Below are 72,089 nucleotides of genomic sequence, written 5' to 3' on the forward strand. Positions count from 1 at the left end.
GAAGCAAGTAAATATCTTTTCTTGTCAAATTCAATTATTTAGGTATTAGTACGATTACACTGCATAATGCTGTGCAAATATCTGCAGAAAATTTCTCTCTAATATTTAATGACTTTGTTTGTTTAAAAATAAAACAAAAACACTTTTGTTTTCATCTATATCCAGGTCTTAAAAGCCTTCAGCTTTCAATAAATGGCAGTCTGGTGCATTGTTGCTTCACCTTTACAAATGGGACCTGAATAACAATGAAAAAAAACATATTTTATAAGGTTTGTTGTAGAAGACTCTAGGGATTAAGACACTTTGTATATAAAATGTTTCAGCGTGCTAGAACATATGTCAAGCAAAATGAAATGTGCTCAGCCTATTATTGTTTTACTGGTCTTGTTTCTTCATGCATTGGATGCTAAATATACATCATGTCAGGCTCAAGACACCTATGGTTTCAATAGTTTATATAAAGCTGGAGACATCATGTTAGGAGGAATATTTGCTGTCCATTTTGAATTACAGGCACCAGAAATGTTATTCAGATCTAAACCTCTGCAGTGGAAGTGTGATAGGTAAAGGAATCGCATTTATTAATTTAAAGTGCACAAAAGGCAAAAGAAATTCTGTGTGTGTATGTGTGTGATGATTTTTATATTCCTTTGCAGCCTTGTTAAACAGTATTGGCAATTGACAAAAAAGTTGTAAACATACTGATTATATATGAAAAAATAATAATTTTTTGGTTTATCTCAACGTAACTAAAATCTGTTTTTGAAAAGTTTTGCTTTTTGTCCTTTTTTACAGTTTACATGTATTACTTTTTTTTTTAACAGTTTTGATATCCTGCTTTTTCAAAGACCACAGACCATGGCATTTGCTATTGAAGAAATAAACCGAGATCAATCCCTTCTCCCAAACATAACACTTGGATACAGAATACTTGACAACTGCATGAACCTACAGGTGTCTCTGAGAGCAGCAGTATCTCTGATAGCCGGACAGGGTGACACCGTAAATGACAATAACTGTACAGGACCTCCACCAGTTGTGGCTGTTATAGGAGAGCCCTTATCCTCATATTCAATTGCCGTGGCGCGGCTGCTAGGCCTCTTCAGTGTCCCTCAGGTATGACATGGAAATACAATCTTGTAATTGTACTGTTCTGCAGAAAGAAAAAGAATCAGTCATCACAGTTTCAATATGATTGTGACATTGCAATCTGTACTTTTATTCTTAATCTATAATTGTTTTTAATTAGTAATTTTTCTTTTGCTAAAATTTGTTTAGCTATGTTTAATACTAAAAATGCCACAAATATTAAATTTGATTAAATCTGTATAACAGTCATAGGAGCACATTCAAAGGCAGGTGTGAAATTTTGAGTGAAATTTAAAGGCAACTTCTGTTCAGATACATGAAGAAGACCACACAGGCTACTCCTGGGCAAGAATTCTAAAATACAGATGGCACCCCTTGTCCGTGGCGTTATGCTGCAGTATTTCTAATGGTTTCAGCTGTAGGTTGAGTACATTATAAAAGTGATGGGATTGTGACTCTGTTTAATTTATTTAATTACATCATGGAATAGAAACCTGATAACTGAACAGAAGCAAAAACTTTTTGATTTTTTTAAGGTCATAAGTGTACATACCCCTCCACCCTGAACTGAATTATCCCAGTTTGATAATGAATGAATTGAGGGGCATATTTATATTTAATAAGTAAAAACTCAAATTGAATAACCTGGATTTATTGGCCATTCCATTTAATAGTGTATATATGGTACTTGGATTGATTAAAGTGAACTATGAATTAAAAGTGTTTAACACCATAAATTTCAGCATTTTCTGCATACTTATATGCTTACCAACACATTCTCTTTCTTGTTAAGTCAGGAAAATATATTAGTTGAAAAAATTATACTTTTTTCTATAATAATGTATAATAATATTCACTTAATAAAAAAATTAATATAAAATAAATATTAAATTGACATGTTCATATCTTATAATATGTTTTTGTATAAATAGCATCTATCCATTTGTTCTTCCATTTTCCAAACCCAATTTGTCCTACTGGAAGGTCACTGGAGTGTAAAGTCTGTACCAGTAGTAAGGTGCATGGCAGGATTGAACCCTAGACAGAAAACCAGTTTATCAAACACATCCAAACTCTCTTTAAAAGGGCCAATTTAGAGTCCATAATTAAACCTAACAAGAAATGCTTTCCAATGTGGGAAGAGTGCACAAAGACAAAAGACACTCTGACCCAAGAAGAATGTGCAGATGGCACAGACAATGACCGGTCTGGGTTATAAAATTGAACATCTGGAGCTCTGGGCATTAGCTACTGCATCACTGTGCTGCCCTTACTCCATGATTACCTTTACTAATTATAGTGTAGGTCTTTAAAAACTTCATTGTACCTTCCCTATCTCCATATTCACAAGACTAGGAGTGGTCCCTAATTTAAAAAATTATTTTATGCTTTTTAGTAAATTTGGGAAATGTTGCATCCACTTGGGTGGCAAACCTTTTTGCTATATAACAGTTAACACATCATTTGGATCTGATAAAAGACACAAAATGTTATACATCTTCATTGACGTCATACATGTGAATTTTTTGCATTACATATAATATACTGTGACCAGAGAGCCAAACTTTGTTTTGTCTTTAAACACCACTAAAATATAAAGTTACTTTACTTAAGAAAGATAATATGATGTGATACTATATATACCATGAATCAGAAATATATTTCATGCATGTGTTTGTACCAATTTAAACGGTGTGAATAGCAAGAACTGTAATAGCTAAGAAATTCACTACACATTGTACTTGTGTAAACTGAATTTGTGATGAATAAATCTCTTGAATCTTGAATGAATTAACTTTTTCAAGCTTTCTGCTTTGATCGTCCCCTCAGGTCAGTTATTGTGCTTCAAGCCCATTACTAAGCAACAAAAGAGAGTTTCCTTCATTTTTTAGGACAGTTCCAAGTGAAGCCTTTCAAGTGATCCCTAAAATAATTCAATATTTTGGATGGACCTGGGTAGGTGCTATAGGAAGTGATGATGACTATGGTGTGTATGCACTAAAGAGTTTTAGTGAAGAACATAAGAAATTTGGCTGCATTGCTTTTTCAGAAGCTATTAATGTCAATGACAAATCAAATCTGAAACGTGCAGTAAAGGTGGTACAACAATCTAGTGCAAAAGTTATTGTTGTGTTTCTAACCAAGTTGGATGCAAGTACTTTAATAAATGAAATTGCTCATCAAAACATCACTGGAAAACAATGGATAGCAAGCGATTCATGGAGTGCTTTCGCTGCATTAGCCAGCAATGAAAACTTCAAATATTTTGGAGGCACCATTGGTGTCACAGCAAGAAGAGGGGTCATCCCTGGACTGGAGCAATATCTGCTTCAAGCAAAACCTGATTATGATCAAAATAATAATTTACTAAAGCAGTTCTGGGAAAAAATATTTGGTTGCAAGTTTAATATAAATGATACAGCAACAAAGTATACTATGGAAAACAGTAAAGAATGTACAGGCTTAGAGGATCTAAAGAGCACCAAAACGGAATACAGCGATGTGTCTCAGTTAAGAGCTACCTACAACGTGTATAAGGCAGTTTATGCCGTAGCACAAGCTCTGCACAACCTCAACAACTGTGAACATGGCAAAGGCCCATTTGAAGGAAACACGTGTGCAGATATCACAAGCGTGAAACCCTGGCAGGTAAAACAAAAAAAAAATCTTTGTTTCTATACATACTTTAGCAGTTTTATTTTAATATATTTTATAAAAAGTACCAACAAAGATATTTCATTAGTTATGTGGTGGCTTGGTGGTACAGTGGTTCATGCGTCCGCTTAATGAATCCAACACACTTTGTTCAAATTTGATGCCCAGCCATTATGCGTGTGTCTTTTGTACGTTGTAGTTATTGTATTGCAGAGTTGAGCATTGTCAGAACTCACACCAGTTGCGCAGAGTTCAACCTGAGAACCAGCCATTGCTAATCCAGTTGCGCACTACACTGGCCCAATCTGAATTTGAAGAGGAGTGATAATGTTAGAATATTAGGAGTTGCTTGTGATTTTTTTATTTTTCATTTAAACTTTTCTGTATGACTGCTAAAAGAATATACCAGTGTTCATTTTTATTACAGTGATAAATATAATGTGTAGCTAAAATAAAAGACTAAGAACAGGACCAATCAATGACATTTCTTTTCAAACACATTTCTACCTTAAATACAAGAAGTCTGTCCTGCCTTCATTACCCATTTAATTTATGCATAGTTAAAACGTTAATGTATTGTTTGCAATTCATGTAGGAGTAATATAGATATGCTGCTTACTTTGAAATGTAAAAATTATAGATATGGTTAGTAATTATTAGTGTAACAGAATGAACACTTTTTTCTTTATCTATTCCCAGCTTCTGCACTACCTAAAGGAAACAAATTTCACTGTTCATTTAGGAGAAAGAGTGACATTTGATGAAAATGGAGATGCCCTTCCTGTGTTTGACATTGTAAATTGGCAACAAACTCCTGACAAAATGGTGATTAGCAAAACTATTGGTGTGTTTGATCAATTCACTAGTTCTGGACAACAACTTGTAATCAATAAAGATGATATCTTTTGGAATTTCAACTCAGGAACAGTAGGTAGCGTCCATTTATATGAATCCTCATTTGTAAGATTTAAATACATTTTTATCCCAACATGTATTATACTAGTCCAGAGGTTCTCAAACTCGGTCCTGGGGACCCACTATGGCTGCAGGTTTTTGCTCTAGCCAGATTCATCAACAATGACAACAACTGATAGCACTGATCGCATTTAATTAGCTGGTAATTTTTTTTTTCTTGTTCTCTTATTCTACATTCAGAAAAGCACAGCAACATGATTTTTACATTTATAAGACATTTAGGAGTATTTCTATTTTTGCTATAGATTTAAACACTTAACTGTCTTTTGTTGATTTTATTATATTTTGCCCTTTCTCTGTGCAGTTTGCTCCTTTCATTGTATCTTAATAATGACAATTAAAAACTAGCGGAGCAGACACCCCAGCAAATGACACTTAATTGTGAAAGGCTGCAACTACTTTGGCATCAGACCCACTAATTAGTAAATAATGGGTTAATTAAACAGAACACCTGGAACAGTAGAATGAAAATCAAATTGAAAATATTGTTAAAAAGAAAAAAAAATACATTATTCCTATATAACTTCTTAGTACATTTTACAAACTTAGTTTTCTTATTTCTATATTGTTCCCAAAACACAGAATCTGGGAAATAACAGTTCACTTAATTAGAACAGGAGTCCAATTAAAAACAGAAACTGTTTGGAATAAAAACCTGCCACCACAGTGGATCCCCAGGACTGAGTTTGAAAACCCCTGTACTAGTCTATACTAGAAAATACATTGCAAAAAAAAATGTATATTCAAAAACTAAACAAATAAACTTTAAATAGGAGTGGTTTTACCTTTATTTAGCAAAAAATTTTCCAGTGGGGTAAATAAAATATACTTGACAAGATTTGATAAAGTATGCTAAATAATTGTAAACTAGCCAACTCGCGGCATACGCTGCATAATTATTTATTGATGACTGAACACTTCCTAAAAGACACAGTTGTTCAAATTGGGTGGGTTTGAGGATACAACTGTGAGTGAATGAAAAGATGGAACTCTGGAGAGAGCAACATACAATTGTCTGTGACTGAAAACTGGGTTTGGCAGATACAGGCATATCTTTTTGAAAGTTTGTCCCTGTGCCTTATTAATTGTCATTGCAAACGGCAATCTAACAGGAAATTGCATGTAAAAGTAAAAGGCAAACTTGAATCTGATGGGGTCAGGGATATCCGGGGAATAAGGACAGTTTGTGAGGTAGCAGCTGCGATTGTCTTACACTCCAGTACATTGCGGTGAATGCTGGTAACAGAAAGTCTAGTGCCATTACAGAGACCTTTTGCTGGCAGGAGGTTTCTGAGAAGCATGATGACTGAACCAGTTTTAATTTTGAGTTTATGCTGACGCATGCCAGTGGGAGTAAGACTATTAAGAAATTCTTCAGGGAATAAAAGTTGATCTGCAGGAGCGTCCGTGACGATGGAGTCAACACTGGTGAATGTCACTTTGTCGGTAGGGATAAGTTTCAGCACTTGTTCATTAAGGTGTAGCAAGTCTTCGTTGGTGACGCTTAATATAGCTAGCGTGCTGAGTTGTTCCAGAGTGACAGTTGAGAAGTCGATGTCGCCATATAATTGTTGAACGGGATCAGAAATAAAAGGAAAACAATGTGAAGGCAATGTCACAGGTGTTCTGTTTCTCCTGTCTCCAACATAAGGACAGTTTGTGACAGGATGTGTTTGGAAAATGAACAGTCAACATGGCGCACAGGTGCATGTGGACTGTACACAGATGAAAGCGACACAGGTGAGGAGTTGGGGGCGGGGCTCTGTCTTGCGTGCGTGCGTATCCGACAGTTACAGGAATAAGGACAGTTTGTGAGGTAGCAGCTGCGATAGTTTAACACTCCAGTACATTGCGGTGAATGCTGGTAACAGTCAGGCGGGCGGGCAGGCGGGCAAGCCATCAAATACACTATGCTCTTAGTATTGTATGAATCAGGTTTTTGTAGACAAAGGTTTTCCCCGTTCCTGCAGAACCATCTAAGAAGAAGCATGTTTATCGCGGATATGAATCGCTGTATGCAGCATGTAAAACAGTTTGCGACGATGGCAGGAGGAGAGTTAGAGTTGGCTGGCGGGGCTCTGTCTTGCGTCTTGCCTGCCATGGTCGGCTGCTTTAGTGAATTGTGGTGCATTCTTTAACTGCCTTCTCTGCCTTATGCGTCCAGCCCCCTCTCTCTCGCGCACCTGTGTGTGTGTGTGTGTCTCTCTCTCGCGTGACTGTATGTGTGTGTCTCTCTCTCGCGTGCCTGTATGTGTGTGTTTCTCTCGCGTGCCTGTGTGTGTGTGTCTCTCTCACACGCCTGTGTGTGTCACTCTCTCTCTCTCTCTCTCTGGCTTGCTCGCTCACTGCACAGGGAATGCACAGGGAGAGACTGAACACGTGCGGAAATCATCAGCGCGCACGGTTGCTTAGTGAATTGTTGGTGGGCGTGGCTCTGTCTTGCGTCTTGCCTGCCATGGTTGGCTGCTTTAGTGAAATATATATATATAAAGTTTTTTGATAAGTTTATAATTCTTACAATAAAGAAAACAAGATTTAACATCATGATATAAATACTTTTCACTTACTTAGATTTCATTTTTTACAGTGTATTTTGCTAACTGGGCATATACTATAATACTGTATATCCATGTATTGAGGAATTACTTTATATTTTGAGAAACTTTTCTGAAACTGTAGCTAAGAAGATACATTCTTAGAAATAAAATGGAAATGGGGGCTTTAATTCACCTAACAGTTTTGTATCCATTGCCATAACAGAGTAGTTACTAAGCCCCCACTACCTTAAATGATCTATTTCTGAGTCTTGTTCGCCTTACGTTGTACCAGGCATGGCTCTGAAGCTGGGATGGACATGTAAGAACAGATCTGTAATACTGAAATTATCGTAAGATTATATTAATTTTAAGATTCAAAAATCATTTTTTGATATTGTGTTGTATGTAGAGGTAAAAAAAGAATCAGAAAAGTTTTGATACACAGTGCAAAATGACTTTGTTAATGAAACTGTAACAATTTTTCATCTGATCATTTCTTAAATGATGGCAGGATGTACACTTTAATTACATGGCTGGGTAGCTTATGGTGGACTCCCACTGATGCAAAAATGTGGATCTGTGATTTTTTGAGGAAGTTTTATCTTAAATGCCCCAGATATTCCTGCAATGCCAACATTAAAAACAACTTAATAAACATCCTGCAGTTTACATATTGGATATTCTGTCCAATAGTTACTTTCAAATCCCCATTTCCCCATCAAGGAAAGTAATATAGTTGGAATCAATTACAAGTGCAAAGTAATAAAAAAAATAAAGTGGTTAAAACCAGTCAATAAAAATAAATAAATTAAAGAGTCATGGCTTGCAGTGATTACAAGTGATCAGCAATTTGATTAAAGTGATAACTTAGGACAGCAATGACCAAGAGCATCCAAAGGCTGAAAATCTTTTGAATTGCTCCTTACTGATTCAATTTAAATTTCTCCTGCACTTGAACAGATATAGTAAGCTGCACTAAGACCATTTAAATGTTTGTTACATAAGAAGATAGATAGATAGACAGATAGATAGATAGATAGATAGATAGATAGACAGACAGACAGACAGACAGACAGACAGACAGACAGACAGATAGATAGATAGATAGATAGATAGATAGATAGATAGATAGATAGATAGATAGATAGATAGATAGATAGATAGATAGATAGATAGATAGATACTTTATTAATCCCAAGGGGAAATTCACAGAAAAGAAATAAAAGAAAAGCACTATTTTACTGTGTGTATGTGTGTGGGTGTGGGTATGTGTGTGTATAGTTAATAAAATAATGTTTTTCTTGTGTAATAAACATTTGACTAATTTATAAATGATTTATGGAATATGTTTCTTTGTAACTTTTAACCGTGAGGTTTAACTAACAAGATTTTTGTAAAAATATTAAAGATTTTTTTTCAGTAGTTATCAAAGTGAAATGTCATTATATGACTTATTTATATCTTATAATTGTGATTTCAGGCTCCTGAGTCAGTCTGCAGTAAAAGTTGTCAACCAGGTAGCAGAAAGGCTCACAGGAAAGGAGAGCCAACATGTTGTTTTGACTGCCTTCCATGTGCAGACGGAGAGATCAGCAGTCATTTAGGTGAGTCATAATTTGTAAGGCAAATTAGTTTTCTGTCACCTTGATTTATAATGAGAGTTATACTTTTGTCAGTCACATCACATACAATAGGTATGTAAGAATTCTAAGTCAAAACGACAAAGTATCTGATTACTTAGCCATGAGTGCTGATGCAAGTTTTACATTTACAATGGCAGTGATTTAAGAGGGCTGGTTCATTTTACTATGCACAGTCTTGTGATCTTGGGTTCTACTTGCTATTTACTGGCTTTTATTTGTCTCATATTTTTGTTAAATATGGCTTTGCTTTAGTCCTCCTGTGTAATTTAATTTTCTTTGTATCAACTCCTGCCTGTTTGCTCACAACTGAATTTCGGTTCTTTCTGCATTTCTGCCTGCTGTTTTATGGATTTATCTTCTGAAGTGCCACAGTTGTCTTTAACTTTTAACTATTTGGACCCATGCCCTAGTGGGAACCCTGTGCTGCAGGTTCAAATATAAGCATGCACCTTCTGTAGCCTTACAAATTGATTTGTCTGACTTTGGTAATTACTGCAAAAAATTAGCACTTGCCATCTATTCTAAAGAGTACAGATAAAAAAGGACAGCAAATGTATCTGATCATAAAAGAAAATTAAGTCTATTATTCAAACAAACAGATGTGGTTCTGTGAAATCAAAAAAAAAAAAAAAAATTTTAAGCAAACCAGGAATATTTACCGGCATGCTTAATTTTTTTTAATTGACATGTGGACTCATTGTAATGTTTATTTCAACATAAATCAACATTCTAAGCCATTTTTTTATATTGTAATAAAGTATAATTCTTTAATATCTTTAAAATAATCACTCCTTGTCCCACACTTGAAATAGAGAGGCATTTAAATTAAAAACCCATCTTAACTACCCTAAAAAATACTCACACACCAGGAATGTAAAACTGACATTCAATAACACCTGTTAACACCATATTAACTCTCTGAGGGATGAATATTTTTTTCCAAAATGCTACGTTTTCTGCGAAACACACAAAGCAAAAGTTTCTCACATAAATCAACATAAAATGTCTGTTGCTGTCGTCATGTGTTTGAGGTTTCTGAAGGGTCGGCTGCCTGGCTGTCTTCAAGTGGAGGTGACAGTCACAGTGCGACGCAATCTGGTTTGTACTTCTTGTAGTCGTAAGTGACAGTCCTCCCAGGCGAATGGTGCAACGATGCTGTAGGCGCATCAGCTACACAGACATTTTCAGCACCCCAATCAGTTGATGCCGGTATGTCCATTTTGTTTTCATCTACAGATCAGTTGAATCAAAATCAAGAGTCCAAAAACTTATAGTCTGATTCAGCGATGATACGCATAAGACCACCCGCTGAGTATTTTGCTTTGTGCTTTCACTTCGGTCTCAGATGTCGATGCTATTTTAGGGGTTGTTTGCTCGTTACTGCTCGTTCACATGCAGAGAATTTCGGTCAGATCAACGAAGCTACCTTTCATTTCGAGCAAAGAGAAGCGAACTAAACGAAAGAGTGAGTTTTGTCACCATTTACTGATGATCACCGTCCTCTACCCCGGAACATCCACTCTGGAAGAGTTAAAGTATTGTTTTTCACTATTATCACAGAATTAATAATACGCTGCAAAGACTTCACTGGATGCCTATTTATCCATCCATCCATTGTCCAACCCGCTGAATCCGAACACAGGGTCACGGGGGTCTGCTGGAGCTAATCCCAGCCAACACAGGGCACAAGGCAGGGAAGCAATCCTGGGCAGGGTGCCAACCCACCGCAGGACACACACAAACACACCCACACACCAAGCACACACTAGGGCCAATTTAGAATCGCCAAATGCCTATTTATGTATAATCAATTTCATAGTGTTGGACTATCAAAAGTATATTAATGTGTTCAGATGCCTTAGAAAACTGATCTCAAATCTTACAAAAGAAAGTACAGTACAAACAAGACAGATGTAATGGGTGAAAAGAAGGATCTTGTCCTGGCAAGGATGCCACTTTGTCATACGTATCTAATCACTGGCCACATACATACTTAGTCAGACATCAAGAAGAAAATCAGATTCATCCATCCATCCCAATGTTTTCAGAACCTCATTACACTAAATTGGGGTTGAAGGGAGTTCATCCTAGCAGTGTGAGCACTAAATAAATAGGGCAACAGTCCATCACAGGCCAAACTCATGTAATATGTCTACATTTACAAGAAAGCCAAAGTAATATAGACTTGGTAGTAACATGCAAACTTCTTATAGACAGTAATAAGACAGATAAATAAAGATACAAAAAGTACTTAAAAATGTATCTTTTGAGATCAATGTTATACATATATAATATAGAATACTAGCCGACGCCCGCCGTAGCATACGGCGGTGTAAGAATAGGAACGGAAAACGGTGAGAAAGGAATTCAGAAATCAAGAAGAAATAAATAATCTTCTTGAAAGACACAGTGTGCGTGTAGAATTTCTGGCCAAGCAGGATTACATGTGAAAGTGATAAATAAATCAGGCTTTCCAAATTTACATACTATGGCCATGGCATCCTAATAGTTTTATTGCATGTATCTTGAACTTCCTGGAAATGTGGACGATAATATGATCATTTTGCCGACACGTACGTTATTTTCAGCGTTTGCTTGCAGTGCGTCTGAAAGTCCTTTGTATTGTTCCAAGCGCAGATCTTGTTGATGTAATCTGAGATAGCTGAGACACGCGCCCTCTGTTTTAACATACACATCTATGACATACTGTTGAAATAGCTTGCCACTGGAGTGCCAAATACTAAATGTATTCCTCATTGCTAATCTGTACGCGTAAAATTGACATTGAGTAAGCCTTATTAGTTTGGCAGTTCTTTTATCGGGAACATGTTGTAAATCTTTGTGCCAGTCAATGTCTCCATCAGGGAAGAAAAGTGAGTAAACCATAGGATCGCAATTCATATTGAGCGTGGAAATCTGTTTACAGGTGTTGCCTATGAGATAGATGCAAATGTCCCTTTCGGCAGGCTGTTCGCCATCTTCTCCGACGAAAATCGCTGCAACATCGGTGTGACATATAGTGGCATTGTATCGTCATAAATCCTGCCTAAGGTTTTCCTTGACAACCATTCATACAGATGCTGTTGGATTGGACTGAGCGATTTCATGCACGTGTTTGTATGATTTAGCGAAGGGGTTGATGGTTCTGAGCATGGAATCTAGCTGGAGAAGTACATTTTCGCTGCATGCAGAGTTTGCTTTATTTTGTAATTGTACTTAAGTAGCTTGCGCTGTGTCAAAAACATACAACTGTCCATATCCTGGAAAGGTAGAAGTATTAGCGTATAGTGGAGAGATTTGGTGATAAATTTGCCCGTGTATTTTAAAACAGTATGGTCCGTGGCCAGGAGGTTGAGTTATCTGTGCACCCATGGAAGTAAACGCTAGAGAAGAGCTATATTATCGAATGTGTTCACGATAATTTTTAGCTTCTGATGTTTGCTGTGTAAGAAGCTGTTGTAAAGACACAGGTGACTCCTGCAAAGGTGGTAAAGCTACTTTACCATTGTGGCAACACCTCGAGTACTTGTTGGATGTATTACGCTCAGCAGGCCAGTATAGTGCATGACATGGAAGAGGACGAATAGGAATTGAGAAGTGCCGTGTCGGCTGCGTATGGGCGGGACCGGTTTTGAAGTGGAAGCAGGACGAACCAGAAGAGAAATATATATAAGAGATATAAGCCAAGGGTGAGGTGTTAAAATGTGAGTTGCTGGTATACAAATATTTGCTGTGGGTTTCATGTTGCATGTGAAAAATAGCCCAAAATCTGCATCCCACCTAATCGATATTTTTACCTGGGGAACTGTTTTAAAACTAGTATAATTTGGTGCAAAGCCTATACATCTGGAAACTGTGACAGGGAGTGAACTGACTATATTGCCAAATACCCAGACTTAAAAGTTTTTGTTACCGTGAAGTATGAGACTTGTGCAAGCCTGCATGGAAAGCTGCATCTGATGTCACATTCGTTAAAGTGCTAACTGTTTGAAAGTGTGTTTTCTCCAAAACTGAATCAGTTGTAAAAAGCGAATGTGTAGTCTGATTGCTCACACTGTAAACTTTTATACTGTATAGTTTTAATCTTTTTTTTACTTTTATTTTTTGCTTATAGCAATTGCTGTGGTTAGTCAAAAGTTACAATTTTCTTCTGTCTCCTCTAGAGCTGTAATTCCTCCGAACATCCCACTTTATTTTTACTTGTAATACCTTGCAGAGTATGGGGCAAAAGATAACATGAAAAACAAGTTTGTATATTGTTTTCATGTATTTTACTATATATTATAATGTGTAAGGTTACTATATTGTCATTTACTGTTGTTACTTATAAAGATGTGGTGATATCATATATAGTACATTGTGCTGTTTCTTTTATTTACTATTGTTTAGTTTACAGCTGTATCGCAAAGGAAATAAAGTTTCAGTTAATTCTGTTTTCTTTCAGATTCCACAGAATGCTTCATTTGCCCTCCTGACTCCTGGTCTAACCAAAAAAGAAACAAATGTATATTAAAAGAAGTTGAGTTCTTATCTTACGACGATGCAATGGGAATTACTTTAACTACAACTACTTTATTGGGTGTCTGTTCATCAGTTGTTGTTTTAGCCATCTTCATTTATTTTCGAAACACCCCTGTCGTAAAAGCAAACAATTCTGAACTAAGTTTTCTTTTGCTCGTGTCACTGACGCTGTGCTTCCTTTGCTCATTGTGTTTCATTGGTGAACCCACCCACTGGTCATGTAGGCTGAGACATGTTGCTTTTGGAATCAGCTTTGTTTTGTCCATTTCTTGTATTCTTGTAAAAACTATTGTGGTGATAATGGCATTTAAAGCTACAAAGCCAGGGAAGAGTGTAATGAAATGGTTTGGAGCAACCCAGCAGAGAGGCACTGTCTTTTTCTTTACTTTCATTCAGGCTTTAATATGCATTATATGGTTGACAACGGCCCCACCTTTCCCAAATAAAAACACCAAGTACCAAAATGCAAAAATAATATTTGAGTGTGACATTGGATCAGTGGCAGGCTTTAGCTGTCTGCTGGGATACATTGGACTATTGGCGTGTATTTCTTTTCTGCTAGCCTTTATCGCAAGAAGTCTACCAGACACCTTCAATGAAGCTAAATTCATCACATTCAGCATGCTCATCTTCTGCGCAGTCTGGATAACATTCATCCCAGCTTATATCAGTTCACCAGGGAAGCACACAGTGGCTGTCGAGATTTTTGCCATCTTGGCTTCAAGTTTCGGCCTCCTTTTTGCAATTTTTGTTCCAAAATGTTACATAATTCTGCTTAGACCAGAGAGAAACACTAAAAAAGCTCTGATGGGCAAAGATATTGCGAAAAATAAGTGATATAAAAAGCCTAAATATGAAATTTGACCTATGGGTTTATTAGTTGAAGAAAATTGTTCAAATTGTGTTCATTACAGCTCTATACTTTTTAGAGGAGCCATTAATTATTATTTCTACACAAGCACATACATTCTGGTGCTGCTGGTTTGCAGTAGTTATATGTGATTACCTATTATTATTATTATTATTATGCCTGTTTGTAAAATGCAGTATAAGAAAAATGTTTGGAATTAAGGAGAATTAGGAAATGCATACGTTTTCTGAACATATATTAGATAAACCTCGTAGCAACTTTATGCCCCCACTGAATTAAATTCAATTCAACATATTTTCCCACATAAGTGACTGCTCTATCAGTGACAAGCGCTCCTGTAAAGACAATGCTGTTTAAAAAAAGGCTTGTCTTTACCAAAGGACTGTGTCCAGCCACAACTGAGAGGGAGGATGAATAAGATTAAAGATCTGAGTGACTACAAGTGAAGCATGACACAGGAGCTAACCTTACTGCATTAGGAATACAAGCCCTGCTTGGGGTTTTCACAAACACAATTTAAAAATATCAAACCATGCAAATCATCTACACATCACTGCCTCTGTTTTTAAGGTCTAGACCTAACATTTTAAAGATCAGTAGCATCTAATAGTTGGAACTACTATTTTATACTGTTTAATAAATGTTTTACTGTTGTGTGTACTGTTTTATAAATGTATAATAAACTCGGTTCTGATACCATTTAATCAGGGCTTGCCAAAAAAAGCACACAAAATCTTCGGTTTGATTTAAAAAAAGACCTTTTCCTTTGTCATGCACAAAAGCATATTGTAACAAATTTATCATTGGTCACATTTTTAATGTGACCTGTTCTTTTTTACTAAAAATGTGAGATTGTGTGCCTTGAGCATAAAGTCACTCTATCATGATGCCAGAGACTGAGTTTAAAGCTGATTGGTTAAATCTGAATGTCAAAAGATGAACAATAGAAACCAAGTAATATCAGAGCCACACAACATCTGTAACTTTTTAAGACTGTTAACCACTAATATTTAGAAATCCTGTTCCATTAATATGTAAATATTAAACATGTAATTGTAATTTTGAATGTTTATTTCATGTATGAATTATTGATTAAATAATCTGTTCATTTTGAAATGAATTATATTCAGTTTTTTCATTGCAACCTATCCTGGTACTACTGAGTAATTTGGCAAGATGTCACCCTTACTGGAATTCCTGTTCATAACAGGCTCTGGAAAGAAATATCAATAAGAAATATCAGGCAGATTTTGGACTGGAAGAAACATCTGTAACAAGCAGCAGAAAGGTAATTGATAAGTCATTGAGAACAAGCACAATGCAAAAAAGGATTCACACTATATCTATAATATGCTGCATGGTTTTATAATACAGACAAGCAACTTTAAAATTAATGTTAATCAAGAGCAGTGCAATTTTTTGTTTAAGTGGTGTACAGCAAACAATGTGAAAAATGTCCTAATGTTTGTTATCCAGTCATATGCTCGAAATGTGCTAAAATATTTAAATTGTACACAACATAAACAGGAAAGGCATTCCCATAATACTGTTCTTTTGAACTGAATAATTGCCTCTCCTCTCATTTAGATAGATAGATAGATAGATAGATAGATAGATAGATAGATAGATAGATAGATAGATAGATAGATAGATAGATAGATAGATAGATAGATAGATAGATAGATAGATAGATAGATAGATACTGGTCAAGGGTCCCATCGTCATTTCAAAAGCCCAAAACCACATGAGCAAGTGACATAAAAAAGTCATTTTAAAATACATAATCAGTAGAAAACATGAATCATCTTATCTGATGTACTTCTTACTATTGTTTTTATGTTCCCACTACCCATAACCAGGGATGTGCACAGAGAGGGGCTTGCAGTGGTTCAAGCCCCTGCCCCTTTCCCTTCATTGGCCCAATGCAAATACTCGTACACCATTAGTGTTCACATGTAAACCAATAGATTACACCCAAAATATATGATTTATGGCCTGTTTATTTACAGACTAATATATTTATGTCAGAAAACTAAGGTTTTCTTAGTATAGGACACATGATTTAACATTTTTTACATTATATTGCATTTGTAGTCTTGCATTTGTAGTCTTGTATTTAGATAAGCTCAGCTCTATTAAGAAAATTGTATCAAGATTTTGTTAGAGTCTATAATCAGCTTAAAATATAAAGCAGATTATTTGTAATGTAGTATATAATTTTCTCTGTACTCATAAAACCCATATTTGATAAAGTATCCTTTTGAAATTTTAATACAATACAGCATTTGGAAGAAAATATGTAGCCTGAAAATGAGGAGAGTCTTCTGATAGCTGGTGTAGTAAGTTCAAATTATCACGAGGTGGTCGTTGAAAACTCAAACATCTGCCTTTTTATTTTCATAACCTGGATCCAGTCATTTTCAAAGTATGTCGGTGGAGTGGAAGCTTCACACATGTGCCTGATGTTGTGCTGTTTTATTTCCTTATTTACATGAAAACTCTGCCCATGATAGTCCCCTTTCAACAGACAATTGAACAGAGAGTAGCATTGCCCAGTGTAACGGGGTTTAAAAATCTCAGTTTGTAATTAAGTTGAATAAACTGTGTGACTAACACATACAACTATACTATACAGCTCATAAGGGAACACTAGCATTACTTTTAAATGTGTTTATTTAAATAGATAGATTTATTCCAGGGGGGAAATCTGGCTTTTTACTAAAAGTCCTCAGTGTTAGAGTGTCAGAGAGAGGATGTGCAGCATTGTTCATAATGACACTCAGTTTTGTTTTAATTTTCTCCTTCACTACGACATTCAAGGGATTCAGAGTACATCACATAACAAAGCTTGCCTTTTAATTAGCTTGTTAATTCGGATGGGCCTCTCTTGAAGTGATGCTACCTGCCCAGCACACCACAGCACAGAAAAATCACACCGGCCATCACAGAGTAACAGAAGATGTGAAAGATGTCATTGCCCATATTAAAGGAATGCAGTCTTCTAAGGAAAAATAGTCTGCTCTGCCGTTTCTAATAAAGTTCCTTTGTGTTCCGAGACCAGTTCAACCTGTCATTGATGTGAATCACCAAGTACTTGTAGGAGTGGACCACCTCTACATCCAATAGTGACAGGAAGCAGAAGATCTTTGGTGTGGTGAAAGTCAATAGCCAGTCCCTTGGTTTTGCTGATGTTAAAATACAGGCAATTCTCTTTGCACCAAGAAACAAGGTTTTTCACCAGACTCCTATATTCTGTCTCATCCCCTTTATTAACAAACTAATTAACCAAGAGTTTCACAAAATGGTATGGAAAGGTTACATGCAGACAGAAGGCAAGAGCACAGGACAAGAAGTGCTGACAAGCAGGTGATTTAGCTCAACGATAACATCATAATGTCAGGGACTGCCACGCGAGAGGGGAGCAGATACCGGTGAATGAAGACAACAATTTGAGGCGCTAGTGAGAAACAAAATTTCAGAGGACATTGATATACAGTAATTGTAGAAAAGGGATCCATTAGATCTGTTATTCTTTTAAACAACTAAACAATGTATTTTATGTATAAAATGTGTAAATTCTCATTTTATATGATGTTTTAAGTAAGAGTCTAGCTTTCACAAGAACTTCCACGGATCGTGAATATGAATGTGTCATTGATCTTTTACCTAACACACCCCTCCCCAAGAGTAATCCGGTTCAATGAGATTTGAAGTGTTAAACATGGTGAGGGATCTCAAATGATATTGGCAGCTATCTCATGGAAGTCATCTGCTTGGTTGTATAATGGCATTGGAAGATGAGGTCATTTTACAGGACAATGATGCAAACAGTTGCTCCTCATGATGTTCCTCTATTCCAAACTGATAATGCCACCATGCATACTGCTATACTAATTCAAGAGTGGCTTCATTAACACCAGGACAGACTTTAAGACGTCATCAATTACAAGATCACAACACTGAACCTGAACCTTTGAAGTAAGTTCTAGAGCACTGAGTGAAAAATAGATTTTCACTTCCTTCAGCACTCAAAGAAACGGAGTTTTTTTTGTTTTTTATTGGAAGAATGGTGAAATAACACTCTCCACACAATTCATGGCTTGTACAACAGCATTTCTAGAATGAATAAAGCTGTTCTGAAGGAATAGGGTTGCCCTATATCTAGTTAAAAGTACATTTTGATAGCTAAATATTATTCATCCTTATTCACCACTGTTTATCCTATGCTGTTTTCTTTCCTGATGTGACATGGTGGCCCATATTTTACATACTGAATACACTACTACTACAGGTGTTACCAGCCTCAGGCCAAGGGAAACCTGGGCCAAGTACAAGTCACTGTTGCTACAGAGTGTAGCCATGGCACTATGGTGCCAAAAGCATAAAGAAGCAGGCTGCAGTCTCTGACCTACTCTGTTCTTTATTCTTATTTGCCCAGATGCATATAACTGCTTCAGTCTCTACCTAGATCAACATGGTGATTGGTTAAACAATGAAACATACCAATTCCCTTTGTTTAACAATAGTGCAAACACATTTTCATTGGTTAAACAATAGTATTGATGCCAAATATCAAGAACTACATATACCACGGTATGCTTATTAGAGGCAAATGTCCCCAGAACATGTTAATTTTCAAACCAAGTAAATACAAACATTTTCTAAGGAAGCAAGCAATGCTGTTATCACAATACTATATATTGAAGGGATACCAATCAGAGTAGTTTTTGATCTTCAAAGCAGGTGACTCTTTTGCGAGACAGGAAAATATTTACGTCCTGTAGACAGACACCAACAAAAACGTGTAACAGAATTATTCAGGAAATTTGCCTTTTCACTTATCATCCCAGTCTCAAAAAAGGGTGCCTACTGCCCCTTCATCTATTGGCTTTTACTTTTATTATTTACATGTGTTTTTCCTAAATGCAACACACCGATTACACAGGCAGGTAGGGTGTGTGGATGCTAGGGGTCACTGTTGCCCCATGAAACCCACCAGACAGATGTCTAAGACACACTTGTAAAAGCACCAAGTATTAATTTTAATATTTTTCTTCAATTACAGTGCACAAAGCACCACACACACACCACAATTCTTCAATTATAATACAATAATCAATTATCGCAATCCTCCACTCCTCCCAGCAGCTCTGTCACTCTACCACCCAACTCCGGCTCCCCTTGCTGTGTCTTAAGCAGTCCTTTAAAAAGTCCATGACCCGGAAGTGTTCCTCCCAGGTCAAACGCCACATCATCCGTCCTCAAGTAGCCCGGAAGTACTGCGGGCTTCCGTCCTCGTGACTCCAAAGTACTTCCAGGTTGTAATAACAGTAGGAGTCCCCAGGTTCTTTGTGAGCTCCCCCTGGCGGCACCCACGGCACCCAACAGAGCTGAGGAAACAAACTCCATGTCCCAGGATGCCCTGAGGGAATCCGGGGAACTGTTGCCGTCCAGGGGAGCTGCCACCTAGCGTCCTGGGGGAGGCAGTGTCCTGAAAAGGCTGCCTTCTTCCATTCTTCTCTTTCAGGGACGACCCAGCCGGATTGAGCTGTCGGCCGTCTATCACATGGCTCCTCCCCCAGCTGAGCATCATAAGGCGAAGCGACCAGCCCCACTAGGGTAGTCCTTTCTCAGGAGGGACTCTCTGCATTGAACGGACCATGGCTCCCTCCTGAAACACAAGAGCAGGATAACAACGGGGAGACATTGCTTTTCCTGCAGGTTCTCCTTTTCTTTCTGGGGCTTGCTCACAGTTTGGGTCTCCCTATGAGTAAGAGAGAGACCCTTTACTGTCTGCACCCTATTATTTTTGGGTGAGACCAGCGCTGATGTCTTAAGGTTTGGGAAAACCCAGAAGTCAGCACTATTCCGCTGCTCCAATGCCCCCGCTCCTTCCACCGGACACTTGGTCATCACCCCCATATCAATTATGGGACTCAAGATTACTTGGCAGCTGATACCAGCCAATCGTGCTGCCCTTGTCATCTGAGTCCCAACTTCATGTACGGTACCGGCTGCACCCACCTGTACAGCCGAATCTGTCATCTGGGGAAGCTCCCATCCGAAGCGACATAAATATTCATTCACCCGCTGTAAAGGTGCCTCGGCCGCCGCTCCCAATTCCTCAACGATCTTCCTCAACGAGGTGATGACCTGGAAAAGGGTTTTTACAGGCTGGATTACCTTTTCCAGCTCCAGCAAATTAAAGTAATTTTTCCGATCGACTGGAGGCAAACTCGGACTTTCAAAAGCCCCATCCTCCAGCCGCGAGCTGACAAGCGTCTCCTGTGCCTGCGCAGTTGGGCCTCACCCTGCCTTTTGGGAATTGGAGTTTCGGGGACTAGCTTCCTGCCGACCGCAATCTTCCTGACTCATTTTTTTGGTGGATCGATTGGTCACTCCTCGAACCTCCTTACCTTCTTTAATGGCATGCGATGCTTCGTCCGCCTTCCCCTCCCTTTTCGGAAAACCTGCATCCGTCGGGATGTCTTGACTCCAGCCTACGGGCTGCTGTTGACCTTCTCTATACTGTGATACTTTGGGTCTTATCACGTGTCCGTTGCTGGTCGACCGCATGTGGAAGTCTTCCGTGTTCGTACTCCCCTCGGAGAGCACACAACCGTCTTCAGGATGATTCTTTGTCTTTAATACGAACTCCAGATGCGCTCTGTCTACGAGGTATGAGCACGGGACAAAGTGAGTTATTTTAAAGATGTTTTCGATCCCTTCCCGGCACATACCTCGTCTTGGTTGTTGGCACCCGGAAAATTTTTCACCCGTAAGGCGTTGCTCTGTTGCTCATCTTGGACACAGGGGATGTCGAGCACATGACTTTTCTCTGCACTGTCGGTCGGTATAGGCTTCTTTTTTCCCATGACGGACCGGCGAAATGGGTTTGGTGGTTTCCATGTGTCGCTGTCTGTGGGTTATGTGCACATTAATTTTAAAAGGTTTTCTGACCTAAAGCGACGGTCAGAATCCTGCCGACTACGCCAATTGTGGATGCTAGGGGTGAAACCCCGTGAAACCCACCAGACAGACGTCCAAGACACACTTGTAAAAGCACCAAGTATTAATTTTAATATTTTCTTCAATTACAGTGCACAAAGCACCACACATGCCACAATTCTTCAATAATAATACAATAATCAATAATCACAATCCTCCACTCCTTCCAGCAGTTCCGTCACTCTACCACCCAACTCCAGCTCCCCTTGCTGGATCTTCAGCAGTCCTTTAAATAGTCCATGACCTGGAAGTGTTCCTCCAAGGTCAAACACCACATCATCCGTCCTCAAGTAGCCCGGAAGTACTGCGGGCTTCCGTCCTCGTGACTCCAAAGTACTTCCAGGTTGTAGTAACTGTGGGAGTCCCCAGGTTCTTTTTGAGCTCCCCCTGGCGGCACCCACAGCACTCAACAGGGCTGAGGAAACGAACTCCATGTCCCAGGATGCCCTAAGAGAACCCAGGGAACTGTTGCCGTTCAGGGAAGCTGCCACCTAGTGTCCCAGGGTAGGCAGTGTCCTGAAAAGGCTGCCTTCTTCCATTCTTCTCTTTCAGAGATGTCCCAGCAGGTGCTATACATTAAATTACAAAGTACACAACCTAATTAACCAATCCTGATATTTAAAAAAAAACATTTGTAAACACGTTATGTATCTAAATAGTGAAAATATTCTTGTTTTTGGCCAAATAAACAAAACGATAATATCTTCAAAATTGCTGTTTTATCTTTATGTTAACATCAAGTGTTTAACAGAATTGAATAAAAGTGCATGATTATTGTATAAAGACAAGGCAGCAGATATGATTATATATATATCCATATTGCTTTTTTTTGCCCATTTAACATCATTGGGTGGTTTATGAGGTTTGGTGTAGTACGTGATTATAATATTCATGTATTTCACTTTAAATGCAATTAACACTCCACACACATTTTCTAATATTTAATCAATTGTTTTCTTTATTAAAAAAAAATCTGTTTCCATAAATAGCCAACAAATAGAGCCAGATCTTAAAATCCACCTTTATGAAATTACTGCCAACTGCTCTGATGTTTATTCTCTACAAGTAGCACCTGAATAACAAATAACAAATAAAAACACATATTTTGTAAGGTTGTTTAAGAATACTCTAGAGATTAAAACGCTTTGTATATAAAATGTTTTCTGTGTTCTAAAACATATGTAGTGCACAATGAAATGCACAGTGTTCATTAATGTTTTTCTGGCTTTGTTTCTTCCAGCAACATATGCTAAATATACATCATGCCAGGCTCAAGACAGCTTTAGTTTCAATGGTTTATATAAAGCTGGAGACATCATGTTAGGGGGAATATTTGCAGTGCATTTTGAATCACATGCACCAGAAATATTATTCAGATCTAAGCCTCTGCAGTGGAAGTGTGACAGGTAACTTCATTTCATTTGATATTGAGACAAAGAAATTATGTGTGTGAGTGTTTTATATATATATGTATATGTATATATATATATATATATATATATATATATATATATATATATATATATATATATATATATATATATATATATATATATATATATATATACACATATATTTGTATTATTATAATGACAACAGACAATGCATATGGTTTCCATTTTATGGTTTGTCTGAAAGTGTCTTTTGCTTAATCTGCTATCTTTTTTTTTTTTTAACAGTTTTGATATCTTACTTTTTCAAAGACCACAGACCATGGCATTTGCTATCGAAGAAATAAACCAAGATCCTTTCCTTCTCCCAAACATAACTCTTGGATACAGAATATTTGACAACTGCATGAACCTACAGGTGTCTCTGAGAGCAGCAGCTTCTTTGATAGCCGGACAGGGTGACACCGTAAATGGCAGTAACTGTACAGGACCTCCTCCAGTTGTGGCTGTTATAGGAGAGCCCTTATCCTCACATTCTATTGCCATAGCACGGATGCTAAGCCTCTTCAGTGTCCCTCAGGTATGAAATGGCAAAATTATTTTGCCCATTATGCTGTTTTGAAGAAAAAAAAATGTCTTCACTGTATCACTATGATTGTTCTTTTGTAATCTCTACTGAATTATTACTGATTTTTCAGTGATTACATTTCTTTTTCACTGTGTCTGAGATTTGTTTAATTAAATTTCTATATTAAAAAATAGTTCAGATATTCACATTATTTAAATATACAGTATACAACAGTTGATTACCTTCTCATAACCACCGAAGAAAATTTAAAGTCAGGAGCCAAAATTTGATTTGAAGTTTACAGGGAACTTCTTTTCATATACTTAAAGAGGACCACACATGTAAAATAATGTTTTATTTATATAGCACCTTATATCAAACCCAAGGTGCCTTTAAAAATACATTAAGTAAAAGTATTTCAGATCACACATTATAAGCACAGAGAATAAATAACCTAAAAATAACATCAGAAATTTATAGGACAAAATAAAAGTTATGTGGTTTGTGTAATACAAACCTGATAACTGAACAGGGGACAAACATTTAGATTTTTTATTTGCATTCTATTTAATAGTGTATTAAACTATACAGGTATATGCAGCTGGTTACAGTTAATACAAGTCTTTAACATCAAGCACACACCCAAAATGTCTATTTGTTAGTTATCTTACTCACACTTTCTCATTACATTTTTGAAAGTCAGAAAAATATTTTTCCACATTAAGTGAAAAAATATGTTTTTTGTAACATCATGTACAGGAATAGATTTAGTTATTAAAACAAAGTTCAAAGTACAAATCAATATTACATTTCAGTGTTTACATTTTAGAATATATAATTATGCCAAGCAATAAATTCCATGATACTATCTATCCATTCCTCCATTTTGTCCAGCTGAAAGCACATCATCTGCCCTAGAACCAGTAATTCTATGAGAGGATCTAACTCTTGATGGAAAACCAGTTAAGCATCCACATGCAAACTCTTTGATGCAGGGCTAAATTACAGTTAAAAGTTAAATTTAACAGGCAAGTCTTCAGGTGTGGAAAGAGTACACAAAGAAAAAAAAAGCCACTCTGACCCAAGAAGAATGTGCAAATGCCACAGACGGCAACCAGACCGGGATATACATGTGAATCGTCTGGGGCTGCAGCCTTTAGTATGAGGATTTTTATTCTTTTTTTAACTGAAGTTTAGGTCTTTTCAAATTTTGTGGCACCTTAGCGATCTCCATATTCACTAGACCAGCAGTAGTCCTAAAGAAAAAAATTATTTTACTGTTTATAATCATTTTAGATAACATTTCATTAGCAGTGATTACAGCCTTGCAGCGAATAAAAATTAATATTGTACATTATTTACATATAGTGGTAGACACAAACTGCTACAAAAAATTGCAATCACAAATAGGTACACATTTTTAAAGGATTTTTCTTTCAAATAATTTACTGTATTAAGTTTGTAAATCCAAAGGAACTGAATGTCACACAGCTAGAAGGCCACTCTGTATTTTTAAAATATCACTAAACATCACTAAAATTTTAGACTACTTTATTATAAAAAATTGACATGATCTACAGCATTTACAATGATTCAGAAATATGGTTAAAATATGTTTATTTGTAAGAATTAAAAGAGTTGAATATTAAGACCTGTAATAATTACTAACGAACTGCTGTTATTTTCTCCTCAGATCAGCTTTTGTGCTTCAAGCCCATTACTAAGCAACAAAAGAGAGTTTCCTTCATTTTTTAGGACAGTTCCAAGTGAAGCCTTCCAAGTGATTCCCAAAATAATTCAGTATTTTGGATGGACTTGGGTAGGTGCTATAGGAAGTGATGATGACTATGGTGTGTATGCATTAAAGAGTTTTAGTGAAGAACATAAGAAATTTGGCTGCATTGCTTTTTCAGAAGCTATTAATGTCAATGACAAATCAAATCTGAAACGTGCAGTAAAGACTGTGCAACAATCTAGTGCAAAAGTTATTGTTGTGTTTCTAACTAAGCTGGATGTAAGTGTTTTAATAAAAGAAATTGCTCAACAAAACATCACTGGAAAGCAATGGATAGCAAGCGATTCATGGAGTGCTTTCGCTGCATTAGCCAGCAATGAAAACTTCAAATATTTTGGAGGTACAATTGGTGTCACAGCAAGAAGAGGGGTCATCCCTGGACTGGAGCAATATCTGCTTCAAGCAAAACCTGATTATGATCAAAATAATAATTTACTAAAACAGTTCTGGGAAAAAATATTTGGTTGCAAGTTTAATATAAATGATACAGCAACAAAGTATACTATGGAAAACAGTAAAGAATGTACAGGCTCAGAGTATCTAAAGAGCACCAAAACGGAATACAGCGATGTGTCTCAGTTAAGAGCTTCCTACAACGTGTATAAGGCAGTTTATGCTGTAGCACAAGCTCTGCACAACCTCAACAACTGTGAACATGGCAAAGGCCCATTTGAAGGAAACACGTGTGCAGATATCACAAGCGTGAAACCCTGGCAGGTAAAACAGAAAAAAAAAACAGTTTCACCAACAGTCTAAGTTTTTCATATGTCATAAAATTGGCAAAAATAATTTATTTTCTTAACATATTTATTTTGTTAATGCATCCTGGTAGAACAGTGGTTAACCCTGCTGTTTTATGGATCCAGCATTTGCCCAGTTGCTTGCCTTGTAGAGTGTGCATGTTTGCCTGTGCCTACACATATTTAAAAGAATGTTGATTAGATTAACTGGCACTTCCAAACTGATCCGTGTGTGTATGTGTGGGTCCTGGTATGGACTGGTACCCTGCAACCCTGAATTGGATTGAACAGGTTTGACAATGTTATACTATATTGCTTATTCTATTAGAGAGATGGGTTTTGTCCAAATGAGTTCAATAAAAGAACCAATCCTAAATCTATCACCAGTCCATCACAGAGAACTTGCACATTCTATTGGCCTGATTTGAACTTAACAGTCAATTTATCTTGCAAACATTTGTGAATTGAGAGGCAGCCATAGTAAATGCACATATACCAATGTGAATGCCGGGGAAGTGTGCAAACTTCACATTGACAGTAACCAGCCCTGAATTTGAACCCACATTTATGGGGCAGTCACGTAGTAGCAATAATCACAGTTTAAACCCAAAATATAATACACAGAAACTTTACCTAATATGTAAAAATGTCTAAATTAATGGGCACAATGTGCATGGAATCAAGTGAAACAAGAGGACTAGAGTTAAATTATTATATCAAAATCATAGTTCATTCATCATCACTCAGGAAAGTGGCAACATGTATATTGATTAGAACATGATTGAAAATACTACCTCTCTAAATCTGTAAACCTATTTTTATTAGTGTAAAATAACAAAGACATTTTCATTTATCTTTTCCAAGCTTCTGCATTATTTAAAGGAAGTTAATTTCACTGCTCATTTTGGAGAAAGAGTGGCATTTGATGAAAATGGGGATGCCCTTCCTGTGTTTGACATTGTAAATTGGCAGCAAACCCCTGACAAAATGGTGATTAGCAAAACTATTGGTGTGTTTGACCAATTCACTAGCTCTGGACAACAACTTTTAATCAATGAAGTTGATATCTTTTGGAATTTCGACCCGGGAACAGTAGGTAGTATCCATTTGTGCTCCTCAATGGTTTTATTTCAGAAAATATTTATTACAGTTTCTATTATACTAGTTCATAGTTCTACAATATGTTGTCAACTGTTTACATAATATGGCTATATGTTTGTGACAATTTGAGTTGCTTTACAAAAACTATATTTTCAGTAATAAAGCAGATATGCAGATATCAGGAACTTTACAGATTTAATTCACCTAAAGAATGCAATAATTTCTTGAGACATATGGATTTCCTCTTCAATCACATATCTAAGAAGTTCCTTATCAAGTTCAACCATATAAAAAGATGATTTTTCTTCAATCCAGTTCATCTTCAATCTCACCAGGATGAGAATATGCTATATACTGTATATTCTGCCATTCTTTATTATATTCTGTAAGTGCCTTGAGCATGGGAAAGGCGCTATATAAATAAAATGTATTATTTGTATTATTAGAAGTTGTGTGCTATGGTAATCATTGTAGGATTGTATTATGTTTAATTCTGAAAATCATTCCTGCATTTTTGATAGAAGAGGTAAAACAATAAGCATGCAAAGTCTTTATGAGAATGCAAGTCATTGAGACCATCTTGCTTATTTGTTAAGTAATACCTAAATTGTTACAGTTTGTCATTTTATTTCTTAGTAATGGTGTTCATTTCAAATACTATTACACTTTATTTTTTTGGAGTGAGAAAATAATAGTTATGGCTTGTGTACTTTCACAAAGATGGGATAATATCTCCGATAAACTGTACATACTCAGAGACTCAGTGAGTTTATGCACCAAGCGTATGAACTGTTCTTAACTAAAATGCTTGTCCTGAAGGACAAAGTTAAAGAGTAGAAAATGAAGGCACCAAATGAGAGATCAGTAAAGAGTAATGAGGGGGCAATCAGAGGTCTGAACCAGAAAGACAAAAGAAAGCAAGTTAGTAACCAAAATTGGCACACAAACAAATGTGAGCGAAAACAACAAAAAAATGTCCCTAAATAAGTATTGTTTTCGTTGTAGTGTTTATGATAATGGCATAATCGCGGCCCGATCACATGGTGGCAACAAGGCAATTTTCACTCTAAAGCAGTGCCTAAGTTTGCTTTTAATTTTTCAATTTCTATAGCCAGATCAATTATCTCATCAAAAAGGCTCAATTCTGTAGCAGAGAGGTAATTCATGTATTTGATTATTTGGTTAGCTTGCTTTGAATTTATTAATTTTATTATTTCCTCCATTTTGAGATCAAAAACAATAGGTTCAAGTGTTTCATATGAGTTAAAACGGTAATTCATTTTGTTGAAGTGTCAATCCATATATGCCCTAAACTGAAACAGACGATAGCTTTACTGTAGTTCCATCTTAAATAAGAGGGCTATTAATGTTCTACAATCACTAGATGACCCACAAGAAAATGGTCATGAAATATGATCACAAAATGTCGGTGCAATAATGTAACAAAAATAACAATAAATCATGTGCATAAGGTGCCCCAACACTGGACTCTATGTAGGGGAAACTGATCAGACACTGCGCCAGTGAATGAACTCACATAGATTTCATTTTAATCAGAACAGTATTGATCTTCCAGTGGCAGCACACTTTAACAGTAATGGCCACAGCATAAAGGATCTGAGGGTCACTTTGCTTATGCGTAATTTCAAGACCCAACAGGAGCGGAGAGAATGGGAATACAAATTATGCTTAAATTCAACACTCTACAAAATGGTCTGAATAGAGACAAGAGTTTTATGACCAGATATGTGGACTAAACAGACTGATTGACCAGCTGACTACATCTTACAGACAATGCACTTCAAAAAAAACCTTACAGGACTTTCTCTAGTGATGATTATCTTATCTCTACATTTTATTAGTTCATTGTTCTCTTCTTTCAGGGTTAATTAATCTCAGGTGTATTTATTTTGCTAACATTTGAACAAAAAGGTTGTTAAAATGAAAGAAAAAAATCAATTTGCTGTCCCAATATAAGCTAGAGTATTTTTCAGTTTCTTTGTTACACCTTGCCTGATGAAGGGGCCTTAGCTGCCTCGAAAGCTTGCATTTGTAATCTATTTAGTTAGCCAATAAAAGGTGTCATTTTACCCTACTTTCTCCTATATAAGGAGAAAAGCCAAGCAAAATGACACCTTTTATTGGCTAACTAGTAAGATTACAATATGCAAGCTTTTGAGGCAACTCAGGCCCCTTCTTCAGGCAAGATGTAATCATTAATGATTACATCTTGCCTGAAGAAGAGATTACATCTTGCCTGAAGAAGGGGCCTGAGTTGCCTCGAAAGCTTGCATATTGTAATCTTTCTAGTTAGCCAATAAAAGGTGTCATTTTGCTTGGCTTTTCTCTACATTCATAATGGCTAACACGGTACAACACCCTAGTACTCCTATATAAGGAGAAACACTAATATTCAGATCAGCAGGAGGTTATGCTTATAAGAGGTAGTCACACAAGATACTGAATGACTACAAGATGACTTGAAAATATTCATAGTTGTCAGTGTTTCCCTGTTGTTGTTTGTTTACTACTGTTCCAGTGAATAAGGTTGACAATGAGTGCTGCTTTCCTTTTTTTTCATCTATAAAGCCACGACCTTTGAATTCTGTTTAATATAACTGCGGTATTATTTTTATCATGAGATTTAACAAAAAATAAAGCATTTTCATTAACATTCTTTGATCATTTTTTTCGCAACTTACCTAAGTGAACTTTAATTATTTTATTTTACTCAAATCCTACCCCTGTAATTTCAGGCTCCTGAGTCAATCTGCAGCAAAAGTTGTCAACTAGGTAGCAGAAAAGCTCACAGGAAAGGAGAGCCAACATGTTGTTTTGACTGCATTCCATGTGCAGACGGAGAGATCAGCAGCCAGTTAGGTGAGTCATAATTTGTAAGGCAAATTTGTTACATGTCAGCTTAATTCATAATGAAAATTATACTTTTGTCAGTCACAGCACAGACACTGAATACATAGGGATTCAAAGTGGAAATGGCAGGAGCACCTGATTGCTTATCAGTGAGCACTGATGCAAGGCTTACATTTACAATTGAGTAGTAAATTAGGTGAGATGTGAGAGGCAGGCTCATTTCATTACTGCACAGTATTAAACCTACGTGGTCTCTGCTTCCTTTTGTTATTTACTTACATTTAATCACCTCACGTTTCTGAATTTTAGCTGTGATCAAGCTTTAGCCATCATTTACAATTTTATTTTCTGTTTATTGATTCCCACCTGTTTGCACCCTTCCGCATTTGAGTATTTTCAGCAATGTCTGTCTGCTGTTTAAATTTTTAGTTACATGAAGCTAAGTACTGGTGGTAATACTGTGCTGGAAGTTCAAATGAATATTATAGTTTCTTTCCTAGAAAGAAGATTATTGCAGTCTTGCAAAGTAAGTAAGTAATTACTGCAAAAACAAGCCATTCCAAACATCTCTAAGGAAGATACATTTAGTTAGATCAAAAGGAAAAGGACATGCACATAGTCAGTATTTCTTTGATGGTCAAGTATATTGTAAATACAAAAACTTGAAAACCATTGAGATTTAAAAAGGCAAAAATTCTTACACTAAACTAAAGAGTCATTTTACTCCTTTTAAATAATGGAGACATTTTACTATTTACCTGGAACAAAATTAATATTCCAATTAAACAAACTGACTATATGAAAATAATAACGTAAAATAATAAATGTAAAATAATCCTTCTTTCATCCTCACTGCATTTAAGATCAAAAACCATTTTAACCTTCTTTATAAAAATTCATACTGAAAATGTAATGTTCACTTTCAATAACATCTATTAATAGCACATTGAATGAATGTGATTTTCATTGTGTTTTGGGGTACCTTAATGATGCAGTGACAACATTATCACATAATAATATACTGCACCATATTAATCTAAATGTTTACATGGCTATCAGTGCTCTTTACAATCTGCAGTGATTTTAAGGGTGAAGAATTGCTCCTTAAACTCTCTAAAATAAAAAAAATCAGTATGTGATAGAAACCAAAGCATGCAACAAAGTAGCTATAGTTATGTACAATCAACAGACAATACATTGTACCACTTATATGCTGTAATCTGTAAGCACATACAGTATGAGTCATATACAAACAACTAAATCAACATATATATTTTTTAATTTACCAGATACAAATAGCAATCGTTCAGGGTGAGATTGTTATAACGTGACATTAGCAGCCAGTCAAGTTTATCCATCCATCCATATTCTGAATCCACTTACTCTAGACTCTGCTTGACAGGATTCAGAGTTTATCCTAGCAGCATGAGCACAAGATGGAAAACAACCTTGAAAGGGGCACCAGTCCATCACAGGGCATGCTGTTGTACTCATGTTCATTTATACCCAGAGAAGACAGACGTGAGAACAACATGCAGATTTCACATAAACAGTAACAGGAAAAAGTAACAAAAATATATAAAGTACTTAAACATGTAAAAATATAAATAAGTCAAGCACTAAAAACATATGCGGTGGGCTGGTGCCCTGCCCGGGGTTTGTTTCCTGCCTTGCGCCCTGTGTTGGCTGGAATTGGATCCAGCAGACCCCCGTAATCCTGCGGGTTGGATAATGGATGGACTAAAAACGTATGTATCATAAGCTTTTCACCCCCATGTATTTCCCTTTTTAACTAGAACAGTTGCTCTGGTTTATTAAAAATTATGATTTACCTCTCTCTCCCCTAAAGCTTTAATATTGCCCTCTAAATACTTACAAAGTATAGGGAAAAAGACATCATGAAAAATAAGCTTCTATATTGTTTTTATGTATTATACTATATATTTATTGTGTAAGGTCTATCATATGGTCATTTACTGCTGTTGCTGATAAAGATGCGGAGATGTCATATTTTGTACATTGTGCTGTTTCTTTTATTTACTATTGTTTATTGTTTATAGCTGTATCACAAAGACAATAGAAGGCAATAAAGTTTCAGTTAATTCTGTTTTCTTTCAGATTCCACAGAATGCTTAATTTGCCCTCCTGATTTCTGGTCTAACCAAAAAAGAAACAAATGTATATTAAAAGAAGTTGAGTTCTTGTCTTATGAAGATGCAATGGGAATTACTTTAACCACAACTGCTTTATTGGGTGGCTGTTCATCAGTTGTTATTTTAGCCATCTTCATTTATTTTCGAAAAACCCCTGTTGTAAAAGCAAATAATTCTGAACTAAGTTTTCTTTTGCTTGTGTCACTGATGCTGTGCTTTCTTTGCTCATTGTGTTTCATTGGTGAACCCACCCACTTGTCATGTAGGCTGAGACATGTTGCTTTTGGAATCAGCTTTGTTTTGTCCATTTCTTGTATTCTTGTAAAAACTATTGTGGTGATAATGGCATTTAAAGCTACAAAGCCAGGGAAGAGTGTAATGAAATGGTTTGGAGCAACCCAGCAGAGAGGCACTGTCTTTTTCTTTACTTTCATTCAGGCTTTAATATGCATTATATGGTTGACAACGGCCCCACCTTTCCCAAATAAAAACACCAAGTACCAAAATGCAAAAATAATATTTGAGTGTGACATTGGATCAGTGGCAGGCTTTAGCTGTCTGCTGGGATACATTGGACTATTGGCGTGTATTTCTTTTCTGCTAGCCTTTATCGCAAGAGGCTTACCAGACACCTTCAATGAAGCCAAATTCATCACATTCAGCATGCTCATCTTCTGCGCAGTGTGGATAACATTCATCCCAGCTTATATCAGTTCACCAGGGAAGCACACAGTAGCTGTTGAGATTTTTGCCATCTTGGCATCGAGTTTTGGCCTCCTGTTTGCAATATTTGCTCCAAAATGTTATGTTATTCTGTTTAAACCAGAGAAAAATACTAAAAAAGCTCTAATGGGCAAAGATATTGGGAAAAATAAATGATAAAACTGAACTAGCCTAAATATGGAATTTTGACATATGGGTTTGCTAGTTGTCGAAAGATGGACTGATATTACAATTGACATATTTCTGTGTTGCCTCCATTACTACCAAAACAGGCTTTAAGAATAGAAAATACTTTATCGCATTTGCTCACTAATATCAGCCAAAAGCATGCAATAAGGGTACATATTAATTTACATATACTTTAATAATCTAATAAAATGTTTACTGTATATAATTGTGTCCAATTTCCATAATTTGGTATTTCCAATGTTAGAAAGTATTAAATTGAAGTAAAGTGTAGTTGACAATGATCTTGGGTATTATGAGCCTTTAACACTAGAATCCCTGAAGCCTGCGAAAAAAAGTCATAATTCCAGGCCCCTTTAAATGCCCTCACACCTCTTCATCAGTGTCTTAGTTTTTCAAATGTGTGGATCAGCACTGGCAGAAGGCAGCCTGCTATCCCATCCCCTCACCGACACAGCTGAAGTTCTCCCAGCTCTAGTCGGTGAGATGTATGGAATTGTATAGGGTAAGTAATATTTCGCTATTTGGAATAGATACATTTCATGTCTGTTTACACAGAGTGTTACAGACTCAAATCAAATGTATGTTTTAATAGCAGCTCAGTACTCAAAATGGGGAGAACCTACACCTTTTGATTACAAGGCAGCACTTCTTACCTCAGCAGCAAGCAGAAATGTCGTCTCTGTTGATTGATATTTGGGCTTGGGTTTTTACTCATTGAAAGCAATATGTAAATGGAATGATTTCATTTCTTTGGTTATATTCTCGAATAAAAGCGCACTTGTTTTGTTATACTTTTTGTGAAAGTGTTTATTTGATATTTGGACTTCAGTCGTCACATATTATACACTTCACGTCAGCATTTTGTCATTATAACTATAACATGAAAAAAGTTTCTGTTTTAGTCATGTGTTCAGCATTTCTTCCTACATTTACAGAGATCATTGCAGACACGGAACACACATGAAATGTATGTATTCCAAATAACGAAATATTATTTACCCTATACAATTCCATATACCTCACACCTAGATAAACAGACTTGAGCTAGGAGAACTTCAACTGAGTCAGTGGGGGATGGGATAGCAGGTTGCTTGTGCTGATTGACACATTTGCAAAACAAAGACGCTGATAATGAAGTGTGAGGGAATTTATTGTGGCCCAGGATTACAACTTTTTTCGTAGGCTCTAGGGATTCTAGTGTTAAGTAGTCTTTAGTTGCTAGCAATGCTAGAATCAGTCTACATCAGACTAACTGGTTATCTTCTCTGTGATGACCAATCCCCACACTGGGCATTTTGCAGTACAATAAAGTTAAAGCTACTATCCATATCTTTAATATATTTGTGTCATGTGTCCATTGTCATTGATGCAAAGGCTCTCAAAAACTCTGATGTCTTGCATCAAGGCCAAGGGTTGTAGCTTCAGAAAAGTGGTTCAAGCACCAAGTGTGCAACATTATAAATGAAATACAAAATGGCAAAGGGTTAGTAAGTCACAGTCACAATAATGTAAAATAAACAAAGAACTGTGATAAACACAGCCAAACCAGGATAGGTTATGCTTAAGTAATGAATCTTTAATTGTATTCCTTACAGTATGCTAGCAGACAGATTATTCAAAAGTGTGGGGACTTAATACCTATTTAATAGATTATCTATCTAAACCATCTTACACAGTTTTAAAACGTTCTGCTTAGTAAAAGGGGGACAAACATGGTGTGAAACCCCTGAAATTGTGAAAATCATCCTTAAGCTGAATAGGAAGGCAGTTGTCTTTGAGTTCTTTACAAGCTTGACAGTGGTAGATGCTTGAGTAGCAGCAGTCAATTTGGCCAAGAAATGAAGTGAATCCTTTGATAAGCCTTCAAAGGGTTTGAGAAAAAAGAAGAAAAGTATAAATAGGACTCCCATTCTAAGTGGCTAGTGCCTGTCTTGGTCTCAGTAATGCTGAAGAATGTGACAGAGAATATCAGAACATGATGGAAATTGCTAATACTGTGAAAATGACAATGTTCATATTGAAGAGAACATTGCTTTACCTTCAGAATAACCCAAATTAATCTGTTTCCGCTTTCTTGTGTTGTGATATCTGGGCCCACGGAACACAAAAAAAATTTTGTCTTACTACTTTAATACGGCCTAGAAACATAACATAGGTAAGGAACTGAAACTCCTAAGCAGACTTGTAGCCTGCACACTCAAAGAAGGCCACACCTGCAAAGTGAAAAATTGAGAGGAGAGCTGTGAAAACCCCTTGCGTAAAGAAAACAAAAATACAAAACACTAAGAGTTTCTTAATAATAGTAAAGTTTTTTCACAGAGGAGTAGAAAAAATAATCAAACTACAAAAAGATTCTCAAGATTAAAAAAAAAGGACCAAATACGAAATCCAAAAGCAAAAATTTTAACAAGAGTAGAGTGTTCAAAAAACTGACAATCAAAAACAATGACTCACTGGAGTGAAGCGCATTTTGGGGTTTGTGGTGGTGCAGGGTTTTTAAAGACAAAGGAGCAAATCAGACACCTTGAGTGTAGGTTTGCGGGGGGAAAGCCATGTGGCTACAAAGAAATTGATGACGGAATTATCTAACTACACATAATGTGCACAAATGCAGTTAGAGCAGCCATCCTTCAGGGAGGCTCTGTGAATCCTTTTGCGCACCTACAGTCACTGAGTATAAAAAGAGTCTGAGAGTGAGATGGCTGGAAGATTGAAAACTCAATAGAAAAATGAAAAGAAGTCAAGAATGTAAGATTGATAAAGATATTAATATTCAGTAATAATGCATGGATGAAAGCATGGTGTGAACAAGAAGGTTTTACTTTTCTCTGCTATTGGAATTCCTTTTATCTTAAACATTTCCTTTATCAACAAGATGGACTATATTTACAAGAGAAAGGGACAAGCGTTTTAGGAGCAAGAGTCTTCCGGGAAGTGTGTAGACATTTAAACTAGATTATATGGGGCGAAAAACTGAGAAAGATACAAAAAAAACAGTCAACCAAACCTAAAAAAAAACTCATCTTAAAACAGAAAATGTGACTTTTCTCATTTAAAATGTTTACTCCTTAATGCAAGAAGCATTAGAAATAAAATGGATGAACTGGAGGCAACAGTATTGACTTGGGACTATGATATTCTAGTAATTATAGTCATGGCTAAATGAGAGTGACACAGAGGAAGATAATATTAGTGGCTACACATGTTTCTGGAGAGTCGTACAAGGAAGGAAAGGAGGGGGTATGGCACTATATGTGAAAAATAATATTCAGGCCCACATGTTCAAGATGCATGATGGATGCTTGTCAGGATCACTGTGGGTTAAGCTAGTAAGAAAGATGGGCAGAGAACTGTTTATTACAGTTTTATACAGACCACCAAATTCTGATATGTTAGATAGTAACATATTATTTAATCAAATAAGACAGATGTGCAACAAAGAGGGTGTTGTGCAATCAAACATTGATTAGGAAGACCCTGTTGGGAATACAAAAGAGGAAACAATAAAGATAAAGTAACAAGAACAGAAGTTACTAATACTTTAAGCAACAGTGATCAGAGCATGGTAAAATTTGAGATAAGCTTTGAAAACACACAAATACACACCAACACAAAGACCTATAACTTGAGGAAAACAGACTTTATGGAGATGAGGAAGTATCTTAAAAACATCAAATGGGAAAGCAAAACCTAAGCAGCTATAAATTACAGTTGGTGTCACTTCAGAGTTTTTTCTGATCCAGTCTCAAAATAAGTTTTTACTAAAAAGGAATAAAACAAAAAGACTAACAAAATGGCCAAAATGGATAAATGGGAGTATTATTTTAAAAAGTAACACTGAAAAGATCACTATACAAGAATTTTTTTTAAAAGCCTGGTAATTGTGACTTATCGGAATACAGGAAACTACAGCAAGTGGTCAAAAAAAGCATTTGAAATGTCAAAAGGGAAACTGAAATGAAGATTGTTAGAGAAGCCAAAATGAACAGCAAGCATTTTGTTTTCTCTGCTACTCCTGTGAAAAGATGCTAAAAAAAATTTAAGAAACCCTAGGGTCATGATTGGAGAAAACATTGAAAATGACAAGAAAATAGCAAATGAACTAAACAAATATTTCACCCATGTATAGTAAAACCTTGGATTGTGATTAACTTGGTCTGCAAGTGCTTTGCAAGACAAGCAACAATTTTTAATACATTTTAACTTAATAAACGAACAAAGTCTTGCAATACGAGTAGTACGTATACGCTTTGTCTGCCGAGTGTCACGTGATCACAATTGAGCTGATGGTTCTTCTCTTGCTCTTACTGTGGAATTGTGGGTAATCGTCTCCCATGCTCGGTCTCAGTTGGTGTGCCTCACTCGTATAGTCAACATCCATACAAGTGTATACTGTTTACTATAGCATTGTGACCACGTGTGTGTGTGTAAAGCATTTTTTTATTTTGTGTCCAACTGTACTGACTGTTCTTTGGTAACTGTACTGCAACAAAAAAATTTTGTAGAAAAGCACAACCCGAATAAGGCTGTAGCAGTGCGAGTGATGAATCTGTTTAATGACAATGCAATGACACATTTCCGCAAAATCCTCAAAAGGAAGCAAAATCAACTGTCATTGGATAGGTTCCTTGTTAAAGTCACAAAAAAAGAAAAAGATTCCAGTGAGCCAACAGATAGCAGTGATTCCATTAGTTATAGTGAAAGTTGTCCTCCACAGGTAGAATTTCTCCAAAAGCAATGATATTAAACGCTGTAAGGCGTTAACAGCAAATTACAGCCACTAAATGCTAAAGTTCTGTTTAGTATCCAGAAAACAGCTACAATCAAAATGACATTCAAGTAATAAAGATACTTTAGTAATGAATATAGTATAATAACATAATAATGTTCTATGTTCTTGTGTAAAGAATGGGTATACAACCAAGAGACAGACAAAAAGAGAGAGAGAATGCCAGGATCAGGGTTAAGCTGGTGTGGAGGAAAGAAGGTGAGGCAGTCAGGAAGCCCTAAGAAAGAGAGGAATGGTGTTCAGGGGTAGGTTTTCTCCTGTTGAGCATCAGAAGATTGCAGCAGATTGCTCTGATGGTTATCATTTGTACACTGAAAGATTGTGGAGGAAAGAGGGAATAGGGCTGATGTGGTCCCTACATACGAAAAGCATAGTGGTAGGAACAAGAGCCGATGAAGATTGGCATGGTTGCTTGTGTCTGGACTCTGCCAGGCACCCCAGGATGGGGAGCAGAAGAGAGATGTGCTGGGGCTCAAAAGGAAAGAACGAGATATTTAAACCAATTTTGACTTTGTTTTTAATCTGATTTTAGCCTCTTTATTGGATTTATTCATTGATGACCTTTAACTTCCACATAGGCATTATTTTATTGATTATTTTTTGAACTACACTGCACTTTTAGAACACTGGACTTTTGATTGTTTGTGAATAAAAGCACTGAGCAAATTTGCTCCAGGATTGTTGTTTATGTCCTCTTTGTCCTAGTCTATCACTTAATATGACTAGCAGTGTCCCAGGTGATAGAAAATGCCAGAGGCATCACACAAACATAAACTAAAAAACTAAAATAAAACAATGAGCAACTTTAACACTATAATGAGACACTATTACACTTACAGGAGCTAATTTTGAGGCATTTCAGGCACTATATAAGCCAAAGATAATCCCACACCTGCAGCATGAAGTGGGGCCCACCTTCTTTGACCCAACACATGAAACACAAGGCAAATAATTAACAGTATTAGCATGATAAGACAAAGCAAAATTAAAAAACAAGAAAATATTGGCAAAAATATAATACAGCACAAACAGAAAGATAACAAAAACATATTCAATCACAAAGAAATAAACATTTGTTCATAAAAGCATCAAAACAAGCAAACATAAAGAAAAGAAAGTGAAGCCAGGAATGAAACTCTGGTCAAACCATGACATCATGCACTTAACTAACTAGAGCTGCTCCATTTGCCAGTTGAAAATTGGTTTGTGACAGGCACTTAAATTGTGTAATGAACTAACCATTTTAGTATCTAAGTGCAAATGTCTCTTGAAAAGTGGCCTTTTGTGTGATGCTGGTCAGCAGTACAAGGTGAAGTGGTTGAAGCTAACAGATTGCGTATATGTGTATGATGCAGTTCATTTACTTAAAATATGCATGTGATAAATGGTCCGTGGCAAAGACCGATTTTAATAAATAATCGGGAGTCCCAGAATGTGCAGGCTCCAAGCGGGTGCAGGTGCATATGTGAGCGTGCACACAACATTTCAAGATTGATTGGGGTGCTTGGCTGATTGTGCATTCACGTGCAAATGCAAAAATGTTTCAGTCAAGTGCTTCATTCACACCTCAGAGCTGGTGGAGGACAGCACCTGTATACAAGCGAGGATATAAATGGAGTCCACACAGCAGAGGAGGGGAACAAGAGAGCAGGGAAAAAAAGAAGGAACAATGAAGAGAAGGATTGGAGGTTAAGGTCATGAGAAAGAGGCAGAATCAAGAGAAGAAAGGAGGCAGATGGTCGGGAGTATGCCCAGGGGAAGCAAGCAGCAAGGCCTGTGCTCAAGAGCAGGACAGGAGATAGGGCACTCCCAATGAGCAACGCAGGGATGTAGGAGTGGCTCTGCTGTGCAGTGTCTCCCAGGTGGGCACCAAAGGACTTGCTGAGGGAGACATGAGTGGGGTTCAGAGTGGAGTCCTACAGACATTGAGGGACTGGTGGTGGGAACCCAAACTTCGGTTTAAAGGATGACTGAAACTGTCTGAGAGTGTTTCTTCTTGCTACAAAGTCCTGATGGGATAAGCTGAGGAGACACCAGATTTTAGAAAGGGTATTAGGGCTCGTGACTGATTTAAAAGCAGATTCTGCCTGTCATTTAAACTTAATTTTATTGGAACATTTATTGAACATTTTAACATTCACATTTCACATTATTTTATGGATTATTTGTCTGAAGAGATCTGCACTGCACTTTGGGACACTGTTTGTTTTGTTTTTGTAAATAAAAGAACTAGACACTTGCACCAACCCCTTGCTGGCTATGTGTGTCCTCACTTGTCATGGCTCATTCTTAGGTATGCTGGTGAAGGTTCTGGCAATCAGGGTGTATGGAGCTGACCAATACCAATTATTGGTAACTACTGTAGCATCATAGTATTGTGGACTATTAACAGGACTCCATGATTTTCACCGAGTATTTTATACACTCAGGGAAAAACAAATGTCATCTTTGTATGCTGGTAGCAGGATTTAGAGAGACAATAAAGTATGATCATACTTTCTAGTATCAGGAACAGTGTTTGAAGGAGTACCTGGGCCAGTTTAAAGCCAACTGATGTCCAACAGCCTAACAGTGGTGCCCTCTGAACCCTTCCCTTGCTTAACTGACAAGATCTTAAGACTCAATCAGTGCTGAAAGTCAAGTAAGAGATAAAACCTTACCCTGTTTATGTGAAAAATCAGTATATAATAATAAAACAGCTTAAGGTTTCATTGAAAAAATGAGTTAAATGCTATCCAGACCAAACCGGCTGTTAAACCATGAGATAGAAACAAATGTGATATTTGATGAAACCTTCAAACAAAACTTTAAACTTTAGTCACTCATCATGCCAAACATTTTTTTAAATATAGAATTAAATTGATTAAAAGCAGATAAAATAAAGACAATTACAAAAAAATTTGACTAAAGTCGACTGTTTAAGTGAAACAATTATGGGCATGGTAGCTAGGGGAAAAACACTACGGCGCCTCTGTTCCCTTGATGCACTAAGCACATTTTAATTTTGCTTAAATATTAATCCAAGGTTAACAAGCAGTACACAAATGCAAAAAAATAGATTCATTTCAACTGGTTGCGAGTGAAGCCTTACAAATGTCAGTTCTAAGTGTAAACAATTGTATACAGTAAATTGACTCTAGTATATTCTTCTATATTTTTAGATGGAAAAAGCTGGTTTTAGAGTGAACTATGAGGCCATATTTGTCTGGAGTGCCCGTCGCTCTGCCACAGATGTCAAACTGTCCAGCTCCGTTACTACAATAGAGCCTGCTTTCCTCACCAGTTTGTCTAGGCGTGAGGTGTCACTCTTCTTTATGCTGCCTCCCCAGCACACCACTGTGTAGAAGAGGGCACTCGCCACAACTGTCTGATAGAACATCTGCAGCATCTTATTGCAGATGTTGAAGGACGCCAGCCTTCTAAGGAAGTATAGTCGGCTCTGTCCTCTCTTGCACAGAGCATCAGTATTGGCAGTCCAGTCCAATTTATCATCCAGCTGCACTTCCAGGTATTTATAGGTCTGCACCATCTGCACACAGTCACCTCTGATGATCACGGGGTCCAGGAGGGGCCTGGGCCTCCTAAAATCCACCACCAGCTCCTTCGTTTTGCTGGTGTTCAGGTGTAGGTGGTTTGAGTCGCACCATTTAATAAAGTCCTTGATTAGGTCCCTATACTCCTCCTCCTGCCCACTCCTGATGCACTGACAGACTGAGGAGGTCGTTCCTCCTATGCGACTCTTCAGTTCCACTCAGGGTTGGGATGGTAAACGTTAACATTATACAAAGTTATTGTCTGTTTTACCTGAATTTTTATCACTCTTTAATTTAATATTGTTTTTTATCAGTATGCTGCTGCTGGAGTATGTGAATTTCCCCCTGGGATTAATAAAGTATCTATCTATCTATCTATCTATCTATCTATCTATCTATCTATCTATCTATCTATCTATCTATCTATCTATCTATCTATCTATCTATCTATCTATCTATCTATCTTTCCATGGGCCCCAGTTCAATTAGTGGTGGAGTGGTGGCTCTGGGGGTAGGGATTTGCACTGGCAATCGGAAGGTTGCTGATTCAAATACAATAAATGCCAAAAGTGACTCTACTTTGTTTGGGTCTTGAGCAAGGCCCTTAACCTGCAATTGCTCCGTCCTGGGTATGACGTTAATCTGCATCCAGCCATACATTCCGGCCCTCCAACCTGAAGGGAAAAACCTGGGGGTTGGTGGTAGAATTGGCACTCCAGCCACCATAAAAAAACTCACAATGGTTCCATTCCATCTGAACTAGTGTGGTGCTGAGGTGTCACCCATTGCATGGCTGAACTTGGGCCCTAATCTAGGATCATGAGTTGGTTTGTCATGTGGTGGGTGCGGCAATGCTCTGTATCAGCACATGCTCCTAACCTCATCCAGTTCAATTGCTGTCTGTTTATTGCCATTCCTAAACTGACCCTGTAATGGACTGGCATTCTATCCAGACTGGCTCTGCTGTGTTTCTGATGCTGCCAGGATAGGCTATGACTGCAGCACAAGACCATGAAATGGACCTCCTGTTCAGTGGATGCGTGGATAGAGTTACTTTTTTCAAATATATTTATAAGTTAGGAGCATTTACAATAATAATGATTGAAATCAAGTTCTGCCATTTAAAACTAGTTATGCGTACTATGTAAAATGACATTTTGACACTGCTGTCCTCATTTTAAGAACACAAGTAAGCCATAGTTAACGTATACTTTAAAAGACAGTGCAGCTCAAGTTCTAGTAAGTTATTCTACACTTGTTCATTCCTTTTTTGACCACTTTTAATTATAAACCTGTTAAATTTTATACCTCCTGCTCAGTCTTGCTAATAATTATAATTATGGGAATATCAAAATATCTTATGAGTAAAATTTTTAAAAAGTGATGCTTAAACATGACTTAAGTTGGCTAATATTTAGTAATAATAATTAGTATTATTGTATGCATTTATATAGCACTTTTCTCATTAGTATTAGTCTCCTACTGATGTTCATAGCTGCATTCTTTGCTTCTGTGCACTTTGCTTTGCTATGGGACTAAGAATAATAAACAACATAAGTTTTTTATGTTCTTACAGGTACCTCCCGGGAGTATTTGCTAGACATAAAATGACTGGCAAAAATCACAGCCAGCATTTTCTGAAATGACATTTAAACTCAGTGCTTCCATGCTCGTAACCTTACTGGTTCTTGTTCCTGTTTGTGAAAATTCTGCATGCAGACCACAAGGCAATTTTCAATTTAATGAGTTATATAAACCTGGAGATGTGATATTAGGGGGAATATTTGCAGTGCATTTTAAAGCAATAGCACCAGAACTGTCTTTTAGAACAAAACCTGAACAATGGAAATGTGAAAGGTAGGTTTCTAAGTACAGTATATGCATGGATGTCACATAATCAAGGAAATAATATTACAGGAAATTATAGAATAGCTAATGTTTTAATGAAGTGTACATTTTATCATACATTTACCTTGCACATGAAAGTTTTATGAAATAGTTTTAAACCAGCATAGCTCTATTTTCTTTGATTTTACTTTTGAATGATAAAATCCTAGGTTTATTTTATGTGTCACTTGCACAAAGTTTTGTGTGTATCTGTAGGGAAAACCAGGCAGAATGATTATATTATTATAATATCTGTGTGAACTGTTCTTTATATTAGGCTTAATGCCCTAATCCACTGACCAGTCCATTTAACATGTTAAACCAGCAGTTCACAAACCTGAGGTAAGAGAAGCTAACAGGTGGCACTAGAAAGAACATAAAAAAAAAAAAAATGAAAAATTTGGGATATAAAAGCTAGGTAACTTTGTGTGGGATGATGAAATTAAAAAAATTAAGAAATTAATGTAATAAATTTTTTTAATTGAAAAATGAGGTTACCAAGAGGTATGGTTGACAAGCATTACAAATCTGATGCTAAACATAGTGTTAGTTTTGTTAAACTTATCTGGTTTACCATGATTTTTAGAACGTTTTAGTGATTGACAGACTAAGGCTGAAGAATACTCAGGAAACAAGGATGGATTTAACAATTATTAACGATAAAATGAAAATATCTAACCTCTCATTTTAATGTTCACTAATATTAATCAAGAGCAGAAAGTTGCTGTTTTAGGATATGTCACGTCTTTTCTTAAAAATAAATATAGAAATATGCCAAAGAAAAAAGCAAATCTCTCCTTACATCTATCAAAATTGGAATATAAAGATTCTCTGTGCCTTGACACAGGCTCAGCATTCACATTGTCTTGTAAATATTTTTGAGTTGTGTTTCTCTTTTTATTTACCTGAAGTCATACGTAACTTGTGAATTATTTTCCTTTTTCTTTTGATGTGAATTCATTTGTAAATGTATAACATTTCTAAATTACAAGTATGGAAGTGTTAGCTTCTAGATTTTATTTCACATTACTCTTCTTATAAATTAATTTTGACATAAATGAAAAAAAAATAAAAGACACATACACAAACTATCCTTTAGTTCTTTGCTAAAAATCCCTTAATTCAGTATTTTTGGCAGCAGGGTAATTTAGTTTTGCTTAATAGGAGTTCAATAGCTGACAATTTAAGATGTCAAATGTTGCTGTGGGGGGTTGATTTGTTTCAAATCTAGTTTTGTTAAACTTGACTTGCTTTTTGGAATGTTATTTGATTTTAATAAAATTAATAAAATGTTTTTTAAAAAAGATGTAAAATATGGTGATATTTTGAAACCCTTCAATTCATGAAAATGGTGCACTAAAAAAACATCAGTCTTTATTTATTGTATCCTGTGTTTCTAGAAGTCAGTCAGTCACAAATGACATGGGCAAAAAATGTTATCATGATGTGGCAAAAAGATTTTGAATAAATCATTTTGCATGGTAGTAATATCTGATGATTGCAAATACCTTTGTGAAGTTTGTTTTACTAAAACAGTTGTCTGGTTTGCATTTTTTTTTGCTTTGTATTATTTATTTTTCAAGGTTACATAAAAACAAGACTTTTTCTCTTTTAATCATTCATTTCTTTTAGTATAGTTGTTTAATTCTCTAACAATGCCATGATGGAGGGGCTTAAGGGGTCTCCTGGGTATGAAGGCATATTTCACTATCTAAAGTAAATTCTTCTTTTTTTTTCTCTTAACAGTTTTGACATCAATGTCTTTCAAAGGGCACAGGTCATGGCATTTGCAATTGAAGAAATAAACAACAATCCAGCCCTTCTTCCTAATGTATCGCTGGGTTACAGACTGTATGATGACTGTATGAATCTGCAAGTGTCTCTCAGAGCGGCACTAGCTCTAATCGGAGGTCTGGGGGATGTTAGAGCTGATTCTGACTGCAAAGGACGCCCTCCCGTTGTTGCCATTGTTGGAGAACCTTTATCAACTCATTCCATTGCTGTTTCAAGAACTGTGGGTGTATTCAGCATGCCTATGGTAAGATGTTTGTTATTGTACCTAATTCTTGTTTTCATGTGATGAAAAGTGCCAGGCTACATCTACCAATACCAGATTCTGATAATGTTGAACTAATTACAACTTATTTGCAATTAATGCATTGTTTATTTGTTAATATTATAATCATCTTAATTCCTTGTAAAACATTTTATATATATTAAAGTTGCAAAATTAAATAATTTTGGAAAAAGAAACCATTCTGGTGAATAGAATTGTTTGGATATGTTCAAGGAAAACTTCTTCTATAATTGTGTCCTACTGACATTGCCTGTTATCCCACAGTTTTTAGCATTAAATATGCATTCATTTTGCAATTTTACTACCGTATATACTCGTGGATAAGTTCTCCTGCTGATAAGTCGGGACTTGATTTTGCAGTATAATTTCTGGTATTTTATAATGTCGGTCGTATAAATCGAATGTGGAAAACTCACGCTATTGGTCCAAGAGATTATGATATGCTAACGCCCATCTGAGACAGTAACCATGGAGCACACTGCCTTTTTTTTTTCTATGTGGGTGTGGCAATGCGCTGTATCAGCGTGTGCTCCTAACCTCTCTCTCTCTCTCTGTCTCTATTGTGCCTATGTGACCACACGGTAATACCCAAACTATTCCGAAGCGACATTTGCACTGTTTTCTGTTTTTTGTATCTCACACCCTCATACACCTTTATCGTAAGAGCATCCCTTATCTACGATGGAGTGTTTGATCAGAAGAAAATATGAAGCTGGTTTTAAATTAAATGTCATTGAAGTAGCGAAAGAAATTGGTAACTGCGCTGCTGCAACAAAATTCAATGTGTCTGAGAAACTGATGTGAGATTGGAGGAGGCAAGAAGATGTGAAAAAAAGTTAAGTGTTGCATTTTTGAACGGGCATTTAATTCAAGGTCTGATTTTATGATTGATTATACATGAATATATATGGTAATTCATCATTTTAAGAGCGTTTCTCAGATCTGTTTCTAATATGTAGCATTATCTATGCACTATAATGTTATACTTTGTGCAATATCATGTAGAGTGATGATCATAATATTCAATTTCAACAGTAAAAATTCATAATATGTGTTTGCTTATTTATGATTGCTTTCCTTAGATCAGTTTTTGTGCATCCTGCTCCTGCTTAAGCAATAAGCTGGAGTTCCCCTCATTCCTTCGCACTGCCCCAAGTGATGCCTTTCAGATCAAAGTAATGGCTGAAATTATCAAGCATTACAGATGGACCTGGGTGGGCACTGTTGGAACTGATGACGACTATGGACGTTATGAACTGAGAAGTTTGAACCAAGAACTTGAGTCCTTTGGTTGTATTGCTTTCTCAGAAGCCCTCAATGTCAATGAAAAAGGAAAGCTGCTGAATGTAGTGAAGATCATAAAGCAGTCCAGTGCCAAAATCATAGTGGTGTTTCTAACCAAGATGGATGCGGCTGTGTTTATCACAGAAATTGTGAAACAAAATATTACCGGCAGGCAGTGGATAGCAAGTGACTCCTGGAGTCCTTTTCCTATATTTGCAAGCAATGAGAACTTTAAATCATTTGGTGGCACTATAGGCATCATTCCAAGAAGAGGGGTTATCCCTGGACTGGAAACGTTTCTACTTCAACTTCGCCCTGATGCTGATCCCAGTCGCATTTTGTACAAGCAGTTCTGGGAAACAATGTTTGACTGTAAATTCTCCTCAAACGTATCAGTTTTAGCAAACAGCAGAATTTGCACTGGGTCAGAGGACCTTGGCAACACAAAGACAGAATACAGCGATGTTTCCCAGTTAAGAGGCTCCTATAACGTGTATACAGCAGTGTATGCAGTAGCACATGCACTTCACAACTTAATGTCATGTGAAAATGGAAAAGGGCCTTTTCAAAATGATTCTTGTGCAGATGTGGCAACTATGCAGCCATGGCAGGTAAGGAAAACATAATAATATAGTGAGAAACTGCTATAAATTATGCGGTTGTAAAAATTTTTATCCTATTACAAAAGAGATAGCAGGTTATAGAGAAGAGCTGTGTTTTTTATATAAACAAATTTGTGTGGCAGGATGATGTAAGAGTTATCTTGTCTATTTTACAACTTCAGAGTGCTAACTTCAATTCCCTGGTTGCCTACATTTAGTTTACATTTCTTCTTTGTGTTTCTATGGTTTTGTTTGGGTAGTTCAATTACCTGACACATCCCAAGATGAGTGTGGTGATTGGTAACTTTAAATTGTCCTTATGTATATGTAAGAGCGTGTGTGTGCTCTGTGATCAACAGAACACTCATACTATGTTGGTTTTTGGCTTAAGCTAGAAGTATCTGGAATAAAATAAGCAGAAGTTGACCAGAATTAAGAAAATAAAATATACATATATTTAATTGTTCTTGGAAAATTTTTAACTTTATATTGCGTGTTTCATTTTGGCATTTCTAATGTATTTTTTCTAACAGATTAACTGCATTATACTGTATAATAAATAACATGTTCTGTAGTTGTGAACCTAATGAAACTTTATGAAAATAGTATTAGATTCAACCGCCCACTGCTCTATTATTATTATTATTATTATTATTATTTTGTTACAAGCTTCTGCATTACCTCAAGAAGGTCAACTTCACAACCAATACAGGGGACAGAGTAGCGTTTGATGAGAATGGGGATCCAGTTGCTGTTTTTGATGTTATAAACTGGCAGAAAAATGCAGAAGGAAAAGTAATTAGCAAAACCATTGGAATGTTTGATGAATCCGCTGCATTGGGGCATCAACTTTCCCTCAAGGAAGAGGATATATTTTGGAACTTTGAACTTGGAACAGTAAGATAAACGTTTTTTGCATCTGTTAGCAGTCTACATATTAAAAACAATGTGTTTGCTGTTTTAATGAATGTTAGAAATTTCTGAGACTAACAAAGGATGGTGAAGATTTTTGAAATAATTTAATAATGTAATAATTAATTAAGGGCATATTGGTTAGTGTTGTTGTTGTTCACATCATCTGGTTGCTGGATGGGTGTTTTTTTCGTTGAGCTCATATCTTAAAGCTGTTCAAGTTAAGTTGAATTCATGACTTTAAACTGACCAAGACTGAATGTGTGTGTGGTTGAAAGAGTGAGTGTGTCATGCAGTGGACATGTATTCAAAAGGTGGTTGCTGCCTCTAACTCTCCAGGATTACCTACCAGGAAAGGCTCAGTATTTGATCCTGTTTTTAAATAAGCTAGGGTTCAAAATAAATGAATAAGTAATTTCAGTATTAAATGTGATTTACTGTATTTGTGCAAATGCATAAGACTATCTAGTGTGTGTTTCTGTAAGGGTGTGTGTGCACTCAACAGTTCAGGAAAGAAATATCCATTTGAAAAGTATAGAAAACAGTTTGCTGTTGTGTGAATTTGCCTCTGGATACTACAGTTTTGTTCTCCACATCTGCAAATATGTGACTTTTGGGTTAACTGGTGACTTTAAATTGTCCCCACTGTTTGTGTGTGTGTCCTACAGTTGACTGGCAGCCTTTGTGATATTATTTCCTGCCTGGGATGGGCTCCTGCACTATGTGAGTCTCACTTAGAATAAGCCAGTTTAATAATGTATGTTTGCATGGCAAATTTTTGTTCAAGTTCACCATGACACTATAATGGAAAAAATTCAGAAAATCAATGGGTGATACTTCCAGACATCAATATTTTTAAATATGTTACTGTAATGCATTTAAAGAGTCTGCTGTTCCATCATATTACATATAACATGTCATCATTACTTCAGATTCCTGAATCTGTGTGCAGTAAGAGCTGTCTACCTGGAACAAGAAAGGCTACCAGGAAAGGAGAGCCAATTTGCTGCTTTGATTGTGTGACATGTGCTGAAGGGGAGTTCACAGATGAGATAGGTAAGTAAAGAGTAATGGAATATTATTTACAAGAAGTTTAAATGTTCTTTATTCCTTCACTTTATTAACTAAACTGTGCACAGATGTAGGAGAGGCTACTTTCTGAAAATGAACAACCAGATTATTATGTTATATTCATGGTCGAATACAATAGAAATTGTGGTTCATCACTAGCAGAAAGACAAGGCATACCTTGACTTCTTCTTCTTCTTTCGGCTACTCCCGTTAGGGGTTGCCACAGCGGATCATACAAAATTGTTGTCCGCATATTGATTTGGCAAAATTTTACACCTTCCTGACGTAACCCTCCCCATTTATCCGGGCTTGGGACCGGCATGAAGAAACACACTGGTTTGCGCATCCCCTGTGGACCTTGTCTATAAGTTAGATTAATTAATTTGGAGACCTTTCACTGTGATTGTTGCTACCCCATTTGCTTCTGAATTGTTTTTTTTCCATTTCTTTCTCTCTCCACTATCCATATATATTTTTGTTAATAACTTAAAATATTCCAATTATTTTTTTCTGGCATATGCATGCTTATGTGTGTGGTATGCCCATGGTTCAAGTAAATGCTGGTGTCTTTGGTGAACATTCCATCTTTCTTCACAAAACTTTCACCTAGCAACATGTTATGAAACTGTTCATGAAGAAAAGTAACCAAGCAGAACACAATACATCCTGTGAGCATCAGACATTAAAATGCCAGGCTAATAAACTAAACTGAGCATGGCTATTAAATGTGTTATTTAAAAATTTTGCTAGTTTATTGTTTTTTTTTAGGAACCTTAAAATGATCTCAAAGCTGCTTCAGTCCATTTTGCCATTGTTCTGTTTCTGTCACGGGTACCAGCATGTCACTGACCACTGTCTGTACTGGTAATACATTCTGGTACTTAATCTTGAATACTGGGCTTGAGACCACTATCTGGCCCTCCTTGAGTCACATTTCAAGAATCTGCTCATTTTAGACATTTAAAGGAAAAGGCAATTTTAAGAATAAATAAAAAAGTCAAAAGAGTTTGATGGAAAACTAGACCTAGAGATTAGCCGGAATTGTTTCAGATCATTAAAACTTTGCATATTCTACATACTCATCTAATGATTCTATCTTGAGTCGCATACTGAAATTTTGAAATTCAAAAAGGAAAAAAATACTATCTAGATACCTTAATAGAATATGGAATACATTCAACCATCCATCCATTTTCAAACACGCTTATCCTGGAGCCTATCTTTGAAAGCATCAGTTGCAAAGCAGGAGCAATCTCTGGACAGGGCACTTAGTTCATCTCAGGGTGAAAACATGTGAACACACGCACACTAGGACCAATTTAGCAAACGCAATATACCTAACATGCATGCCTTTAGATTGTGGGAGGAAACTAGAGTACCTGGAAGAAATCCATACACATGGGGAGAACATGCAAAGTTAGTGCATGGAGAACCCAGAACATAAACTCTGACCTCCTTTCCTATAATCATATTGCTTGCTATTGTTAAAATCAGTGTGTATGATTATGTATAAAAGTACTGTATTCTGTTTGTACCTGCTACATTCTGCTGATGGCTACACGTTCCCAAAAACGTAAAACCGTTACTAAATCATTTTTATATTGTGCACTTCACATTGGGGCTTGTTAAAACAATCTAAAATATTTGATTATTGCAGCACAGAAAGTTTTAAAAAACATGAAAGTGATTTTGCTAATACAAACTATCTTACTTTCACTGTATATTCATATTTGTTTGTTCTTCTTCTGTAGTATCAGGCAACTTAGGAACAAAACTAAATTGTTTCTTATATCATACCATAACATAATACAACCATGCATCCACAGGCTTGCTTAATCCTGTTTATGGTGGTTGCATCAGGCAAAAGGCAGATTCAACTCTAATCTAGGTACTAATCCACTACAGGGTTTACTCATGCGCAACGAGATGAAAGTTTACGGTACTGAAATAATTTAATATGCACCCTTTTTTGGGAAAAAAAGCAGAAGAACCTAAAGGAGAAAGGGGAATACATGTAGACATGGGGAAAACATGCAAACCCTTCACAGACTTTGCATGATATGCTGGACCCATGAGGTAGCAGGGTTATCTACTGTTGCATAATTTAAGAAAGTATTTGTGAGATGCTATTTTCTAATGCTCATTTTAGTAAAGTAAGTTCTATATTTTAGAAAAGTGGTAAGTAATACATTAATTATTGTGGCTATACTACAGATAGTTGTTGTAAAATGGATATGCATTTGCTTGCAGCTGCATAAGTTTAGTGGACCATACCATACGTGTGTGACATTGTACTTCTTTTTCTTTTTCTTCTTATGTTCTTTCAGTATATATTTTCAGCTTACCCCTTTAAAAATTGCCAAAACATTTGTGCCATGTCTGGTTTTCTATATATAACTCTAAAATGTTGATCTGTGAAATGATGGTATGTTGTTACTGTAGTCTGTACTATGTACTATGGCTATGTGATGGTAACTGCAGTCTAATACCATTGTATATGTTACCTGCACACTATAATATTCAGCCCCTTTACTGTTTCAAAGATTTCCACTATCACTTTCATTGATTTCTTTTTCACTGTCATAATTTAAAAATGCTTTTTAAAGGTGATAACTAGTGTCAAAGACAGATAATTGAATACATTACTGTTTGGTGGTTATTGCTTTATACAAGGGTTGTAAAATAAAACAAACACAACATATTGGCAGTTAGAGTACCACTTGAGTAAGATCACCTTTAATGACGGGAAGCGGAGTTGAGTTAAAGGTGCCCAAGCATAACGTCCGTAGCACCTGTTACACAAAGCAAGGTCTCTGGTGCTGCTCGAGTTCTCTTTGTTAGTGATTCTGCAGGTGCAGAGAACTTGGTGTCACGGGTCTTCCAGGTCATGGGTTTTGTGATGATAATGGAGACAGACAGATCTGTGATTTTCAGTTATGGCAACAACTCTTTCCTGTATTGTCTTCACTGTTATTGCCTTAAATCCAGCAGAATGGTTTCACCTTTGACATGATTCTAAAAAGTATTATTTTTTAGTATTGTCTACTGTCATTCCAAATCAATTAAGATGTATAAAGCTTTAGTACTAGAATACCAAAATCTACTTTCTGCCCAGTACTGCTGGGATAGTCTCCAGCCTATCCCAACCCTGACTTGGGTTAAGCAGGTTTCAGAGTGTTATGTTATGTGTTATAAATTCTTGCTGCACTTTTCAGCTTCTTTCTCAACACTAAACACTGTGTTACCTAGCCCCAGAGACATCATTTTGTTCCTCTTCAGAATGCTATACCAGTTGGAAGACTCTCAGTGTGTATTTTTGGTGACATTTTGCATTGTATAAAAGCAGTGCAGAGAGCAGCAAATCCTTTTTTCTAGATGACAGTGCATAATCTGTAAGTGTACCATGTACAAAAAGAAGCTTAAAGAAGGAATCACATTATGTCTAGTATAATGTTTCTTGCCATGAAATATCCTGTATGATGGATACTTATAGACTGCACTAAACAATTCTTTATCAACTTCATTTCATAAAACATATGACCTAAGATTACTACGAAAACTTAATGGCATAGCTTAGGTGTGGACAATGTCGGTCCTGAAGAGCTGCAGTGGCTGCAGGTTTTTGTTCCAACCCAGTTTCTTAATGAGAAGTCAATTATTGCTGATGAAGCACTTATTGCTTAAGTGACATTTTGATGTTTCATTTTAGTGGTCTCACTTGATTAAGGTTCCCCACCCTTAATTGCTTATTTCAATCTTAAACAGCTGCATTCACTGTTTTAATGGCTCCTTATTAGCAATAAGATGTAAATGACAAAGCAGTCAGCAGTTCACCATCTAGTTTGTTTCAATTAATATCTCTGTGTGTTCATCATACACTGTTTGATGTATTAAAACACTTAATAGAAAATGTGTCAGGCTTCAAATCATTTTGATGATATCCTTGGAAAGGAAAAAATCTACGATATAAGGACCTTACACTGCAGACTAACAAGTCATAAAATTAAATAAGGTCTGAGATTGGCAAGGATTGGTTTCTAATTAAGCAATTGGGTTGGAATGAAAACCTGCAGCCACTGCAGCTCTCAAGGAACAACATTGCCTACCCCTGGCATAGCTCAAAAGTTATGAAACACACATAAATTCTCAAATCTGTTTAATTCAATGTATAGTTTTAAGGGGTCAAAGCCTTTCCTGGCACTTTTTGGTGTAAGAACAAAACCCTGCACATGGCTCCACTTCATCATAGGTCCACACAGTGCTGCTGCAGTAAGCACTGAGTCATTGTGATCCTAAGATGGATAGATTAAATGTATTCTATGGCTCATACAGGGTTAAATATACAGTATATGCCAATAACATCTGTTTAGTTCTTGCCACTTGATTGCACTCAATGCGCAAGCTTAGCGTCTTCCTTACTAGCTGTCACTAGACGACCAGAACATGTGCACTCACAGTGTGAAAGACTGCACAATACAAGACATTACTTTTGTGAAATGACACAACAATTATTTTAAAATAATGTAATAATTTTTAGAGGGGATGAAATAAGCTTCCATACTAATCCATCTGCACTCCAGAAAATGTAAATATGTCATTTTTTTTCAGAACATGCTATAGAAAATGTCTTAATTCAAGTAATGTAGAAAGAAAGTTTTGCATTTCTCTATTCAGAATATAGTGATTGCATCATGATAAATTTCTCAAAGCATATACAAGTAAAGTGAAGGCTGGTTAAGTACAGTATAAACAATTTAAAGTTTAACTTACTAAACAATTACACCTTGCAATACTTTGAAAATATATTAAAAATTCTAATACTTCTGATTTTTCTTTTCTAGACTCAGTCGAATGCCAGGCATGTCCTCCTGATTTCTGGTCCAGTCCCAAGAGAAATAAGTGTGTTCCAAAAGATGTTGAGTTTTTGTCATACGAAGATGGCATGGGAATTACTCTAACAGCAACAGCTTTGTCTGGAGTCTGGTTATCTTTTGGTGTTTTAGCAGTTTTTATTTACTACCGAAGAACTCCAGTTGTTAAGGCCAACAACTCTGAGCTCAGTTTTCTTTTGTTGGTGTCATTAATTTTATGTTTCCTTTGTTCTTTATGCTTTATAGGAAAGCCCTCACCATTGACCTGTATGTTGAGGCACGTAGTGTTTGGAATCAGCTTTGTTTTATGTATTTCTTGTATCCTTGTGAAGACAATTGTTGTACTAATGGCATTCAAGGCTACACTGCCTGGTAATAACATGATGAAATGGTTTGGTGCTACCCAGCAAAGAGGCACAGTCTTTGCTCTTAGTTTTGTTCAATTTCTCATATGCATTGTATGGTTAGTTTCAGCTCCTCCTGTTCCAGCGAAAAACACAAGATATAACAATGCCAAAATTATCTTTGAGTGTGATATTGGATCAGTCACAGGATTTAGCTGCCTGCTGGGATACATTGGCTTACTGGCTTGTGTTTCCTTTTTGCTAGCTTTTCTCGCAAGACGCCTACCAGACACCTTCAATGAGGCCAAATTCATTACTTTCAGCATGCTTATCTTCTGTGCAGTATGGATTACGTTCATACCTGCTTACGTCAGCTCACCGGGGAAGCACACAGTGGCTGTGGAGATCTTTGCTATTCTAGCATCAAGTTTTGGTGTTCTTGTTGCAATATTTGGTCCAAAATGTTACATCATTTTGCTAAGACCAGAGCTAAACACTAAAAAAGCCTTGATGGGAAGAGATATTGTGAAAAATCAATAATTTACCTGAACAGCCCCAATGTGGATTTCTGTATTCCAGGGCTATTTGTCAACAGTACAGCTGCTAAATGTTATCCATGAAAAAAAAATCTACTTTTTAAAAGTAGTAGGTTATTGCCACTTATTTTGTCATTTGTGTACAGAACTTCACATCAATAGTAATGTACAGTAATTTCAGAATAAATCTTTTACTTTAAATGTAAATAACAAAAGAGTGGATTTCTTATTAAGAATTCTGAAAGAATGAACTTAATTTACTCTGAACACAAACACACACACACACATGTTCATTGTTAATAATATTTTTTCTTACAAAGGCTTCATCTGTTAACTAATGCAATACATATATGTTATGCAAAAATGAAAGCAATATTTAAGGCTTTACCTAAAATTGTGTACCTAACCTAACAAATAATACAAATACAATATTGCATGCAAAAAGAGTACTGAGAAAAGCGCTATATAAATGTAATGAATTATTATTATTATTATTATTAAAAAGAAGCCCCGCACACAACAAAGAGGTGTAACTAGAGTAGGTTCCCATTCATGGTGTTTTATTTTGTTAGTTTTGTTATCTGTGTGCTTACTGAAGAGAAGACATGCCATATTAGTTGAAAAAAACATATTTGGATTGTAAGGCTTTATGTTATTAAAGTCTTCCTCAAGGTGACATTTTAGGGATCACTAAAACAATATCTTGTTGCAAGTGTCCTTCAAAAGTCACACTTCACTAATTATTGAAAAAGTGGCGTACTGCTGGTTCTGTGAGCAAACTGGACTGTTTGGAAAGAAATCCTAATAAGCCTATACAATTAATATTACAACAGATTGGTGCATCACAAAGGTCATAACAGCACAAACATGTTACAGCCTTTAAAAGTATTCTTTAATAAAAAAACAAAATAACGAAATATTATTTCAAGTGTAATATAAGTAATTTTATTACTAAGAAAATCCTTAATTACTTGGAGACTAAAACATGTATCTAACAATTCCAAAAAGTAATATTCACTGTTGTAATTCCCATTAAGTTTCTCAAATCCTACAACTAGACATTGCTTGCACTATAATTGAAACTCATACATTTCCTTTCATGATGTACAGTAAAGTTAAACCTTTAATGACTGCATAATAGTTTTTATAATAATATTGTTTTATGATTGTTGTGTTTGCTCTATTTAGTATGTATGTGACTGTATCTGCTGATCTGCCACATGAATAAACGAAAAAATAAATCTCTTAGAAAACAAAAATAAAACACTTAACGACTCTTTTTCTATTTGAAGGTTTTAGATAGAACAGGGACTTAAACCTTAACGTTGCCAATAATTGTAAGTAAGTGGACGCTAGGTAGCAACTATTGCCGACCTTTTTTCCCCAACAGACAAACGCAGGACACAGGTTAAAGGCACTAAGAAGACTTTAATATTTTTCTTCTTCAAAAAATATTGCCTCCAAAGCACCACAGCCACAATAAACACAACAAGAAAGCAATAATAATTCCTACTTTCTCCTCTACACCTCCCAGCAAGCTCTGCCCTCTACCTCCCAACTCTGGATCGCTTGCTGGGTTCATAGCAGTCCTTTAAATATTCCTTAACCTGGGTCAGATGGAGAACTTGTAATTTCTTCAGCCCGAAAGTACTTCTGTGCTTCCGTCCCTGTGACTTTGAAGTATTTCCGGGCTATGTAAACAGTAGTGAAACCCCAGCCTCCTGGTGGCACCCACGGGCTATATTGCCGAACTCAAGTCCCATAGTGCCCTGCAGGCATCTGGGGCACTGTTGCAGTCCAGGGAAGCTGCAGTCTTTCGTACCTGGAGGAGGCAGTGTCCTTGATAAGCTGCCTTCCCCCATCCTTCCGTTACTGATAAACTGACGGCCGTCCCTTGTATAAATGTTAATTCCAATGGTAGTTAACTTTATGAACGTTCTCTATATCCACCTAAATGCAGAGGTGGTTCCTGGCATAGGCCAAATGCCTAGTGTGGTAAATGATCAGGGGCACATTAATTCCCTGCAGTGCACCCACAGCTCATTAATCCTGAGGATCGCATCCAAGTCCAATTCATGTTCACAGATGCAGCTAGGCACCTCTGTCAATGTTCTGCACAGTTCATCATCCTTCTTCTTGCTGTACTGCTGCAGTCTGCTATCCAAAACAGAGCCAAGAAGGGGGAGAAGTGACAGTCTAGGAGTCTTTTTCATAAACTCTTACCGAACAGGGCAGTAAAATGACATCTAACACAACTTGTGCTCGCACCCTAGCATGCTCACACACAAGCATATTGACGAGGACCCCAGGACATGATAATGTATTTTGTCTGATTTAAAATTAAATAGATAATTCTATTTAATTAAATTGAATTTAATTAAATTGAATACATTTGATTTAGAAAGTATTCAGACCCTTTTTGTTCTTTGTTGTGTTTAAGATTTCATTTTAAATGGATACACTTGCCAGTTTTGGCCATCAACCTACACTCAAAAACCGATAATAACCCAGAAAATTTTTTTCTGAAAGGTTTGCAAATTTTTTAAAGATGGAAATCTCTCATTCATATAATTATTCACACCCTTAATTCAATACTTTGTAGAAGTCTCTTTGGCAGCAGTTACAGCTTTGAGCCTTCTTGGCTAAGTCTCTACAAACTTTGCACATTTGGATTTGGGCAGTTTATCCTATTCTTCCTGGTAGATCCTCTCATACTGTTTTAGACAGGATGAGAGGGATCTGCCTACTGCCCTCTTCAGGTCTCATCACAAAACCAAGTTTAAGTCTAGGGCTAAATTTTCAAGTATATGAGAATCTAGTCAAATGTTCAACACCAACACTAACACAAGTCTTTGCAATCTATCAATCCACACTTCACTGCAGCAGTAGATGTTTGGGGGTAGGGATAGATGTTGGTGATGCACCATCAAACTCTCAGTCATTGTTACAGTTGATGATGATGCTGCATTTTGATGCTGGCCTCGTGACAGTCTGGTAAAATGTGTATTTGTGTGTTAAAATGCTAGTGATAAACAACATTATTAAATAGTAGTTAAGAGCAATGCTTCATATATCAGTCACTCTGATCAACAGTGAAACCTGAAACCTATGAACAGAAGTATGGATTCCTCCCTTATTTTAAAATAGTTGACCAACATCTTTGTTTTTACATGGCTTTTTGAGGGGGTCACTAGAATTTTCCAATCCAGTCTACATGTTTTATGATGTTACAGCAGGTTTATGACTCTGCATGGCAGAGTATTTTGTAGAATATGCCATATAATATATGCTTCATTGTAGGTACAGAAAATCTTGTGGTATTGAATTGAGCATTTCTGATTATAAAAGTATTACATTTGATTCAAAGGGTCCACTGCCTCAGGCTTCAAAAAAACTTGTTATCTCATTCAGGTACATTAAAAATATTGATTACAGTCTCTTCTGTAATTTCTTTGTTGAGCTTCCAGCTATTAACTTTGTGGATCAGTATCATTCTGCATTTGCATTTCTTTTGGAGCAGTCTGCCCCAATGAATGAACACAATATCTTTTTTTTAATCTTCTCCATATTACACAACTGAATTACATGCACTTCAGGCTAAAGAAAGGCAGCTTGAACAACTACATAAAAAGTCAGGTATAATTGCTCAAATGTTTGAATTAGAATATAACACCAGTGTCAAAGCTACCAGATCATCACACTACTCCCAAGTTATTAATGCTAATTTTGGTAACTCCAAAATGTTAATTAACATGATTAATAAATTGCTAAAACTGATTGATAACCCAGTATGTTGTTTTATTAAACAGTGTAACAAATATCTGAGCTATTTTACTAATTTCCCATTGGGATTAATAAAGTATCTATCTATCTATCTATCTATCTATCTATCTATCTATCTTTCTATCTATCTATCTAATAAAATAAACCACATTAATGCTTCTCTATCCAGTGTCTCTTCCTCTGATCCAGATGAGATTTAATCTATCAGTCCTACACTTACTGCTTTTCCTGAGTTTTACTACTGTAAATGTGGAACATTTTTTAAATTTCTTGTTAAAAATTGTGGGCTACCACCTGTATTCTTGATCCACTCCCCACTTCCATTTGCCTTATTATCACTATGACCGTGAAGACGTAGACTTGCTCCCTCCGAAATAAAAGCTGCTGCGATCTCACCAGTCCCAAAAAACCAAAGCATGATGTAAGTGATCCATCCAATTATAGACCCATTTCTAACATTCCATTTCTTGCTAAAATACCTGAATAAGCTGACAGTACTCATCTGTCTCTTATAATACAGTATTTGGACCCATTCCAATCTCACTGCAGAACTAGACACAGCACTGAAACTGCCCTAGTCAGGGTTAAGAATTATCTTCTTATTTCAGCTGGTTCAGGGGCATTCATCTTCTCAGTGCTGCTTGACGTCAGTGCTGCTTTTGACATGGTCTGCCATGTCCTTTTAATTGACTGTATAGTAAAGTGGTTCAGGTTATCTGGTAGAGTGCTTAACTAGTTTAAGTTCTATTTATCAGACCATCCTCTGTTTTTCCTTATGGGTAATAATAAATCCTGCTTTGCCCTGGTACACCATGGTGTTCCCTAAGGTTCAGTTCTGGGAGATATTCTTTTAAACATCTAGATCTTACCCTTAGGGCAAATCATAACTAAATACAATTTAAGATATAATTGTTATTCGGAGGACACTCAATTCTGTATAAGGATCAAACATACATGGGATTCCTACCTCTACTCTCCAAGAAATAAATTCAAGGATGCAACATAATTTCCTTCAACTAAATAAACTGTTCAAAGACTGGGGTTATTTTAATAGCTACTCCTTCCTCTATACAAAAATTTAATCATTTTAGTTTATTTCTTTATCCTGTTCTAGTATCACCCACCATTAATGCCCATAACCTTGGAGCTATTTTTGACAGTCACCTCAAATTAGAGGCACACATTGAAAATATTACTCAAATCAGGCAAACGACTGCACAGCCTAATGGCAAAGACCAAGAGACTCAAGAGAAGCTTTTACCCTCAGGCCATCAGAATCCTGAACTCTGACTTGCTAACAAACATTCAAACCTAAAACTCACTTTAACTTACAGCACAGCCACTTTATACTTTTCAGTTTTTACTGTTTCATATTTCAGAGTCTAACTTAATATGAATCTAGTTTAGTCAGTCAGTCAGTCATCGTCCAACCCGGGCAGGTGTAACTTAATTTAAATTAATTTTGTTAAACTTGGTTAATCTTATTTAATTCAGTTAATTTTATTATCCTTTTTTATTTTCTTATTTATTCTATTGTGTGTTCGCTTTTGTTTTGCACAGTCTTGGAGTTGAACAGCTTTTCATTTCACTGCATGTTGTACCTGCATAACTGCGTTTGTGATGAATAAAACTCTTGAGTCTTTAATTTTGTGCATTTGGGCTACACTTTCAATTCAGGCCACTGGTTTTCAATAGAATTTAAGGCTGGAGATTTAGGGCCTGTTTATACTTCCAGCTCAGAACACATATGCACACATACCATGGCTGCCACGCATTCCCAGTGTTCATTTGATGCGTCCTCTGAGTACGTCCTCAGAAATTAATGTGACCCATGTGCGAGTTGCAGTCCCCAGCATAAAATCGTGGAGTGCAGTGTCATCATGTTGAAAAGTGATGTCAGAGTCTTTGTTTACTATCAACATGTGACAACAAGCTCCTTTGTAGATCCTAGAGGACCAAAGTGCGTGCTTTGATGTTTCATAAATGGTTTGATATGGTGAAGCAAATCATCAAACCTAAATGCTGACATACAAATGTATTTGTGGTGCTTTTCAAGATCTATTTCTCACATACGCAATACAAGCGTTGCATATTCCCCTCATAATAACGCAATACATTTTAAGGTCTCACATATCATGCTTGGTCCTGTCTGTTTTTTTTGTTTTTTTACACCTTCCCAATAGCATTAGAATGTACAGAAGCATATTTGAGCCACAGGGAATAAAAATTAAGGACACCGTGAAGAAAAAAAACTTTTTATTTCATGATTAAAGTGGAAATTTCAATGTTATAGTTTATTTTGTCTGTAAAGTTGAACTTCGTAAACATCATCTTAAAACCGACCCAGCTGTAAATCACTATGTGCATGATGAAACGTTTTAAACCATGTATGTTACATTTTATAGATAAATTGTCAACTTCATTTAAATAATTAATACTGTTAATAATTATACGTGTGTGGGAAGCATGGTAGCAGATCAGTAGTGTTGCTGCCTTGCAGGAAGTCACTTCCCTGGTGTTCCCTGCCTGGAGGTTACATGTTTTCCTGGTGGGTTTCCACAGTGTGCTCTGGTTTCCTTCCCAGGACATGCAAATTTAGGGATTTGGTGATGCTAAAATGACACTACTGTATGTTTGTGCTTGTATTCACATTGCATTGAGCTGATGTCCTGTCCAGGGATTGTTTCTGCCTCTTGCCCAACGCTTGCTGGAATGGGCGTGTCCCTGGATTGATGGATGTAATAATTAAACATCCATCCTTTTCAGAGATACTGTGGCAAGGTGTCCTGGGAATTTAATGGATGTTTCAGGCAATACACAACACGAGGAGCTCCAATATGACCACACTGACCACACCAGCCCCCAATACCTACACACTCACTCTGCAAGAACATGAGTGAAACGAGTGCTCATATCGGTGAACCCAAGGAAGGCCACTGGACTTGATGGAGTATTTGAGGAGATACTCAAATCATGTGCTGAACCGCTTGCCAGGATCTTCATGAAGATTTTTAATCTTTCTCTGACATCAGCCACTAATTCCACCCTGCCTAAAATTGTCAATCATCATCCCTGCCCCTAAAAAAAATAGCCACTGAGAGCCTAAATGATTATAGGCCAAGTTGCTCTCATGCCGGTAGTAATGAAGTGCTTCAAGAGATGGGTCTTGCAGCACATTAAATCCTGCCTCCCACCCACTTTCAACCAGCATCAGTTGTTTACAGATCAAACAGGTCCACAGAAGATGCCATTGCTATCGCTCTATATATATAAATCAAAGAGGGAGCTATTTAAGGCTGTTCTTTATTAACTACAGTTCAGCATTTAATACAATAATCCTAGACATATTGGTAAACAAATTGACAGACTTATGCCTCAACTCCTGAAACCTGCACCTTGATAACAGACTTTCTGATATACCACCCGCAAAGGGTTAAATTCACACCTCATCTCTCCTTTTCCCTTCTGCTCTGTACAGGATCTCCACAAGGTTGTGTGCTGAGCCCACTACCTAACTCTTTGTACACATATGACAGCACCTTTACCCAGCCCACAACTAATATTTAGTTTGCAGATGACACCACTGTAATGGGGATCATATCAGAAGGAGATGAGTCTGCCTACAGAAATGAGGTCCAGAGACTGACAGAATGGTGTTCAGTGAATAACTTAACTCTGAACACAACAAAAACCAAGGAACTCATTCTAGACTTCAGAAGGCACAGCACAGAACCGGTTTCTCTCTATGTCAATGAAGACCCCGTCGAAAGGGTGCACACCTTCAAATTCCTGGGAACCCACATCTCAGAGAACCTTTCCTAGTCTGAGATCACCACAGCAATGGTCAAAAAAGTGCAACAGAGACTGCAGTTTCTGAGAGTGCTCAGGAAAAATAACATTGCCTGCTCTCGCCATCTCAGCATAACCACAAATATCATTAAGGATCCTTCACACCCTGGTCACCACCTGTTTGAACTGTTACCCTCTGGTCGGCATTATAGATCTTTGAAAGCACAGACCAACAGATTCAGAAACAGTTTCTTTCCAATGGCCATAAATACATTGAACAAAAATAAGCAAATTAAGACAGGGTAAACAATTTTTGGTCAGTGCTGAGAAATAGACTCATATATATTGCTGCTGCCCTCGTACAGCTACTCCCCAGTGACATGGAATTATTTATTATTTATTGTTTTACTACTGGTTTCATTTTTTATCTAATTTCCTTTTAAGTATATTTTTTTCATATAATATACTGTTATCTATAAACTGTGCTAAATGTGCAATATCCTTTAATGCAATAACATTTTTTTAATATTTATTATTTTTATATTGTTTTTCTTGTGTGTATTATGTGTTGTAGTTTTTTTTTTCACAAAAGTAGTGTTGTTTGCTTTTTTGAACACAGCTGGACTGGCGCTCGTAATTTCGTTGTAATTTTTTACAATGACAATAAAGGCTTTCTATTCTATATGATGCAAAAATATTTGCAATCACTTGTACCTGCAGGAGTGAAAATGTTTAATTCATATTAACAATATTATTATTTTTATTCTTTGACTAGTAGACAAACTGAACCAAAGGTGCTTTATAAAAAATCAATACAAAACCAAATAAGGCAATTTTGATGAAAAAGGCAAAATTAAATTGATTAAATGAAAAATGACTAAAATGTTTTTAATATATTTATACTTGTTCCTTTTAAAATTGCAAAATTTTCATAAAAAACAATTAGGAACAATATACAAGAGTTAACAAATGATGGTATTGCTTGTTCCTTGGTGACTAAAGACTTATAAAGGGGAGTTACACAATAAGCAGATTTCACTAGTTTCCTGCTAACATTTCTCTCAGGAGGGCAAAAGCCCATTCCATATAAAATAAGATGTGCACCAGAATATTTGATCTGCAGCAATGAAATGCATATTGTACACTTCAGTGCTTCTGTCAGTTGTTCTGTTAATCACTGCTCCTCAAAACCCTAAATGCAAACCTCTAGGACAATATATCTTCAATGAACTGTATAAAGGTGGAGATATTATGTTAGGTGGAGTATTTGCTGTACATTTTAAAACAATAGCACCTGAACTTTCATTTAAATCTAAGCCTGAACAGTGGAAATGTGAGAGGTGAGTTGATAAAGCATCAAGCTGAGTATACAGTAGATATTATTGCAAATTGTAAACAACCATTACTTTGTTTTTAGTGATTGTTTTAGTTAAGTTTAAATTAATTACAAATAGCTTAATACTTCAAATTATAAACTGTATTGTTCATTGGACACAGTAGATTCAGATATAATATCAAAACTGCATGTCACACACAAGCATTGATTATGTAGAAATTATGTGTTATTTGCAAGTTTTCACTGCATATCTTGAAATACATGTTAATAAATGAAATTACAAAGATTCTTTCATATATAAAATTATCAATTAGATATACAGCTGAGAAAAGATAAAAAATCAAGTTGTTATTTCCATTAACATCAGTTAAAAAAAGTGAAATTGATTAATATTTCTTCAAATATATTATAATATATTATTGAATTTTCAATAAGTAATTAATCCGGGTCATTTTCTGAATATACCAGTTACAGAACAGGGGCCAGCTAAGTGTTGCATAAATAACCCATTGTCTGTACAGTAAACTAGCTTATAACATAGGCATTTTAGAAAACATTCCATTTTGCAAAGTGAGTTTTGTAGTGATCCAGTGTTATAAATGCACAGTAAACATTGTATGACAGTGATTCATAAAGATAATACTACATATTTTAATCCAGAAATTTTGTCTTGCCCTAGCTTGGACATTGCAGTTTTTCAAAGGTCTCAGGTTTTTCTGTTTGCAATTGAAGAGATAAATAAAGATCAAACCCTCCTACCCAACATAACGCTTGGTTATAGATTATACGACAACTGTATGAACCTGCAGGTGTCTCTGAGAGCAGCATCCACTCTGATTGCTGGTGTGGATGACACAATGACTGATTCTCATTGTAATGGACTCCCTCCTGTTGTTGCTGTTGTTGGAGAACCTGTCTCTACTCATTCTATTGCTATTGCCAGGATCCTGGGAATTTTTAGCATACCTCAGGTAAGACTTAATTAGCCATATTGTAATTTCCAGGATAGAGGAATATATATTACAGGGTATACTGTACATCATGAAAGGTATCTTTATAATTAAGAATGTATTTTGTGCAATGGTTAAATAAATCAGTAAATAAAGAAACAAATTATACAAGTATTTATATATATATATATATATAAAAATGTATATGCATTTGCAGTTTTTATTATTATTGACTTAATATGGCAACTGAAAAGGAAGGGATCTGTATTTTTAAAAGTACCATTTCACTGGTACCAACTGTTTTATTTCATATTTTTCTTTTAATACTGCATGTAAAATACATACTTATTCTTAGTTAAAATAAAATAAAGAGCAACTGGCTGCCAATGGAAATTGGTATAAATGTCTCAGAGAAAAGTTTTGGCAAACCTCTTATACTTCAGTAACTTCATTTTTACTCTCAACCTTGTTAGATGCTCTCATATGAGATGTTATATTTTCTCCAGATCAGTTACTGCGCATCATGTCCCTGTTTAAGCAATAAACTGGAGTTTCCCTCATTCTTTCGGACAGTCCCCAATGATGATTTTCAAGTCAAAGCAATGGCTGAACTGGTTAAGTATTTTGGATGGACCTGGGTTGGGGTAATTGGAAGCAATGATGACTATGGACTGTATGCTATTGCAAGCTTTACTCAAGAGGTTAACAAATTTGGCTGCATTGCCTTCTCAGAAACTGTTAACATCAATGAAAAGAAAACGGTGCTGCAGGTTGTGAGTGTTATAAAGCAATCAACTGCCAAAATTGTTGTTGTATTCTTGTTAAAAATGGAGGTAATGGAACTGATAAAAGAAATTGTTCATCAAAATATTACCGGCCGACAGTGGATAGCAAGTGAAGCTTGGAGTTCTTTCGCTGCATTGGCCAGCAACGAGAAGTTTGACTACTTTGGTGGAACACTAGGTATCGCTGCAAGGAGAGGGGAACTCTCAGGACTGGAGGAGTTTCTTTTTCAAATTCAGCCACAACCTGACCCACACAATAGCTTATTGCCTCTGTTTTGGGAGGTCATGTTTGGCTGTAAGCTTTACTTCAGTGAGGCAAAATCTAATTTATCAAGTTTGGGTGAAGGCAAAATCTGTACCAGTGCAGAGAAAATCAGGGACATGAGGACTGAGTTCAGTGATGTGTCACAGCTAAGAGCTTCTTATAATGTCTACAAAGCTGTGTATGCTGTTGCTCATGCCCTCCATGATTTAATGTCTTGTGAAAGAGGAAATGGACCATTTGAAAATAACACATGTGCAGATATTACAAGCTTTCAGCCGTGGCAGGTATGTTTATTTATAAATATCTATTGACACTCTTAAAATTCATAAAATCATAATTAACATAAGATTAACTTATGATTAAAAAATCATAATTAACTTATAAGATGAGAAGAAACAAGTAAAGATATTTAGAATACTTTACTACATATAAATACTTCAAATTACACATACATACTTAACTGAAATTTGCAATAATTTGTTAATGATTTTTTGAAGTTATTTGTCAGAGTATATTTGCAAATTCAGTTAGACATCTTTAACATTTTTGTCTTATAAGCTTTTGTATTATCTAAGGAAAGTGAATTTCACTAACCATTTAGGAGAAAGGGTAACTTTTGATGAAAATGGAGACGCTCTCCCAGCATTTGACATTGTGAACTGGCAGCGAACAGCCGATGGGACTGTGGTCAGTAAAACAGTGGGTGTTTTTGATCAACTGACCATGACATACCACCAGCTTTCTCTTCAAAAAGATCACATTTTTTGGAATTTTGACTCTAGAACAGTAAGTAGAATCAAATTTGTATGTTTAATTTTTTTTTAATACTAATACTATATTTTATTGCATTTGGAGGTTGTGAAAAAAACAGTTCTGTTTACAGGTGTTTCCTTTGCACTTTTGCCATCTTCTTATCCCTGTTTGCTCAAAGTGTTCATTTGAGTGCATACACTTCTAATTCAAAGTTAGACTATAATGTTATGGTGTCATAAAACTGCTTTTTTATTTTCAATAATACATACTGCATAGTTGCAAACCTGCCTAATTCAGTTTAACATTGTGGAGGGTTGGAGCCCATCTCAGCACCACTGTGTACAAGAAAATAAATGGGGTGCCAGTCCATCACAGGTAAGACACATCACCACACCCACTCTCAGTCACATTGGGCCACTTCAGAGCTGAAAATCAGCCTAAGCCGCATGTCTGTGGAGACGTGGGAGGAGAACTGGAGTATTGAAGGAAAACCACACAGTTGCAAAGAGAAGGAGCAAACTACACACAAACAATGACTGGGAGTGGACTTAATATGAAATATTAGAACCATCTATCTATCTATCACCAATCTGTTAATTTTAAATACATTTTATTCACTTTATGTTCATGTGAATATGTAGGATATCTTGGCACCATCGGCTAAAATAGCAAGATCTCACTGATATGCATGGTTTCGTAATTCTGACTTGCAATTTTAACAGCAAACTTAAATTATTTATATATATATTTCAGGTTGTTAGATGGTTATAATATTCAGTTAGCATATGTACTTTTATAGAGAATATTGATCTTATTCTTCTTATGTAACACAGTAAGCAAAAGTATGTTAAATTTATGTGAGTTACTTGCTTATAAGACTCATTGATACATTAAAGAATAGACAGATGGAGGGTATTCTCTTTCATTTTTTCTAAATTGCCAGGCTTGCACAGAGAAATCATAAAGAGCTAGTGGACACAAGTCGGGAGACACACCTGACGGTCTGTACTTTGTGAAAGGAGCCCATGTTGATCTTAGTCGGAGTAAAATATCACCAGGAGACTTTGTGCCGATTACATTTAAAGAGTGAATGAGATGTTAAGGTGGTGAGTAGAGGTCTAAAAGAGGTCCCCCAAAACTTCCAAATGGGCTCATGTTTTCTGTTACATGGATAATGCAACATTACATATGTTGTAGGTATTTGGATATTTAAATGAATTTGTAGGCTCATAAGTTCAGCAAGATATGAGGCAAAAGGGGAAACCTAAGTAAGACACCTACAGGACTTATGGGGGTAATTTATGTCTGAAGATATAGTCCTAGGAATTGCCCTCTAAGTATTGTAAACCCAAGATTGGGTATAAAGCTTTAGTAAGCAGTTGAGTTAGAGTAGCTGGTAGGGTATTGGGTGTGGTAAGAGAAAGACAGGGTTATGAGAATTAACTAGGAGAGTGGTTTACCTAGAGAGTATGTGAATGACTCGTAGTAAATTCTGATAGGATCTAAAACCTGTTCATATAGACCTGGGGTGTTATTTTGGTTTAATGTTTATCTACTCCATTAATGTGTTGTCTTCTCTCACTATTTATCACTTGTTGCATTTTCATAATAAACTATCAAATAGATCATTTAAGGAGTTTTTATTTTGATGTAGGTTTGGAGATAGATGCCCCTGTCACAGTACTGTATATAAGTTCCATTTTTTTAATTATAATTTATACCAAAGTTCAACCTGAATTGAAAGGATGCATAAAAAATGCTTAAAAATAAACAAATAAAATACTCCACTTTCCTGTTAGTCAGATTGTAAGGGAAACTTTGAATCTATACTTTTAAAACTATAAACTCATATGAAACGATGGTAAGCCGGTTTGTGGTTACTAGATGCCATAGCACCAAAAATATATTTACTGTGTAACTTGCATAAAAAAATAACACCTAATAACCCAAAAAAGTGATAGCATTTCTCAAAATTAAATCAAACATATTAATAAATGTTAAAATTTAATTTGTCTTCAATCAGATTCCAGAGTCTGTCTGCAGTAAAAGATGCCAACCAGGAACAAGAAAAGCCACCAGGAAAGGAGAGCCGGTGTGTTGCTTTGACTGCATACCATGTGCAGAAGGAACATTTAGTAATCAAACTGGTATGTTATAATTAACTGAGTGTGGCCTTGTGGTATCTTCTCACCTTAGGTAAATCAATGTGAGCACGTTATTTTATATATTTAATGTTTTTTTATACATTAACATTTACATAGAATGATAGTTTCTCTGTTCATTTTAAATTTTCTTTGCACTGCACCTTATATACTTTACCCACTTATCTATCTGTCAGTTTTCCATGAAAGTGTATTTCATGCCAGTGTTGAAGAAAAGACCAGTTACAGAATGTATGCATGGCCTAAGATTTAGGTGTGTTTGAGGTCTGTACAGGCACTGTAGCCTTCAATGGACTGAGCTCAGTAGGTAGATTTTAAAGCCTTCTCAATCCATTTCAAGTCTGTTAGGGCAAAAGGCTGTCTCACCAGGATTGTGAAAACAGCTGAAATCAGTCCTGGGCAGGATTGTAGTTCATTACAAAGACCACTCTCACTCACACTATATTCAAACACAGTGATAATTTTCAAATAACATATCCTAAATAATAAATAAATAAATAAAGATCTTTGTAATTAATTCCTCCTTTGTTTGAGCATGTCTGGCCATAGTAATTTTCATGAAATGGGACTTGCAAAGATATTCAGTTATGACAAATGTTGGGGAATAACTGAAGTGAAAACTTTTTTACAGCGCGTGACCATATAGATATCAGGTGAATGTGGCACTCTAATGGCAAATTATAGGGTGACTAGACTTTCAAAGTCCCAAACTGGAATACTTGTGTAGCATGTATGCCCACACATAAAGCCCATCCTCATTGGTTTAATACCAGCTATATTTCATCATCATTAACACAGTAAGTTCAGGACATGGGTAAATAAAAAATAAATAAATAAACACTTTCACTAATGAACACTAATGAACATAGAGTGCTTGAAACAAATAAATGATATTACTGTCTGTTTTTGACACTCCTAGCAATGCTGTTCAACTCCAACACAAGTTTTTAATTATGCTTTCGCTGTCTGAGTTTTGACCACACTACAATATATATATATTACATTAAAATGGCAACTTGGGTATAGGGATTCCTCTTTGGAGTTTTGTACATGTTATTCTAAATATATTGTGAGGATGTTATTTTCAGCAGAGCAGTGTTTTATAAGATGGGCAGCCCATTAAAACATTTTTTTTAATTCTTCAGTTATCTATAATCTGAAATCAACACTGTCCCTTTCACCTGGACTTCTGGCCATCCTAGTAAATTATAGCAACAGTGAAATAGTGAATCAATATAATGTGTAGATAATGGAGCTGTGAGTTTAGTTTAGTGCAAGGTAAATAGTAATAACTAAATGTTTATTTGCTGTGCTTAAAACAGCTCACATACCACAGGGTACCTCAATGTACGTAGATGGCCCTTTGCAATTCTTGCTTGAATTTTATACTTCTACAGTTAGTAAGATCATTTAACTTACCAGTTATGACTTAAAGCATCAAAAGGAGGAAGATGCATGCAGTGGTTTCTGTTCAAGCAGCCTACCTTGTGCTTGCAATCTGCTGGTTTTTCAATAATTTGGTTTGGGGATCTGTTTGCTGTCAGTAGCATCTAACTGAGGATAAAAAGAGGAACATGAACAAAATATACAAGCTGATATAACCACTTTCAATATGAAACTGAAACAGTGAGCTAACTCGGAATTTTAGTCACACAAAACATTTCTCCAATTTAAGTTAGACAATTTGCAAATTCAACAATACTTTTCAATGGGAGATTTTGAAATTTTAAAACTCTGTACAGTGCGATCTGTTCAAGATATCTCAAAGAAAATGATAGATTTCAACAAAATTGGTCTATGGGGAACAGAACTATTTCATGTGAACAGGCAGACACGGCTATCATAGTAGGTGCCTTATATGCAAACACACCCAAAAATGGTTATCAAGGTTACTGAACAGCAATGGCATTAACAATAAAGAAGCATAATTTTAATCAATACTGTAACACAATGGTAACCCGACAAGGGTTTTTGTTTTTTTTAGGCACTAACAGATTATTAGAATGTGATGTCTATTAAACATTGCAAAGTTACCTGAATGGGTCAAATTCAACAGTCACATGTCTCTTGCAGATTCCTCTGAATGTGATATGTGTCCTCTGGATTCCTGGTCAAATCCAAAAAGAACTGTTTGTCTGTTGAAGGAAATTGAATTTCTTTCTTACGAAGATGCAATGGGATTGACATTAACATTAATAGCATTTTTTGGAGCCTGCTCATCTGTTTCAGTAATAGTGATTTTCCTTGTTTTTCGAAACACACCAGTGGTGAAAGCTAACAACGCTGAACTGAGCTTTCTCTTACTTTTTTCACTAACTTTATGTTTTCTCTGTTCACTCTGTTTCATTGGTGAACCTTCAAATCTGACCTGCATGTTTCGGCATGTAGTGTTTGGTATCAGTTTTGTTTTATGCATTTCCTGCATTCTTGTAAAAACAATTGTAGTAATAATGGCCTTTAAAGCAACAGTGCCTGGTAATAATGTGACGAAATGGTTTGGAATTTCCAGGCAGAGAGGCACAGTTTTCTTCTTTACATTTATTCAGGCTTTAATATGTTTAACCTGGTTAATGACAGCACCTCCCACTCCAGCTAAAAACACAAAATATCACCATGCAAAGATTATATTGGAGTGCAACCTTGGATCAGTGCTGGGATTTAGTTGTCTCTTTGGGTACATTGGTCTGCTAGCATGTGTGTCGTTTCTCTTGGCATTCTTGGCCAGACGTTTACCTGACAATTTCAACGAAGCCAAATTCATCACTTTTAGTATGCTTATTTTCTGTGCAGTTTGGATAGCATTCATACCTGCTTATATTAGCTCTCCTGGCAAGCACACAGTTGCTGTGGAGATTTTTGCCATACTATCCTCTAGTTTTGGCCTACTAATTGCAATATTTGCCCCAAAATGTTATGTCATTCTCATTCAACCAGAATATAATACTAAGAAAGCACTACTTGGAAAAGAATTTAAGAAAAAGTAAATAGATTTTTATAAACAGTGTCTGCAACAGGTAAAGCCATGAGTGTGGTCATGTGCATCAGTGGCTCCTGCACTGCTCTGGGCTGACTTGTACTTTGCGCCCAATGACATAATTAGATCCTTACCCTAGAAAATGCACTTTCAGAAAATGATTATATATTTTCTTGTAGTCATTTTCTGGCAAGAGTAAAAATAATAATAAAATAATATGTTTTTCAAATGTATGAATAAGAGAAAATATACAGTATATTACTATTATTTAATGTGCAAGCTTTGATGTAATTTAAAACTCTTTAGTTTTCAAAGCCTGGAAGAAATATCAAGCTGTCATAATTACATAATGGTAAAGGTATATTAATTCATCTTAATCTCTTCTCTGCTTCGATTAAAATAAATTACAAGGATTTGCTTTTACAAAAAGTTTAAAAATGTTTGGATGCTTGTATTATTGTGTTATTCTCTATCAGTGTCCTTTGCCCACAAGTTCTTTTGTGAGTAAATTAAAAACAGGGAATAATTTCATTAATGACAGAAGTTGTTTTATTTG

General features: G+C 36.2%; 3 protein-coding genes across 4 annotated transcripts; all 3 read left to right on the plus strand.

The window, feature by feature from the left end:
- The first annotated feature begins 352 nt into the window (after nucleotides 1-352).
- LOC114645351 (extracellular calcium-sensing receptor-like) lies at nucleotides 353-32,964 on the plus strand. 2 transcript variants are annotated; one of them, XM_051922273.1, is made up of 6 exons: nucleotides 353-563; nucleotides 825-1,116; nucleotides 2,920-3,738; nucleotides 4,444-4,671; nucleotides 8,737-8,860; nucleotides 31,884-32,964. In XM_051922273.1, exons 1-6 carry the CDS (start codon nucleotides 475-477, stop codon nucleotides 32,795-32,797), a joined length of 2,466 nt encoding a protein of 821 aa, XP_051778233.1. In that variant the 5' UTR covers nucleotides 353-474; the 3' UTR covers nucleotides 32,798-32,964. The 2 variants fall into 2 exon arrangements, with proteins under 2 accessions (XP_051778233.1, XP_051778232.1); XM_051922272.1 differs by lacking the exon at nucleotides 31,884-32,964 and adding an exon at nucleotides 13,344-14,863.
- A 7,940-nt stretch (nucleotides 32,965-40,904) lies between these two features.
- Nucleotides 40,905-55,176, plus strand: LOC114645353 (extracellular calcium-sensing receptor-like). Its single transcript, XM_028793215.2, has 7 exons — nucleotides 40,905-41,127; nucleotides 42,860-43,009; nucleotides 44,786-45,077; nucleotides 46,199-47,011; nucleotides 47,672-47,899; nucleotides 48,847-48,970; nucleotides 53,827-55,176. Exons 1-7 carry the CDS (start codon nucleotides 41,018-41,020, stop codon nucleotides 54,738-54,740), a joined length of 2,631 nt encoding a protein of 876 aa, XP_028649048.2. The 5' UTR covers nucleotides 40,905-41,017; the 3' UTR covers nucleotides 54,741-55,176.
- Nucleotides 55,177-63,559: 8,383 nt separating this feature from the next.
- On the plus strand, nucleotides 63,560-71,640 carry LOC114645354 (extracellular calcium-sensing receptor-like). Its single transcript, XM_028793216.2, has 6 exons — nucleotides 63,560-63,648; nucleotides 64,324-64,615; nucleotides 65,101-65,928; nucleotides 66,203-66,430; nucleotides 68,421-68,544; nucleotides 70,633-71,640. The coding sequence occupies exons 1-6, from the start codon at nucleotides 63,560-63,562 to the stop codon at nucleotides 71,541-71,543; spliced, it is 2,472 nt and encodes an 823-aa protein (XP_028649049.1). The 3' UTR covers nucleotides 71,544-71,640.
- Nucleotides 71,641-72,089: the final 449 nt, after the last annotated feature.

This window comes from Erpetoichthys calabaricus, chromosome 2 (genome assembly GCF_900747795.2).
Source record: "Erpetoichthys calabaricus chromosome 2, fErpCal1.3, whole genome shotgun sequence".
NCBI classification, from domain to species: Eukaryota; Metazoa; Chordata; class Cladistia; order Polypteriformes; family Polypteridae; genus Erpetoichthys; species Erpetoichthys calabaricus.

What these genes read in the sequence shown, in the direction of transcription:
- LOC114645353 (XM_028793215.2), top strand. Translation starts at nt 41,018, where the DNA reads ATGTTGAAGGACGCCAGCCTTCTAAGGAAGTATAGTCGGCTCTGTCCT. An exon ending in GTGTATTCAGCATGCCTATG is followed by an intron (nt 45,078 to 46,198) that starts GTAAGATGTTTG and finishes TGCTTTCCTTAG; the next exon opens with ATCAGTTTTTGTGCATCCTG. An exon ending in GGAGTTCACAGATGAGATAG is followed by an intron (nt 48,971 to 53,826) that starts GTAAGTAAAGAG and finishes TTTCTTTTCTAG; the next exon opens with ACTCAGTCGAATGCCAGGCA.
- LOC114645351 (XM_051922273.1), top strand. Translation starts at nt 475, where the DNA reads ATGTTAGGAGGAATATTTGCTGTCCATTTTGAATTACAGGCACCAGAA. An exon ending in CTGCAGTGGAAGTGTGATAG is followed by an intron (nt 564 to 824) that starts GTAAAGGAATCG and finishes TTTTTTTAACAG; the next exon opens with TTTTGATATCCTGCTTTTTC. An exon ending in GGAATTTCAACTCAGGAACA is followed by an intron (nt 4,672 to 8,736) that starts GTAGGTAGCGTC and finishes TTGTGATTTCAG; the next exon opens with GCTCCTGAGTCAGTCTGCAG.
- LOC114645354 (XM_028793216.2), top strand. Translation starts at nt 63,560, where the DNA reads ATGTTAGGTGGAGTATTTGCTGTACATTTTAAAACAATAGCACCTGAA. An exon ending in GAATTTTTAGCATACCTCAG is followed by an intron (nt 64,616 to 65,100) that starts GTAAGACTTAAT and finishes TATTTTCTCCAG; the next exon opens with ATCAGTTACTGCGCATCATG. An exon ending in GGAATTTTGACTCTAGAACA is followed by an intron (nt 66,431 to 68,420) that starts GTAAGTAGAATC and finishes GTCTTCAATCAG; the next exon opens with ATTCCAGAGTCTGTCTGCAG.